This window comes from Thamnophis sirtalis, unplaced genomic scaffold (assembly GCF_051295495.1).
Source record: "Thamnophis sirtalis isolate CommonGarterSnake01/CBP01778 unplaced genomic scaffold, rThaSir2_p1.2 scaffold_5, whole genome shotgun sequence".
NCBI lineage: Eukaryota > Metazoa > Chordata > Lepidosauria > Squamata > Natricidae > Thamnophis > Thamnophis sirtalis.
In genome coordinates this window covers 59,751,786-59,823,874 of record NW_028261385.1, presented here as the reverse complement: position 1 = coordinate 59,823,874, position 72,089 = coordinate 59,751,786, and the positions used below count along the sequence as shown (strand labels likewise).

Below are 72,089 nucleotides of genomic sequence, written 5' to 3'. Positions count from 1 at the left end.
GCAGAACTTTTCTGATTTCTCTGAAAATTCATCATACTTTCCTCTGGTTAAAAGAAACACATGTTCATTGCTATTTTGAAAATAGGCCTTCAGCATATCATTAGCATAGATACTGTGGCAGTTGAGAACTTAAGCCAAAGATTCAGCATAGCAGACACGATGTGTGATTTCTGTCTGAAAGAAAGGAGGGGGGAGCAGGGAGGGGGGAAGGAGGGAGGGATAGGAAGAGAGATACCATCCCAATGCACAGCCATAGTTTGGTTGGTGTGCAAACCACAGAACCAGTTAAGCCAAAGTGTTTGAATTGGAGCCAGTTTGAACCCAGCATCTAGCTCTTTGAAGTAGATTCTGAACCGGATTTTTGCTATGATAACATTTTATATTGTATGACTTTATCAACTTTTGCTATTTTTATCCTTATATTTCTTAGTCATGAGCGATTCTGACCATTGTTTCTATACTTCCTGTAAAACACACTATGAACAAGCTGTTGTAACAGAGTTTACATAATAACAGGTAATGCTTTGATGGATGATTAATGCTATTAACCACATACCTTTGACCTATATTAGGAAAGTATCTGCCCCAACTTACCCCAGTTAATGAAATAAAATCCAGCATTATTTGTGACTTTGCTGGAAGTTACCTAAAAGTTTGAGGGACACTAATTAACTAGTGAAGGCTGTGATTATAGTTGTTGTGACATGGCAATAGTTATGGACCTGCATTGTTGACCTTCTTCACATCATGGAGATTAACCTACTTAATGAAACATGAGAACCAGAATTTACACTTTGTGTTGGCAGAATACAGGATAATAATGCAAGTACCAACAGCTCTGTATGGCCCAATCTTGAATGCATCACCTTTTTTTAATGATTCAGGGAATAAAACATCTGGAATGAGAAGGGAAGCTAGAAATCCAAACATTTTCCAACAAACAGCACCTGAGCTGAATGGAATATAGAAAATGCAACTGTAAGTAAATAGTTATAAGCACTTATTCAAATATCCCATTATTTTGTTGTCTCTTTTTCTCTTCAAATATTTATTGAAAGAATAACAAAATAGGGCTACTCGAACTTTTAAAAGTCAGCGTATCAATTGTATCCATTGTTTTAATCAGCAAGTGGGGAACCCTCCTAGCTGCTGCAAATATTTACAACATTAATTTCATCTGGGTTAAGTAGTAAACCACAGGCAACCGTAGTGGCTCACATGGTAAGATGCTGAGCCTGCGCACCTCTAAGGTCGACAGCTCGGCGGCTCAATTCCCGTGAGCAAATAAACCACAGAGGGACAAGAAGGAGGCCTCCCCCAATTGCCTACCCACACTCAGGCATCCCATGGGTAAAGATAACACCCCCCCCAAAAAAATCCTTTCACAGAAGCAGCCAATCATCTTGGTGATACCTGGCTAACACATGCCATACACTAACTAACTAACTAACTAACTAACTAACTAACTAACTAACTAACTAACTAACTAACTAAATAAATAAATAAATAAATAAATAAATAAATGCAAAAATAACTGAATTAACTTTGAACTAATCCAAAATTACTCCCTTAGTATTAATTATGTTAGTACTAAGATGCTTTTGCATCTCCACTCTGTCAGGCCAAGGTACCCATTTGTATTGCCAGTGACAGATAGGGACCTCTTGTTTTGCATTTGAAAAGCTGGAAGATTTGCCATGTCCTATATTCCTCAGCACTGGATATCCTAAACTATTTTTCATTCAGTTTCACCTCAGACTCAAAACTAATATGAAATTACAGACATTATGGCTTTAAAAATCCAGCTCTGCCTATCTATCTTTTTTTTAAGTTAGTTTCTTCAACTCTGTCATCTTGAGGTCATCTCTTTATCTTTATGTCGCCGGCTTTATATACAAGAATCAGTGTGGCAGTGTGGGTGAGGTGTTGAACTATGACTGGGAAGACCCCCATTTATATCTATCTCCGCATTAGAAATTCAGCAGGTTACTTTAGCCAGTCATTCCCTTTCAGTCCAGCTTACATACCTCAAAGCAGTGCTTCTCAACCTTGGCCCACCTGAAGATGTGTGGACTTCAACTTCCAGGATTCCCCAACCAGCTCTGCTGGCTGGGGGATTCTGGGAATTGAAGTCCACACATCTTCAGGTGACCAAGGTTGAGAAGCACTGTTCTAAGGGTTTCTGTTGTTTAATGACAGAATTAATTACAGTAATAAGAGGAGATCCTTAAATCTACTTTGAGGTCTTGGAGGAAAGGCCAGCTATTTATCAAATAAATAAGTAAATGATCTGCCTGATAAAATGTTCTGGAAAAACACCCGGCAGATGAAAAAAAAATGTATATTGATCTTAAGACAAATACAGTATGGATATATTCTTTATGGATTTTTGTATTTTCCTGCCTCTTGCGAATAAAATATTAGCTATGAGAAATTCTTTGTGTTACCTGCTGATCCTTGTTCTCATTGAGCAATTATGGACTGTGTGTGCTTTGGACTGCACGTTCAATGGTTTTGCAAGACCTTTTCTTATCACAGTTTCAGGAGGTATAAATAAAGCAAAGCTATCCAGTAAATTATCAGCTTCCATTTCACATAGTTTATTTTGCCTCTTATGTGTAGATGTTCTGTTTTTTTTTATTTATTATTAAAATAACTCTTTAATAGAACTCCTTTCCTGTAATTCAGGAATATCTCAGTTTTATTCTCTATAATTCATAGACATAAATCCTGATTCTGCATCTTCTTCCCTGTTATTTATTCAACTGACACTACAATAAGAAGTCCATATAGAATATATTTAGAATGAATAAAAGCCAAGCCTGAACCACAATCCATAAAAGATATTTTGAGTGAAAGAGAGTTCAGTATTTAATATTGTACAATTGCAGTAAACTGAGTTTATTTTTTCAGTTGAAATAGAAATGCTGACACACAGCTAAAAGTACATGTTCAAAATCTGTCTCCCACCCAGCAATCCAGAAAAAAGTAAATTATTAATTTATAAAATGTTGATTCTACTTGTGACTCCAGGGCAGGGTGGTTACACTGGAAACTTGTGGCTGAAGAACAAAAGGATGGGACTTTGGGATTTTTTATCCCCATAGGAAGGAGAGCAGTTCAGTGATGGAGCACATACAGTATTTTGTATGATTCCAGAGTCAGTTCTTGAATTAAAATAAACAAGGAACACTAAATTCTCCCAATCTTTGCACAATTGAAAGGTTTTTTCATAACCACAATATCTTGAAGATTTAAAAAAACAAGAAACATTTACATAGAAGACTTTACAGAATTGTACACTTTTGGCTGCTTCAAATGGATGCCTTTAGTTTATAATGTTGTTCATGTACAAATTTTCCCGTCCCGACAATTGTCCTTTTTTTAAAGTATTTTCCTTATTATAAAGAAATGCAAACTATCTTGGCAAATGAAAGTTTTTGCAACACAATGTTTTTCTGCTCTGCAGCTTGCAGAGCCATTTAGATTCACTCAGCTGAAGTGGCAGGAAAATATCCATAATAAAGAAACAAAATATTCCAACAGTTAAAAGACTCTGATTTTATATAGAAAGAGAGTGAATTTATATTACACAATTTTAGAAAAATAAATCTGCTTATTTACAACAGAATTAGATTTTGATGCATGTGATGCATCAGATCAAGTACCTCCATTAATCTTTGAATGGTATTTGAATATATTAATTTATTTATGGTCCAAGACCAACCGGCTTTGAATGAAATGGGTGGGGCCAAGAACCACAGTAGATTTAATTTATTTGTGGGATGGGAGTGTGTGTTAAGGAAGAAACAGGTGTGCAAGACAAATACAAAAGTTTAAGTGTTTTGTTTTTCATGAAGCTAAAAATGATAAAGTACAAGTTAATTTAAGTTAATTCAATGGAAGCCTACATTCTCCATGCATTAAGTAGTCCCCCTTCTTTAACATTAAAATTACAATTTGTTAGCTATGTTTGACAGGCAACTGGGAACACACCCAAGGCTTTCAAGAATAATGTACCAATCTGGGGTCATAGATTGTCAACAGTCACTTTAGGTAATGGAAGCAATGAAGTGTGATGACTGAGGCAATAGTTCATCAATTGGACCGGCTCTGGATTTCAGTTTTTTTTAAAAATAAATCAATATAAATAATAGTTCAGAAACTAGGCTGCAAGTTTTCCAATGCTCCGTTTTTTCAAGGAGAATGAAGTGTCCAGTACTGACTTTTCTACATTTAGGAAGCCAGAATTCCAAATATCCAAGGCGCAAATGTTCTTGGCTGCAAAGTTGACTTCTATGTTTCCATTATAATGGCTCACTTTCTCTCTTCTCTCTTTGATAGCCCAAAAGAGCATAAGGATAGAATATGATCCATTTAAAACTCAACACTTTAGAACATAGTGTTATCACTGGAAAGCTAGTCCTCAGCAGAGCTGGGTTCCTACCAGTTCGCACCTATTTGGTAGAAATGGTTCATCAAATCTACCGAACTGGTTAGAAGAGGTTCCACCAGTGGGCCTGGAAAGCAGGCCACACCTACAGAAGAGGTTCCAAACTTTTTTGAAACCCACCACTGGTCCTTGGATATTATTATTCTACACTATCATGCTCATATTTATAAAACTCAGTGCCTCTGTGAAAGGTAAGGATGACTACTGCGTTTGTGGTGCAATCAGAACATTTCGTGTGTTGAAGTTGTTTTAACGCAAACCAAAGATGCCTTTTAAAAAACAAGTTTACATCATATTCTTATGCATGCCAGTGCTATGTGTGAGGTAATTTAAGGTGGTTCTGACAAGTGTCGTCAGCATCTTCATACTAATATCTGGTCACATGGGTGGCAAGCCACTCCCACAAAGGAGGCCACACCCACAGAGTAGGTTCGAACAATTTTGAAACCCACCACTGGTCCTCAGCTTACAACAGTTCATTTAGTGACCGTTCAAAAGGCACTGAAAAAGGTGGCTTATGACCAGGGATGAGGTTCAAAAATTTCAGCAATGGGTTCTCTGCCTGGTTGCTGGGTGGGTGTGGGATGCAAGGGCAGATCAGGATGGGAAGGGCCAGCTCAGGGGTGAGATTTAGAGGTTCTCTGAACCAGCTATAACATTAGCTATGGGTTCTCCCTAACCTGGGAGTACCCCAGCAGCCCACTCTGCTTATGACCATTTTTCATACATGATCATTGCAGCATCCTCATCGTCACGTGATTTGCATTTGGATGCTTGACAACTGGATCATATTTATGATGCTTGCAACATCCCGGAGTCATGTAATTTTGCGACTTTCTGACAAGCAAAGTCAATGGGGAAAGCAGATTCACTTAACAACTGTGTTACTAATTTAAGAACCGCAGGGATTCACTTAACAAACGTTGTGAGAAAAGTGATAAAATGGAGCAAAATTCACTCAACAAAATTTTCACTTAACAACATAAATTTGGGGCTCAATTGTGCTCATAAGCTGAAGACTACCTTTACAGTTTTTACAATATTCTATAGCAGGGGTCTCCAACCTTGGCTATTTTAAGCCTGGCAAACTTCAACTCCATGAATTCCCCAGCCAGCTGGCTGGGAATTCAGGGAATTAAAGTCCCCAGGCTTAAAGTTGCTAAGGCTAGAGACCCCCTGTTCTATAGTATTGAGTATGAAAAGAAATTTCATTCAGGTATTCCTCATTTAAGTGACCACAGTTGGGATCAGCAATTCGGTTATTATTAAGCAAAATGGTTACTAAATGAAACCGTCAATACAAACACAATGAAAATGTTTAAAGACATTTGTCAAAGACACAATGATTTTCTTGTGGCCACAATTCACACTGTTTAGCTTTGCGCAGCTTTGGAGAGCTGTTGCAAGAGATCTGCAGCTTCTACCTTCACAATGCCAGATTGAGACCAGACTTGGAAACCTAATTCATATCTCTGCTCCTCAACATTAACAGAGTGCTGACCTCACCAGGATGATAGAGCACCAGGAGAAGCACCAATGGAATTTTTGACATTTTGCCACTTTAAAATTGACTCCATTATAAAGGTATTTTATTTAATGATAATATCTAAAGAAAGAAAGCACATGCCATATTATAATATATAAAGGAATTGCTGACTGCTTCAGCTCGGGAAAGAAATGTGCTGATCGCGTATTTTTGCAGAGAATGTTAACTCTGAATTATTTCTGTTCCCTTAAATAGTAAGATAAAAATAGTGATTTCAATTAAGTATCCGCTGAACTTATATCAAGGAAACTGTTCTCTGATAAAGGATTGCATGTACAGAAAAAACATGATTTAATATCTATCTTCCTGTTTCTTTATTTCGCCTTCTACATGAGGTCATCTGAAACATCAAATGGAAAGACGTTATTTTTAAATTCTCTTCATTTTGAGTTTTATTAGGGAGAAGTGTGAAATGTCATCAAGTAGGGATATTGCCTATAAGTTTAGAAAATTGCCATCACTAAAAACCACAATCCTGTTAGCCTGCTTAGGTCTTCGCTCATACTTCTGCCCTAAATGAGAGCGGAGCAGAGCAGAATAAGAGTTTAAAGGGACCTTGAAGGTTTTCTAGTCTAACCCCCTGCTCAGGTAGGAAACCCTATACTATTCAGAACAATTTGTTGTCCAATCTCTTCTTAAAAACTTCTAGTATTCATAACTTTTGGAGGCAAGTTGTTCCATTGATTAATTATGCAAACTGTCAGGAAATTTCTTCTTAGTTTTAAGTTGCTTCCCTCCTTGATTAGTTTCTATCCATTGCTTCTTGTCCTGCCCTCAGGTGCTTTAGAGAATAGCTTGACTCCCTCTTCTTTGTGGCAACCTCAGAGATATTGGAACACTGCTATCATGATACACTATTCCTTCTTTTCATTCAACTAGACATACCCAATTCCAGCAACCATTCTTTGTATATTTAGGCTCATCTCTAATCATCTTTGTTGCTCTTCTTTGCACTCTTTCTAGAGTCTCAATCTTTTTTACTTCATGACAACCAAACTAGATGCAGTATTCCAAGTGTGGTCTTACCAAGGCATTATAAAGTGGTACTATCACTTCACTTGACCATAAACACTTGTACTTCTTTGTCAATTTCTAAGGAATTGACTGATTGTACTGAAACAAAAGTAAGGGAAATAAGCTATGCACATGGAAATATCCATCTGCCTGCCTTATTATCTAATTGCATGTACTGTATCATTCTTTATTTCTTCTGCATATGCAGTTCATCTTAGTTAAAAGGTACCAGGTTGGGGAAGATAGTACCCAAGAAGGTAAGAAGAAAATATAGGCAGTCCTTGACTTACCTTGGCCATTGAGCCCAGCATTTCTGGCCTAAGCAAGACAATTATTAAGAAGGTTTTGCTCTATTTTACCATTTTTCTTGCTACAGTGAATCACTGTAGTGGTTAACTGAGTAACATGGTTGTTAAGTGACTCTGGCTTCCCCATTGACTTTGCTGGTCAGAAGGTCACAAAAAGTGATCATGTGACCCTGGGATACTGCAACCATCATAAATAAGACTCAGTTGCCAAATGTCTGAATTTTGATCACATGACCATGCGGATGTTGCAATGGTCATAAGTGTAAAAAAATGTGATAAGTCATTTTCTTTAATGGTGTTGTAACTTTGAATGGTCACTAAACAAATTGTTGTAAGTGGAAGACTATCTGTAACTACAATAGTTCATGGTGTTTATCAGTCCATGTACATTTATGCATTCAAGGGAGGATCAATGTCATATTGGCATAATATGATTGCTTTTGGAGAATATTGTAAACAATGGTGGTCTGAAATCTTTTCCTGGGAGAGCAGTCCAGAACAATGGACAGTCCAAGTCAACTTTTTTATGCATAGCTTTTATTAAAACTTTTAAACCAAAAGATAAAAGTTAACACAAACTAATAGAACATAAGGAAGAAAAAAAAAGTCAGAAATCAAAATAAAAAGAAAAGGTTCAAGAAAAAGAAAATAGGAAAGAAAGGAAAAAAGTATAGTGGCTTCCAATATTCTTCAATGCAGTTATAAGTACAAATTTATTTTAATCTTCCTCTATAAAATTATATCATATTACTTTTCTATAATGTATCGTGTTTAATCATGTCACAAAGTTTTTTTTTTCATTTTTACACATAAAATCCATAAGAGGCTTCCAGTCCGCAATAAATGTAGATTATTTCTTTTTTCTAATCAAATAAGTTAATTTATCCATTTCAGCACAACCTGAAAAACTTTTTTCTTTTTTTCTCGTTACTTCCTATTAGTTTATGTTACCTTTTATTGCCTTTATATATATACATACATACATACATACATACATACATACATACACACACACACACACACATATACAAAATGGTATATAATAGAGCCATTGTTGATTGAACTTGTTCAGCCCTAACAATCAAGGATGAGGGATGGGCGTAATGGCCTTGAATTTATGTTATCAGAATAGCAAGAAAGTCAAGAATATGCAAAGATAAGGAAAAACATAGTCCTGTTTTTGTCACCTGGTTTACTGGGTTCATTGAAGAAGTTAAATGCTGCAGAAATACTACAAGGAACAGGGAAATACTACAAGGTACAGGGAACAGTTAACCAAGTCAACAAATTCTAGGTTAGATTCAATCCAAATCAGTGGGCTAAATTAACTTCACTCAGGTATTTTTGTACTATAGAGTTGTTAATGACAAAAATTATTACTAATATTATCCAGGTGTTTCCTGGAGAAAGTGAACAGGAATTTTACATATTCAAAATTTTAAAAAAACTTTGACCCAGTTTGAAAGACTGTGTCCTGTTAGAACTACCAGTAAGGAGTTTTGAGAGAGTTAATGACTAAATAGGTTGCCTAATTGGGTTAAATGTTTTGTGTAAACAGGGCATTCATGTTGCAAATACCTAATTAGGTAAAAAAGTATTTTCTTTGTTTTGCATGTAACTTATATGGGAATAAATACCAATTACTATACTAGAATGTATATTTTAATAAACATCTACAAGATTTTATTAGCTATATTATTTAATATGTGTAGGAAATGTCTAGGCTAAACCAGAAGGAGAGGTCAAGCATTTCATCAGTCTCAAGTCCCTTTGCACCCACAAGAGAGCTAAGTCTAGCCCGCACTGAAGTATATTGACTTTTATATACCGCCAATTTGCTTTGACTGTTAGTAATTCAGATTCTTGTAGAAAGTGTGAGCATGCACTGAACCTGTATTCATTTGAATCACCTTGGCTCCTGATGTCTTGTGTTTTCCTTAACTTAATGAGTCAGCGCTGTCCGAAGATGTTTTCATAGACATGTAGCCAGCATGACATCACACTGCAGTGCAAAGATACAGTGAAACATGGAATGCTGCGACCTTCCCACTGAAGTGATACCTATTTATGTACTTGCATTTACATGCTTTTGAACTGTTAGGTTGGCAGGAGCTGAGACATGCCTACTAAATATCTAACAAGTAAATAAATGAAATTCAGCAAAATGCAGAAAATAAATTCTGATATTTTTTTTCTTGATCACTTAGAATAGGAATACAAAATCCAAATTTAGCATTGTAAGCCTCCCAGAATTACCCTGGGGTGAGATGGGTGGCCAATAAATTTTACAAATTCATCAAAGAGTATTGCATAATCTGTCACTGGCTGTCTTTTTCTAGTCCTGCTAGAAGAACACTTCATAGATGCATATTCCCTTTTAAAGTACATCATTTGAATGTTCCATTGGAGGTTACAATGTTGTTCTTTTAATTAAATGCACTTTGTTGTGACTGGAGGCAAATATATTTAGACCCCAGTTTTATTTTGCAGCTGTGTAGACACAGCTAGGTTTTTATCTCACAATAACGTCTAGAAAGGCTGCTAATCAAGATAGCTTGTCAAATTGGCAGCAACAACAAATGTTTCTGAGTACTAATAAAGAACATTTATTGCCTCCTAGGTTATTGAGGAAGTGGACAATAGTTCATGAAAGTATTTGCATGATCACATTTTATGTAATTCTCCTGTTATACTTTCAAATCATAAGGTAGATAATGGGGGGGGGGAGCTAATAATGGAAAAAGCATTATTTTAGTACCTGGATCTTGGCCTCTCTGGATTCTACAATTGTCAGCCAAATCAATGAATGCTGATGCATAAAATATCAAAAACACAGAAATGTTATTCTGAATGCCCAGTTTAGGAAGCTGTTTGTGTCTAGCTGTTATCCCCTTTACTTGTGCCCCAAACCTATAGGCAACATATATTGGTCCAACTGTTGAGTATTTACTTGCCACACTACTATGGCACAGGGGCTTAGCCAGAGAAGATGACAATCAGATGTCAGTTCTTCAGCTTCAGTATAAATTAGCTGTGCATAACAGCATATATCATTTTAGGAAATGTGTTTCCATGCTAACTCCCAAACCAATTAACACTATAACCCCAAATATTTCAGAATAAAAAACAAGGTGAAAACAGGTCTAGTGGTTATTTTTATTTGTTTGAATCAGGATGCAAAGCTTCTCTAGGAACTATTTACAATAGATAGAAAGAAAATAGCTGTTTTGGATTCCCTTGACCATTGCTAACACTTGCTTGAGCAACTGGGAGCTATAGTCCAAAATGTTAAATGACTGTTTTCAACACATAATATAAAAAATGTGACACATAAACCTAGATATTCCTAATCAACACAGTATTTCTCAAGGCTGAGAGAATGAATTTGGTTCTGCATGATGTTTATTTTCTCTTCAAACTCCTCAAATCCATTTACTGGTGGAGATAAGTCTCCTCCACCTTCACTGATGGGAACATGGGAACAAAGGACCAGGCTCAGAAAACATGCTTATTTTAATGGTGCCTTCTTCAATCTAGCTGTCTGCAAGTGCATTGGACTACAATTCCCAACATGCCCAAAGAATTTGTAGTATAGTACAGCAAATCAGGAAAACAACAGGCCATAAAAGCTCCAAGACCAATCCTGAGGTCCTCCTCCTATTGAGTCTCTTGTATGTTAGTATGCACAGGGGGCTGCATGAAGTTGTCTGGTATATCTCCCACCATTAGTCAATGAGAGAATCTAGCAAGGGAGAGTTGGATGAAGAGGAATAGTGGCTGGATGCCCATTGTGCTAAGAGGGAAGCACAATGGAAATTCCCACTGCCCCTATGTTGACTGTGAGCCTTTATATTCATGTGTAGTGGTTTCCTTCCCAATGGTAGGGAAGCTGGAGATCCAAAGTTAGGGAGTCACTGGAGGGCAGGGTTAGGGAGGGCAGTTATATCCAAGTGGTGACAGGCAGGGGTCATTATGACAGGAATCAGAAAAGAAGCCACATGTGGGGAAGATGCCCCCAATGTTTACTACTGATGATGTCTTCCGCCTATCTGAACTCATACCTAGGTCTGGCAGATCAATGCGGCCTAGGGTTTTTGACTGCTGCTGCTTAATGCTGGGTTGATCAAAAACAAAGCTCTTATTTGTGACCTTATAAATGAGGATCAGGCCAAACTACTATGTATTATTGGGATCTGGCTGGGCTCAGAGTTGGGGATGTTGTTCTCTTTGAAATATGCCAACTGGGTTTAAGTTTTGGCACCAACCGAGATTCCAAGGCAGGGGAGGAGGGATAGTGGTGGGCATCCAGGAATCTCTAGTAGTCATCAGAGGCATTGCCAATTGTGAGACCCTGTTCTTGAAGTTAGACTCTTGGGAGCAGTTGGGATTGTTGCTATCGTACCAGTCTCCCCGCTGCTTTGCAATTTCCCAACCTAAGCTATTGGAGGTGATTGGCAGGATTGGCAGTGGAGTTCCCCAGACTCATGATTCTGGGAGACTTTAACTTGCAACTCTTCTTTACCTCTTGGTGGCTTTTGATCCCATCTACAATGGTATCCTTCTGGGCTGACTTGACAGTTGATGGCACACTTCTATGCTGGTTCCAATTGGTGTTGGCCAGGAGTGAGAAGTCCACTTCTTTTCTCCTGCTTTGTGGAGTGCCACAGGGCTTGGTGCTTGTACACTGCCAGAATCTTCATGAGGAACATAGATTTGTTTTAATTTGACAAATTAATGGATGGATGGATGGATGGATGGATGGATGGATGGATGGATGGGAGGGAGGGAGGGAGGGAGGGAGGGAAAGAGTAAATGATGCCTCTTCTGGCCTGCAGTGGTCCATGACCCAAACAAACTGAAGCAATGATTTTGAGCTTTAGGAAAACAAGCTCAAATTAAAATGTGCCTATATGAGCAAATCTGCAAGGAAGGTGCTACAATTGAGGATTATCAGATGGCCATGTTTGCAGTTGTATTATCTCTAATCCATCATTTTTTAGTTGGTTGGACCTGGCAACAGCTGCCTATGTCTTTGTTACCTGACAAGTTTTTGGAAACTGGAAGTTATATTTGGTACAGAATATGGCTACTAACAAATTACATGTATGTTAAAAGCTCTTATCCTGAGGATTGTTTGGGGGCACAATTTAATGTCCTAAAAGCTCAGCTCCTAGTCAAAACAGTGAAAGATAATTTGCATTAATATAAATGATTATAAATACCCTACTTAAAAAGTTGCCCTTTAATTAAAATACTGTTTCTGATGGGGTTATGCTAAGGCAGTGATGGCTAACCTTTTTCTAAAGGTGTGCCAAAACAGTGTGCGTGCGTGACCCCCTCTGCACATGCACGAGTGACCCACAAGCAGGGGGGGGGATTTTTGGCCTCTCTAGGCTCCGGAGGCTTTCCTGAAGCCTGGGGAGGACGAAAAATGGCTCAGTGGCCCAGCCGGAAATTCGGAAACAAACTTCCGGTTTGCCAGTCGGGGCGATTTTCACCCTCCCCAAGCTTCAGGAAAGCCTCCAGAGCCTGGGGAGGGTGAAAAACAGGTCCAACCGGCCAACCAGAAGTTTATTTCTGAACTTGGGGCATTGGGCCTGTTTTTCGCCCTCTCTAGGCTCCAGAGGCTTTCCTGAAGCCTGTGGAGGGCAAAATTGGCCTCCCTGGCCCTCTAGAAGGCCTCTAGAAGGCTGAAAATCAGCTGGCTGGCACGCACATGTGCGCCAGAGCTGAGGGCTGCCATGCCAGCAAATATGGCTCCACGTGCCACCTGTGGCACACGTACTATAGGTTCGCCATCACGAAGGCATAGAAGAATATGAACTGTGGAAATGAGTGGTCATTTCCTTTAGGTTGCAACTGAAGATAGCTCAAATGATCAAAATATATTTACCGGATTTTAGTTCATACAGATAGTGTATATCAGTACCAATTATGCCTCATCTTTGGAAATTGCTTTTAGTCTCCTTAATATAACGAGATTCAGCTTACTTCAGCATTTGTCAGGAAAACTTTAGATGGCAAAATCCAATTTGTTTTAATAACCACTAGTAACATACCATTTTCTTCACCACATCAGCAATTGTTTTTCTAAGTAAAGCCATAATGGTCAAGAAAAAAAACTTTACAATACTGGGTGTTGTACACCAGAAGAGCAAGATTTTATAAAAGTTAACATCTCTATAATCATGATTTAGCAAACTGAAAACAGCTAAACCACAAAGGAAAACACAGCACACACACAGCCTCACATACATAATCATCTTTCCCTTCTTTTATCTCACAGATTTCTTAGGTATAATAAACTGATTGCTAAAGAAATCTGATCAAATTGTGACACTGTTCATGGAGTTCATTTGAAACTTCAGCATAACAAGTGGCCTCTTATCTGTGTATATTCCAAGAAGGAAGGCATGGTATTTCATCATCCCAGTTGAAAAAACTAGCTTGCTCTGCACGTAGACCCAGAGAGGAGAGAGACAGAGTGAGCTTGCACACATACTAGTAAACAATGGTAACCAAAACTCTTTCCTTTCCCCCCTGCTGCTATTACTGCTTACTGGAACTGGAATGCAGGAAGAAGTATTGCCCAGATTCCTAAGAACTCACTTAAAGTCAATGTTTGACTTTTTATTTGCTTTTGACTGTAGCTGCAGTTTATTGTGGTAGCATTCTTGCTCTTGCCTCTCCCAGCTGAATATGAATGCATCTCTCACCAAGGTCGTGCACCCTTTTTACAAATAGACCCACTGAATTCCTAGGGAAAACTTATGTGAGCGATGCTTACTCACACTTAGTGCTGAGGGTGACCATTTTCCAAGCAAACATTTCACTGAAGAGGGGAAAGACTACGCTGCCCTTTTCAAGTTAAAAATAATCTTCTGTAATTTGGGGATATGCAAAATTAGTTGCAGGAGAAAAGGATAGCATGTTGCTTCTTCCCGTGTCAGTAGATGGATCAATAGCTCTAACCAGCCCAATCTATATAAAGAAAGGTATTTTTAAGAAGTCTATTATCTAGATATAGTGGCTAGGGTCTAATACCAAATCATCTTGGGTTGTTAGGTTTTGGCTTAGTATGGTATGTAAATACTGCTGGTGTGGCAAATTATGTTTTATAGCTTAGTATACTAATTGAAGAGGGACACAGTGGCTCAGTGGGTAAGACACAGAAAGGTCAGCAGTTCAAATCCCGAGTGCTACGTAACAGAGTGAGCCCCTTTTAAGTGTGTTTCCCCAAAAATAAGACAGGGTTTTATTTTCTTTTGACCATCGAAATAAGCACTTGGCCTTATTTTTGGAGAGGTATTATTTTTGAGGTGCAGGATACAGTGAGCATGATCACCTCATAACTGCTGCTGTGTTGCAATATTTTCAGGGAGGACTTATTTTTGAGGGAGGGCTTATTTTAGCACATGAACTTAAAAGCCTGATTGGGCTTATTATCCGGGAGGTCTTATTTTCAGGGGGAAAGCGTACTTGTCCCAGTTTCTGCCAACCTCGCAGTTTGTAAAAATAGAGTAGAAAAATAGAGATCACCCTTGGTAGGAAGGTAACAGCATTCCCTGCGCCTTTGGCATTTAGTCATGCCATTCACATGACCATGGAGACGTCTTCGGACAGAGTTGGCTGTTCAATTTTGAAATGGAGATGAGCACTGCCCCCTAGAGTCAGGAACAACTAGCACATATGGGCAAGTGGAACCTTTACCTTTACCTTATACTAATTGGGTTGAGAGGAAGCAATTCTGAAGATACTGGACCTGAAATCACTGAAAGCATGGGTGATATGCTATAAATAAGTTCAAAGAAAGCATGGGCTAGATAGATTCAAATCTTTGTTCCATTATGGAGATTGTTGAATGACACAGGACCCATCTCAAGGGGGGCTGTTTTTAGGTTAAAATAAGGGGAGACACTCCATGTATTATTCTGCTTCAGAGAAAACCTCAAAGTTAAAACACAGCAATTAACACATAAATTAGTAAATGCTTAGCATCTTCAACTGGACTAATAAAAAGCAAGAATAAATAAGATCATTGGAATAATTATGGGAATAGTAATGGCCAGAAACAATTAAGGTAAGCTTGATTGTTGAAGAAAGACATCTGACTATTTAGAGAAAATGAGTTACACTTCTATGATTGTCACTATTTCCAAAATTAATCATGTGTAATACTTTGCAATCCAAAAATAAATCATCTATGCCCTTTACCAAACAAAAAGCTATTTTCTGAACTTTGAAGCTGAACTACATTACCAAGAAGAAAAGGCTTCATTTTTGAAATGTGAGTTTGAAAAGTTTGAGACTTTCATATTTATGTGATGAGAATTATGTCACGAAGTTAATCATTCCCAGGATATAAACATTCAGGCTAATGAAAAACTTCTTGTGCAAGCAGTCATTAGTCAGGAGCATAACATTGCATAATGCTTTCAAAAACATGTGTTATGTGATCAGAGTACAAGGCTACATAATACAGACAAAGTGTTTATGCCATATGCTGACCTTTCCTGAGACAGAAATGGATCCATGTGACGTGCTGTTCTTGCCAACTGGGACTTAATGCCAATAATTAAACTTGATGATATGAAGGAAGACAAAATTGTCTTCTTTTCAACCTTTTAAGAAGAAGCTTTCAAGTTCTTACGTTCTGCTGCAATAAATGTAACCATAGCCACATTGTCCACTGGGAACATCGCTTTTTAAAGCTGGAATCAATAAAAACTTCAAATGGTTCCTGGCAGAGAAAAAACATACTCATATAGATACATGTGCACACACATGCACTATCACACACAATTGCTTTATTTGCCAAAGAAATATAAAGATCAGAGGAACAAACACAGCCAAAAGAATGCATGGCACATCAAATCTCAGCACAGAACAATGGTGTTTGAAGTTCTTGAGCAATAAACATTAGCAAGAAGCTGTTACTTAATCTCCTACCAGTATTACTGAAAAGAACATTTGCGAAACCATTCAGACAAGCATGCTATAATTATAATAAAAAGGGGGTTGCAGCACAGGATAATTTTAACCCTTTGCACAAATACTTAAGACCTAGCTTAATTAGGAAGAACAAAGAAAGCCATGGCTTGTAAAAGAACCACATGCACTTAAAACTATTATAGGTAATAGATAGCATATACATAGAAGTATCTTTATCTGATGGCATCCATTCTATTTTATGAAATCCTGAACATGTTTGTTAAATGACTAAATTCCCACTGAAATCAGTAATTTCCCAACTTGGTATCTTCCAGAACATCCTAAAAGTTCCAGCTAGCTTTCATAGTAAGAGACAGCTGCAATGAACTCATTGGAAATAAAGGCAGAATATAGATGTGCATTATAAGGAAACTGCTAAACCAGGTATAGGAAAAACATAGATTTAATATTGGAAAAATTTAATGGATAATTTATAATAAATATTTCTAACTTTTTATCCATTTTAATTAATTAAAATTAGACTACAGAGATGAAAAAATAGTTTAAAGAATCAAAGGCTTTTTTTTGGGACAAAAATGGACGAACAGTTGAGAACTTTGTTCTTGAACTTGGACACAGCCAAATGGATCAGGTTCGTTCAAATCCAGCTTGCCATTTCTCATTTCTTGTTGTTGCTTTTAGACAATAGAGAAATGAAGCGTAGCCTTTCTCACATGATGCCACCCTCTAAAAATATCCATTATCTACTGGAAATTAACGGAAAAAATTCCCCCACCCCTCCATCTGAAAATATTTTTTTAATAAGAGAAAGAGAAGGGATGACGGAAGAAGAAATCAAGTAATGAGATTTGTGGCAGAGTGTCCTCCCCACATTTGGCTTTAATTTCATTTCTCCACAATTATCCATCTACTCCTAGCACAACTTCACTACAAAGCTGTATCTATCAGTATGGGGGGAGGGGAGACCCCCCTCACCTCCACTTAATGGGATAGTGTTGGGATTGTACATTTTAGGCACGACTTCTGATATCAACAACAGCTTCATCCACAATCAATTCTTCAAATTTCTCTTCATTTTTTAAAAAAAATTAAAGTGGGTTGTTTTTCATCAATAGGAATTATAAACTGGTACAAAAAACACAAGAATGGTTTCTCTGTCTAGAATTAAATTTAATTTTGGAAGAGTTAATTGATAGAAATACTTGAACTAAAAGTATACACACTGATGAAATATTGGTGAAGACAAGGAGAAAGGAAGTTATGCAACTTCTATGTTTCATCACTGGAACAATTGAGTTTTCAGGAGTATTTCACGTAGTGATATGAAGTGTTGCTGCTGAATCTTTCTCTCTTTTCCAGGCTCCCGCCCAACTTATGTTTGTCATTTCAATCTTTTTTCCCCTTCTCAACCAGCTGGGAAAATAGTTTGAGTATCCACAGTTAGTAAATGGAAATACCAATATAAGCCAAATACCTTAAATGAATTAATGCAATTCACCAAAATAATCATGTTCATAAGAAATTGAAAAACATCTGGTACTTAACTGAATATCAACATTGCAAAATTTGGACTCTTCTTCCCGAATTCATTATAATAACAAGAATCCTCCTGAGTCCTTGTGAACAACAAAAAAGGACATTTTATCATATTTGGTGGACAAGTAAAAAAGCTTAAAAAAAAGAGGATTCAAATAGATACATTGATTCAAAGGATTTTAAAGTAATGGTAAAATAAACAATTGTGATCAGAGGCTTTTATATTGGAATTGACGGGCAGTTTGAAAAAAGTAATGGAATTTTGTTGTTGTACATTGTATATACAAACTTGGAAAGATTTAGCATTATCCACAATGGATAAATGGTTAGTGAAAATGATTGAACTTGCTGAGGTAGCCAAATTGACTTCTTTGATAATTAGACTGGATAGATTATAGAAAGAGAGTCGTGTTGTTTTAGAGTACCAAGACAAACTTTAACAGTAAAGAAGGGTAGAAGCTATCTTGTATCTTTATTTTCTATTTTTCTTCTTTTCTGTGATTTATTTTGATTTTTTCCATTATATTAGTTTATTTCAGTTTTTATTTTCATTTCTAAAACTATATGAAAAAATGTACAAACATTTTACAAACGTCTTACAAACGCAAGATAGAAATGTATAGAAAGGAAAACACTAACTGCAAAGAAACCGATTCGGAACTGCTGTATGATATACGATGGAACTTCTTGTTCCTATGTTGTTTTTAAGTCATGTGGTTATTTTTGTTAATGTGTTTATGTGTTCTGTTGATGTGCTTATGTGTATAAAATAAAATAAAATTAAAATGTACAATGGAATAGTGATTTTGTTTACATTGTTTTGGCTATAGAGCATGGTCCATTTTCTTTGCAATTTTTTTCTGTATTTGATGTATAAACAATATATTTACATAGTTTTGTTCATCACATCAGTAAGATAAATTCTGTAAATAGGAAAGAAATTGAAATATGAGGTGAAATCCCATAAAAGATTAAGGATCTTTATTTTCCAATAATACCAAATCTTTATGGTATCTTGCTGTAAATCCAGTTTTCTCATAGTGAATTTCATCTCTACTTATTTGATCTTCCAAAGTTTCATAACAAAAGCAAGCAAATATAGCAAATATAGCAAAATAGGTTAAGAGGCCATAGCATTTTTTTCTTGGCAACTATGGCAAGCAATAAATCCAGATATGTAATTCACCTAGTGATTACATATTGACAAGTCATTATACTTCAAAGCTACAAGTTCTGTAAAGATTATGTTTTACATATCACACTGGAACAATACAATTAGAAAAATTAGCAGTTAATAATCCATGCTTTGGTTCCACTTGAGATAATTAATCTAAAAGAGTACTATTATAAATGCATTATAAATAATATATTAATTGGATATTCAATTCAGCAAGAGATAATGGCTTGGATTTTTTTTTGAATGAGTATAAATCCCTTTACTTGCACAGGGTCTAAGAATAACAGTTTTTTTTCCTCCCGTCTGATTCTTTTCCCCAAAAAGCTTAAGAAGATTGAGAAATTACTTTGCTTTGAGGTTAACATAGTTGGTGCAAATGGAATCAGCCCAAAAGGATTATCTACTGAATTTTCATCCTAACAAATTTTAAGGCAATGGACAATTTATTCCCCTTCTTTCTAGCAAATGATTAACCAACATAAATTAAAGAAAAATGAGGAAGAAACATAGGATAAATTATTGCCTAATGTGAATAATCTTTCCCCCTGGAATTCATTACAACTTAAGATACCATGATATATTATGTACAAAAGTAACCAGATAAAAGGGCTGCAAATAAATAGCAACATTCTTCTTGTGAAGGAAAACTAAAATATGTATAAATAATTTTCTTAAATCAAGATAATTTTTAAAACATAAGGGATCAAAATGACTAAATATTACAGTTTAGTAGAAGTATTTTTGTATTCTTTTACGTATAAGCACTTTTGATGAATGACATTTAACATGCAATTATTATAATTTCTGTTATTTTTACACACGATATATTTAGTCTAAGTGAAGTCTGTACACTTAGGTATATTTAATTGGATGAATGACTTTATTAAACATTACATAGAGAATTTTAATGTTTTTGGAGACTTTTTCTTTCTTTCTAAAATTATAATAGATAAAATGGTCAATCAGCTAGCATAGTGATAAGTCCACTGAAGTACTTAATCAAAAAGTGGAATATTTGTTTCATTTCATTTTGATCCATTCTTATATTTATTACTGACATGCAACATATAAAATTACATATAATTTTTCCATGCTAATGTGACAGAATAAATATGTAAACAAAAAACTGGTATACACTGCATTCATAGATGAAGCCTCCTTCTAGTTCATATAGTGGGTAGAATAAGTTTCCTACAAAGGTTAGCATCCAATTTAGGTGAACAGTCAAAGGGACAAAAAGGGGAAAAAAGATGTTTACAAGCAGTAAACATCAATATGTTTACTGCTTGTAGGTGATATTAAAATGCTGACAATGAATCCATATAAGATGTTGATTCTACTGTTTAAGATGGAAGTGGATTGCACAGAGAGAATGCTAATATAATGCCTTAATTAAGTTAGGAGTGTAAGAATCCTTATAAACTCCTGTATTTATTTGAAGAAAGCAAAGACTGGCCATACTCATATGGTCTTTTGTTAATTTTAGCTGTCGACAAAGGGTAAGCTTTCTGAAGTGCAACATGTATTTAGTTAATGACAGTTTTTCTCTCATCATTGTCTTCAAATTTTTTTATAACAAGGGCTGCCTTAAATAAAGCTTGTATGCATCCCTACATTGTAAATTATAATACAGGAAGTCTTCAACTTACAATCACACGCCCAAAATTTCTGTTGCCAACCAAGGCAGTTGTTAAGTGAGTTTTGTTGTATTTTTACAATCTTTTTTTGCCAGTTTTTAAGTGAATCACTGCAGTTGTTGTGAGTACACATTTGTTAAGTGAATGTGGCTTCCCTTTGACTTTGCTTGACAGAGGGTAGCGAAAGGTGATCACATGACTCCAGGATGACCGTCATAAATGAGTCAGTTGCCAAGTGTCTCAAATTTGATCACATGATCATGGGGATGCTGCAACTGTCTTAAGTATGCAAAATGGTAATAAGTCATTTTTTTCAGTGCTAACGGTCACTAAATGAACTGTTGTAAGTTTAGGACTACCGTAAAACAAAAAAATTAGTACTGCTTCTTACCTCCTCAGCAGAATGCAGCTGCTTTCTAAAGTTGGAAGAATTCCAAGCAGACAGATGTTTGCAGCGCTAGTGACTCCTTTTTTGGAGCCATCAGCTATGTAGAACCCTTGGCTGGTGGTGTCACTTTCTTTATAGCAATTTCAGTTTACTTGCCTTCTAATGAGGAGCCTTGTGTAGTAAGCAACACAACTGCAGCCAATTGTATGAGAAATTTCTGGAGATGTGTAACGTAAAGTGGTAAATTCACAGATTATTATTTTAAATTAATTAATAAGATCCCTAGACACACTTAATTAAAATGTACAAGTCTATAAGACAAAATGTTCTTGGTCTGTTTTGATTCATATGTAGGGTAAAGCTATCTGACTTATTGCTAAATTGGGTTTATTAATGTATTTTCAACTATGTATTTATTGTTTTAATTCTGTTTTACATTCATTCTTGCATTTAATTAGAATGCCTGTTGTTTCTGTTTGGTTATGTGTGATTGTGTGTGTGCATATGTCTACATCTACAGTTAGTCCTTGACTTAAGACCACAATTGAGGCCAAAATTTATGTTGCTAAAGGAGACATTTGTTAAGTGAGTTTTGCCCTATTTCATGAGTTTACTTGCCACAGTTGTTGGCAGTCATTAAGTTAGAAATCTAGTTGTTAAGTGAATCTGAATTGCCCATTGACTTTGCTTATCAGAAGACTGTAAAAGATGATCACATGACCCTGGAACACTGCAACATAATAAATATTAACCACTTGTCAAGAATTCAAATTTTGATCATATGACCATGGGGATGCTGCAGTGGTCGTATTAAAACTGCTATAAGTCACTTTTTCAGTGCCATTGTAACTTTGAATGCTAACTAAATGACATGTTATAAATCAACAACTACCTGTATACACATAATAATAAACTCATGTGCCATTATACACACACAAAACCCCTTAACTCACAATCTTTATGCTGCACCCAAATAATCCCAATCAAAAAAAAAAATCTCAGTCTCTATTTTATTGTTAAAATCCTATGATGGAAGCATAGCACAATTAATATGCTGAATAACTCTTTACAATTATACAAGCTGTACAGTTGTTTCAAGAGTATATAAATATACTCCCAGTTGTTCTTTCATCAATTTGGGAAATGTCGTAAATTTACACATTCAGATGGAATAAAAATGCATTTGCTGATCTATTGATAAATTTATTCAATATAATCTACAGTGTCTGGTGTGCTGAATTATTTTGTTCCCACAGCAGAACACTTACATTGTTAAGTTTCTTTAGGAATGTATATATTTAATTGATAAGATATACAATTCAAAGATGTGGAATAAAGTGCTGTAGAATTCAATGACCTTGAAATTTCACAGAAAAGCCTTCAGGACATATACATTATAAATATCAATTTATGGGTATTTACATTTACTTCCATAGTTGCAGTTGTCCACATTCTGAGGCAAAGAGCAAGCTAAAAGTCTTTTATTTCATTTGCATTTTAAAAGAAGCTTTTCTTACTCTCCTTTGTAGCGAGGAGGTCTTTTCTCTTTAAAAGCAAGAAGACCTTCAATTCTGTCTTTTGTTGGGATAGTCTACAAAGAAGAAAATATTTTTCAATTCTTGTAAGTTAGTTACATTTATATACAAACATAACTCAAAAATATGGGTTAGAGAAAGATAATAAAAAGTATAAGCTGAGCCATGGCTACAAAATCAGTGGTGGGATTCAGCCAGTTCGCACCTATTCGGGAGAACCAGTTGTTAACTTTCTAAGCAGTTCAGACAACCAGTTGTTGGAAGAAAACTCATTTTGTTTTTTTTTTCACTTTACAGGGATAATCCTGTAAGGAAGGCAGGAAGGAAACATTCTAGTGGTGTTTCTAGCCTAATCTTTATTGCCTTGCTTACAGAAACTGCCTCTCCGGTTAATCCTTATTACATTGTAACAGCTAAGGCAAAGCGCCCATCGACATGAGTGACATTGAGTTGGCCATGCCCACTCAGTCACATGACCACAGAGCCACGCCTACCCAGCTGGTCATTAGGGCAGAAAACCGGTTGTTAAATTATTTGAATCCTACCATTATACAAAATGCTTGCAGCTGTTGTAAATCAATAATGCTCTTCTATAATCAAAAGTTTTTCTGGTTATCAGGGATGAGATAAAACTGAAAGTTGCGTCTCATATTTGTTCATTCTGAAATGAGAATCTCTCAAAAAAGAATGTAATCTAAAAATAATAATAATACGTAACTATTAATTTTGCAACAAGGATGTAAATTGTGAAGTGTGGCTTCTTAAAACTGGTCTTGCAGGAAAACACTCCTGCAAGAACTAACCAGCAATGGGTGGCTCTTTCCAGCTTCACATCTGAATAAGCTCATCTTAATTAAATAAACCAATCATAATTCATGTAAGACAGAATTAGTATGGTGCATTCAAGAATAAAGAAAAAGCCTACCTCCCGTTAAGTCTCATCAACCTCCCAGACATTCTTAGGGTATAAGAACTGTCTTGGTACCCACAATGCTGCTGATCATTTTCAAGTTATTATTCAGATTATGTAATTATTAATTTGATAAACTTCAATGATAAATAATGGTGGTGAGAAAGACTCTTCATTACAAATTTGCCTGTAACTCACAGGGTTTGTTAAGTAATACAAAGAGAAACAGAGATGGTTGTCCCAAAGGTGCTTTTTCAAAAGGCAACTGGACTTTTATTTTTATTTTCCTTGAACAAGTTTTGTTTCTCATTCATGAGGTGAATGAGGATGAGGTGAAATGTCTTCAAGGACATTGGGACAACCATGACCTGGATGACTATTATGATGTCTGCATTTCTAAATAATGTTGCCATCACCCACAGAGTTAGGCTAAAGGCTGATTTTTAAGAACATTAAACAATGTCAAATCAATGTTCACTTCAAAATGACTACTCTAACACTGTAAATATATATATATATATATATATATATATATATATATATATATGTATGTATGTATGTATGTATGTATGTATGTATGTATGTATGTATGTATGTATGTATATATGTATATATATGTGTGTGTGTATATATATATATGTGTGTGTGTGTATATATATATATATATATATATATATATATGTATATGTATATGTATATGTATATGTATATGTATATGTATATGTATATGTATATGTATATGTATATGTATACGTATACGTATACGTATATGTATACGTATACGTATATGTATATATATATCTGGCATTGTCCTATTTCTAAGTAGTCATACAGTGGGGCAAAAAAGTATTTAGTCAGCCACCAATTGTGCAAGTTCTCCCACTTAAAAAGATGAGAGAGGCCTGTAATTGACATCATAGGTAGACCTCAACTATGAGAGACAAAATGAGAAAACAAATCCAGACAATCACATTGTCTGATTTGGAAGGAATTTTTTTGCAAATTATGGTGGAAAATAAGTATTTGGTCAATATCAAAAGTTCATCTCAATTCTTTGTTATATATCCTTTGTTGGCAATGACAGAAGTCAAACGTTTTCCGTAAGTCTTTACAAGGTTGGCACACACTGTTGCTGGTATGTTGGCCCATTACTCCATGAAGATCTCCTATAGAGCAGTGATGTTTTGGCGCTGTCGCTGGGCAACATGGACTTTCAACTCCCTCAAAAGGTTTTCTATGGGGTTGAGATCTGGAGACTGGCTAGGCCACTCCAGGATCTTGAAATGCTTCTTACGAAGCCACTCCTTCGTTGCCCGGGCGGTGTGTTTGAGATCATTGTCCTGCTGAAAGACCCAGCCACGTTTCATCTTCAATGCCCTTGCTGATGGAAGGAGATTTGCACTCAAAATCTCATGATACATGGCCCCATTCAGTCTTTCCTGTACACTGATCAGTCGTCCTGGTCCCTTTGCAGAGAAACAGCCCCAAAGCATGATGTTGCCACCCACAAGCTTCACAGTAGGTATGGTGTTCTTTGGATGCAACTCAGCATTCTCTCTCCTCCAAACACGACGAGTTGTGTTTCTACCAAACAGTTCTACTTTGGTTTCATCTGAGCATATGACATTCTCCCAATCCTCTTCTGGATCATCCAAATGCTCTCTAGCAAACTTCAGACGGGCCCAGACATGTACTGGCTTAAGCAGGGGACACGTCTGGCACTGTAGGATCTGAGTCCCTGGTGGCGTAGTGTGTTACTGATGGTAGCCTTTGTTACGTTGGTTCCAGCTCTCTGCAGGTCATTCATTAGGTCCCCCCCGTGTGGTTCTGGGATTTTTGCTCACCGTTCTTGTGATCATTTTGACCCCACAGGGTGAGATCTTGCGTGGAGCCCCAGATAAAGGAAGATTATCAGTGGTCTTGTATGTCGTCTATTTTCTAATTATTGCTCCCACAGTTGATTTCTTCATACCAAGCTGCTTGCCTATTGCAGATTCAGTCTTCCCAGCCTAGTGCAGGTCAGTGGTGGGATTCAGCCAGTTCGCACCTATTCGAGAGAACCGGTTGGTAACTTTCTAAGTAGTTCAGAGAACCGATTGTTGGAAGAAATCTCCTTTTGTTTTTTTCCACTTTACAGGGCTAATCCTGTAAGGAAGGCAGGAAGGAAACATTCTAGTGTTGTTTCTAGCCTAATCTTTATTGACCTGCTTATAGAAACTGCCTCTCCGGTTAACCCTTATTACATTGTAACAGCTAAGGCGAAGCGCCCATCGACCTGAGTGACCTTGAGTTGGCCATGCCCACCCAGTCACATGACCACCAAGCTCCACCTACCCAGATAGTCATTAGGGCAGAGAACCTGTTGTTAAATTATTTGAATCCCACCACTGGTGCAGGTCTACAATTTTGTTTCTGGTGTCCTTCGACAGCTCTTTGGTCTTCACCATAGTAGAGTTTGGAGTGTGACTGTTTGAGGTTGTGGACAGGTGTCTTTTATACTGCTAACAAGTTCAAACAGGTGCCATTAGTACAGGTAATGAGTGGAGGACAGAGGAGCCTCTTAAAGAAAAAATTACAGGTCTGTGAAAGCCAGAAATCTTGCTTGTTTGTAGGTGACCAAATACTTATTTTCTACCATAATTTGAAAAAAATATCTTTCCAAATCAGACAATGTGATTGTCTGGATTTGTTTTCTCATTTTGTCTCTCATAGTTGAGGTCTACATATGATGTCAATTACAGGCCTCTCTCATCTTTTTAAGTGGGAGAACTTGCACAATTGGTGGCTGACTAAATACTTTTTTGCCCCACTGTATATACAATTGAACAGTAAATGAGTAAAGTTCTCACACAAAAAGTAAGATACATGAGGTCCAAAGCAAATATTTGTAATTCTCCCATCATAAAAACTAAACTTTCAACTATTTTAGTTTGCTACTAGGTGATGACATTGCAATTTGCATATTACCATTATTTAAACATGGAAAATAGTTTGGGGGGGGGGATTTTGGAAGGCACCAAAGCAGGATAATTATAATTTCATACCTGAGCATAACAGGCTTCTTCAATTGCCAAACCTGTTAGCAGATCTACCTAAATAACAACAAAAGTAGAATAAATCTAAACAGTGTTGAAAATATTCTGCATACTAGTGCAAAAATGATATTCTTATCAACATTAATAATAATAATAATAATAATAATAATAATAATGATAATGATGATGATGATGATGAGATGATGATGATGATGATGATGCTTGGATCTGCACGCATATTACGAAAATACATTACGACGTCCTAGGCCCCTGCGTGGGGCCCGACTAGTAACCAATGCCAAATCCGGCGAAACAACTGGCCGCTGTGATACAATTGTATGACAACAACAACAACAACAACAACAACAACTGGCCGCTGTGATACAATTGTAAAATAATAATAGTTGAGGCTATACTTCAATAGAATCTTATATTGGAATTTCATAAGGATGTACAGAATCTGTGGCAGGTTCCAATAGCTTTCAGGCCTGGTTATGTTTGCTGGGATTAATGGGACTTGGGAGTCACAGGTTCCACACCATTAAAGTATAAAGATGTTGCACTTGAAAAGAGTTTTGTGGCCCTAATCTAGTTGTATTATTGTGGTAGGCCACTGAAATTTTATTTAGAGTTTAATTATACCGAAAATGTATCCCAATTACACACAAATCCAGCTAATGTCTTTAAAGTACTTTTAACAGGATGTCAACATACTATTCCAAGAATTTATATTCTAACTGCTACATGATACATTCTGCATTCCATTTTATGACTAATTTATATGTATAATAGTAAAATCACTGATATAACATTTTAAAAAATAAACTGAAATGAAGAACCATATAAAATGTTTATGTATACAAGGCCACAGGGGATAAGTGATCATAGTGAAATGAAATATAAGAAAAATGTGAGAAATCATGTGATCCCTAACATTTTCCCACATTTTAACAGCAATTCAATCTTAGCCAAATTCTAAAACAACTAAGTGCATGTAACAAGATATATTCTCCATATATAGATAAGGGCATTCAAAGCACCATTTGGGATTTCCATTTGAGGAACTGTTTCAACAAAAATTCACAAATACTTTTGCTGAGTACATTTACTGTGTGCTTATATGCTTCTCATATTCCTTAAGAACTCCGGGATAACATATATACTTATATAAAGCAATATATAGATCAATATCATACTTTTAGAAAACCATATCACAAAATAAATCAGAAGATAGCTTTTGGTATCTCTTTTGAACTTTTTGTGTATAGCAGAAGAAATAAACTTATGATGTTTGGTTTTGACAATAGGATTTTTTTAAAAAAATAAGAGTCACAATGTAACTTTAGAGAAAGAGGTAAATCTATAGCTATATTTAAAACTGCTATAAAGAAAATGAGATGCAGGGTGAATAAAAATTAATGATTCTTTTTAAAAAATTTAAAAATGATTTTTTTTATTTAAAGCAGTTTTTTATTTTTATCAAATTTATCTTAATAAAATGTTTTTAGAGTAAAAATCTATCTAAATATAGTTTTCTGTTTTACAAACATTAATAAAATAGTTTATTCAGCATGAAATGGAGCTTACTTTTGTAGCATGAGGCTATATATTCTGCAATTTTGGGATTGTCAGTAAGTCAACAGCAAGTCAGAGAAGGAGCTGCTGTGTGACAGAGATGACAGTTGCTCTTTAAAAATTATTATTTAAATCGACTTGATTTAAATCAAATCTTTTTACTAGTGATTTAAATCATGATTTAAATCATTAGTAAAAAGGTTTGATTTAATCTTGATTTAAATCAAATTCATCCTGATTGAAAGTCACTTCTTTATTTTTCTTCTTCCTTTTCAATTTTTATGTAACTTTTTTCTTCTTGCACTTGAGCTCTCTCTTTTATCTTTTCCTTATTATTTTTTCTTACTCTTAGTTTGTATTAATTTTTAATCTTAATTTTAAAACTTTTAATAAAATAATGTTAAAGAAAATGGCTTTTGCTCAAGCTTTGTAAAAATAGATATAAGGTTAGCGTTCACTAAACATTTAAGAAGTCTAGAGGTACTAATTTCTAGTATAACTGTGCTGGAATACATATTTTCAAAAACCTAGTTACGATAGAAAAGAAATATATTGTTTTTATTCAAATAGAAATTTGCAAATCAGATAAAAATATGTTGTGCTCAAAATAATAATTAAAAAATGAACAAAGACATCATAGTTTAGCCGATTTTCTAAAGTTAAGGAATTAATAAGCTGATTTATAGAATTAATTCTTTTCAAACTGAGGACTAAGTAAGCTATAAGAGGAATCTGCATAATTTGCATTGTTCTATGTGCAATAGCAGGGTCACGTTCAAACTTTCCCTATTCTGTGAGGCAATGAGACTAGTAGTATAATAGTCAAGAAAAAAAGTATGGATAGGAGTCAGTTTTCCAAACTTTCTATACTGTGCTTAAGACAATACATCCAACTACCCTTTTATAGATTTTGATTCATATACAATTTCTGCATGTACCTTGTCCCTTAAAAAAAGATTAAATAGAAAGCACAAATAGATTTTCTTACTTCCATTCCTTGATTTATGGCCAATTTTGCAACTCTCATTGCTACGGGTCCCTAAAATTAAAAAGAAATGTAAGTTTCAACACAGAAAAGAAGGTTTGTGATTTTTAAAAAGGATTCCAATATAAACATTTCATTTTGCTATCATAGAAGTCTGTTGTATTAATTGTTACATTTAGAGGTAGGAAAGTGCATGTAGATCATAACAGCATTTGAGGGTAAGAATTAAGACCTAAATCTATAACTTCATTTGACAAGCTGACTTCAGTAAACACAATATTGAATCTAACATCTTTTATGTAGACTAGGACTTTCTATTCAAGGGCTTAAAACATATTTTATAACAGAATTAATGCTGTATCAGCAATCTGGAACTAATGGTAAAAGTGCTGGATTAAAAATCAGATTCTCATAGTAATTCTACAGGCACATAAACTGGCCTGGTAGCTTTGAGCCAGTTCTTTCTCTTAGAATAACCACCTTATAGGATTGTTGTTGTAGGGAAAATTGGTGGAAGGTGGATTAAGTATTCCACGAGTTATATAAAATAGAAGTATGATCTAAATCTATAAAATAGATATATGCATGCATGTACAAAGCTGTATTTAGCAAGTTCATTTACTTATATTTCTATTTGTATTTCTATATGCATTATAATGATTTTTCACTAAGAAATACTAAACAATATGATACATTTAAAAAAGAAAGGGACTGCAATTTTTGTAAGAATTTCTAGAGTATAAAATCTCTTAATTTGTTGACCAGTTTTGTGGTACCTGCTAGATGTATGACAGCTGAACTGCTGAAAAGTAAATTTGGCATTTGGAAAGTGTACATCAAATAGAGCACCAAGATGAGAAAGATCTCTGTCTGAACATTTGACAACACTGACAACAAAAATAGAAAAGGTTTCTTGGCTGCAAATATACTACTGTAAGTGGTCATCTATCAATTCAAACAAATGTATAAGTAGAAAATTTCTTTCTGATCATCACAATGTGTCAGAAAAAGCAATGCTCTTTCCATTTCCTATGTTGGTAGGTGAAGATGAATTGTTCATGGCTACCTAATATAAGCAGGAGGAAAGCTGCTGATCTGAATGAGAATCAGGCAGCAATAGCTGGAGCAAACTTTATGGCCCCCATTATCAGTATGCAGCTTGGAAAAACCTTGAAAAACCAAAAATAAATTTCAGTTCCAGTGAAATGGTATTGCACTGGCCTAACCTAATTAAAAATATTAAGCATAAAAAGAATAAGTGCAAGAAATCAGGAGTCCACATAGTTCAAATGAATATAGACTTATTATATGCTAATACTGTCTATAAGAATCTGAATTAACAGTCAAAGCAAATTGGTGGTATATTAAGAGTCAAGGGAATTCAAGGTGTACTTGACTTATAACTCTTGTGGGCCTGAAGGGACTTGACACTGATGAAGCATTTGATCCCTCCCTGTTGTGACCTGCCAGCAGCCAGCGGAGCTGGCAGCAGATTCAGACAGTGAAGAGGTTAGGGAGGAACATGGGCCAATCCTGGAGCCTGGGGAAGGCGCTGCTGAGGGATCTGTATCAGAGGCAGAGAGGGAGCCAGAGCTGTATGCCAGTTATCAGCTGCCTTCAGAGGCAGACATCAGTGAGGCAGAAAAACAGTTGGAGCCTGTTCCCAGTGTGTGCGTGCACAGAGTTGCCAGACAAAGGGAACAGCTAAAGAACAGGGGTTGACTTGGGAGTAAGACCGCAGATGGACAATGAATGGCCCCTCCCAGAGGAAATAAAAGAGGAGGGAAAAGGGAGTGGAGTTTTAATGGGCAACAAAATGAGGGAATGACAATAGTGGTGACAACTCTTAGGAGGAGTGAAAAATGCAAATATTTTCTTACAGAGTTAGGCTGACAGATAACCTTTGATACATGGTAATTGTATGAGGATTGAAAGAAGGTGAAGAGGCTACAAGCACTTCAGGGTCAGTATCTCTTAAAGTTTGTTTCCAGAGAGAAGTAAGCAAACAAGAATGATTGTGATGAACTTGCTTAGAAAATACCTAGAAGCCATGCAACTATCTAACCCCTATGATTATAACCAGAGCAAAGATTCAGATTAAACCCCTTAGAGCCATAAAGCTCACAACTAGAGACCTGTAACTGAAAAACAAATTATCACAATTAATAACTCAATGAATTTCTGAGAAAGATTAAAGAGAACTAAAAGAAAAAAAGGAAAGGAAAAAAGTTTTAGACAAAGCAGTTCAGGAGTGGCTATGTTAATACTGAAATCCAACTGAAAGGGTTTCAGTGAGAGCCATATCTAACTGTGCGAGAGCCATATCTAACATATGGGTTCGGGGGACTCACAAAATGTTTCAAATACTCTGGAAGATTTGGAACAAGACTCTGCACAGACACATAATTCATATAATAATCATAGCACAATGAAAACTGTTCCACTTGTTCGTTTCAGTTTTCACCCCTGTTTATAACTACAATTAATATGAGGTAGATTGAAAGACTCAATTTTAAAATAAAATTCTTCTATGAGCTTTTGCAACCATACTAAAGTGTCATTCAAAGTGTCATACATCTTCAGATGTAACAGATGCATGGAAATAAAGTGAAGCACCTTTCATCATTTCTTAAGACTTTAATCTCCAGTGAGTGGCAGACAGTAATTCAGAACTCACTGCTAGTGAGAATCAGTGTATTGCTATTTAGAATACTTTAAAAATTATTAGTAGAAGTATGTTGTTTAAAAACTATGCAACTACACATAGAAGACATAATGTATAGTATGAATACCTCAATGTACCTACATCAATATGACATTTCAAGGACTATACAGTATACTATTGGTCCTCTAGATTTATGGTCTTGGGGATATTCAAATGAATACCTACTGAATATACTGGCTGGTAGGTGTTGCTTCGAATGCATAAAACAGTAACAGTACCTATCTCTTTCCCCAAATTGAACAACACTAAAACTAGAGCACTAAAAATTGCACACAAAAACCAACAAACTCACTGCTTTCAATGGAAGCAGAATGACTGTTTAATCATTCTACAGGTAATCCTCAGGTTACAAGCATTCCCTTAGCGAACATTCAAAGTTACATGATAAGCACCCCCTATTTTAATATTAACATGAAATGTATTAATGGGATGTGAAGTATTATTTGATAGCTGGGTGGAGATAGATAGATAGATAGATAGATAGATAGATAGATAGATAGATAGATAGATAGATAGATAGATAGATAGATAGATAGATAGATACTGCTGAAGTAACGAAATAGATTGTGATCATATGCCACATAGTTCACCTAAGGAATTTTAAAATGTACTTGGTAAAACTGCTTGAGAACTTGATGATACTGACCTTTAACAAAGACAATGCTAGGTCTACTATACTTGACAACAGAAAAATATTCTTTTATCTATTGTTTCCTAAAATGTTAAAGCTAGAGACAGTGATTCTTTTTAATTTCAGATCAATAAAAATCACAATATTTTTTCACTATAGATAGTAATCAAATCAACAAATATTATAATATTATAGAGGATATTATCTAATATATAAAACTACATACTTAAACCAATTTATAAGTATACAATTTCCATCAAGTTAATGTAATCTGTATTTATAATTTGGGTTATAAAGTGCCACTTCATTACTTTACTGATTAACAGAACTTCAACATTTTAATTTATTTTGGGAAACTAAATTAGGAAATGTTGAGACAAAATAATTTTAAAAATTTCCATAGTAAGATGCCTAAGAAAATGATGGATACTAAACAAAAATACTAGTTAAAGTACTAAATCTTAAATAATAACAAAACCATCCAATATTTATCATTAATTCAATATTTTAAGATTTGTAACATAATCATGGATAGATGAATAATATGCCTATAACAACAATCAAGGAAGAAGACTTGGCATTATAAGTAATTATAAGTAATGGAGGGCTTTCAATATATTTTTTAGTAATAATTGTCATCTATTGCAACAGAATGACAGAATAAAGAATATTATTCACTGAGACTGTACCTGAGGTAAAAATTCTGTTGCCAGGGCTAACGCTCTTTTGTAGGCAGCATCCCCTGCTTCATTCTGTTCAACGACATGACTGATCAAGCCTATTGATTTAGCTTCTTCACCATCAAGTACACGAGCAGAAAATATTAATTCTTTTGCCAGAGACACACCAATGGTACGAGGTAGTCGTTGTGTTCCACCTGTGATTTAGGAAATGAAAGAAAAAACACAAATACTGATGCTATGATCATCATATTTAGTATATCAAGTTTTAAAAGTGTGACTGATTCATAAACTTAAGAGTGATTTTACTACTACTGCAACCAAAAAAGTAGAGTAGGAGTCCAAGTACTTTAAGAAAATTCATATGTATCTTAAGCACAATATAATACACATATTATTTTCTTTCTCAAGACAAGTATACATATCAAATTTTAACAGGTCATCTCCACTCAGCAACTTTAAAACATAGAAAATAGATCAAACATATTTATAAAAATTCACATCTCATCAATAATTTAAGAAAATATATATGCTGAAATTTGGCCCAACAAAGTAAGTTTTAGTTTTCATTAACCAACAGATCAGTACCCTTCATTATCTAGACATCAGTTGCAGTCAAACAAATAGATAAGCTACATTGCTGATGGATGTTAGGCAATAATAACATATAAGTAGTGTATATTTCTTATCAAATAGAGAAAATAATATTCAATCTTTAACTGAACGACTTTCTGTCTGTAAGTTAAGCCACATTTGTTAGAACTGTCCCCAGTTATGAAGGTGACATGGGTGAAATCAAGGGATGGGTCCATCCAGTGATTTCTGCTTCTTTGAGGGAGTGATTCTGCTACCTGAAGGAGCCAATGGCATGCCCTCTTCTCAGGAATCCATCATTGGCTATTACGTTATTTTAGACAATTATTTTCCAGGCTCCAAATACCACTTTATAGTAAAGGTTGTAAAGAAAGTGGTCGGGCAACAATTACAGAGGATCTTGGAGGAAATGGATTACCTGGACATGTTTCAGTTTGGTTTCAAACTGGGCTACTCTATGCAGATGGTGCTAGTCATGTTTGCCAATGAACTTTGGCAAAGCCATGATGTTGCATTTATTGATGGATTCATTTGAAAGTCTGCCTAACTTAATTATTTCTACTTGCCCAGTATGTCATAATAAAATAGGAACAGAGTCACCCTATAGAAGAGATGGGGAGCATATATATTTAATAAATAAAAACAATAACAACACTACAGATCCCTTCTATTAAATGTTATCATCTTGTGAAACTGAGGAAACTTTTCGGTTGTGCCTCTAGAATAGCAAACAACCCACCACCCCCCGGAGATACTTCAGAACTGGTTTGGGACTCAGGTTTGTGTGTTCAAGTGTTTGATTATGGTTTTATTTGTTATGATTTGATTGTTTTAATCTGGGCTGCTTGTGGGGATATATACTTTTATACTTATGCACTCCCACCCACCACTCACACACAAACCATTGCCTCCCCCCCCCCTCCCAAGCCACAAAGATGGAATGGTTGGGGATCGCTCTTCTAGTCTCATTTTAGGCAGAAAGCCAGCTGAATGATTTTGGGCTGGTCACTCCCTCTAAATCCTAGAAAAAAATGAAATGGCAAATCAATTCTGAAATTCTTGCCCGGATAACTGTAAACTAGCAGTCAACACTGTCTTGATATCAACAAGAAACATCATAAATTACTGAAATACATGATTATGGCAGTGAGAATAAATTTTGCCCTATAGTGGAAGAAGATATAATCCCAACAATATTTGATTGGGAACTTAAATTTGGAAAATATGCAGCACTGGCAAAATAAACAATATATATTCACAACAGAATTTTAACTAAATGTAAGCAAGAATAATTACAAGATATCACACGGCATGGCAAATAAAAACATTTACAGTTTGGCCTCTCTGTTAATCTAAATATTTATGAATATTATAAATTAGCAAAAGCACAAAAATGGGAAAGTCAGAAACCAAATAGCCATGGGTTTTTTTTCTTTATACCTCTTAGGTTTTGTCTATTTCTTTTTTATTCAATATGCATCAACAGTAAATAATATTACAGTGGAGACCTTAATATTAAGTAATCATCTTAATACAAAAACATTTATTGTATAAAACTATTCTGATATAATGTGCAATTGCTTTTTATACTCAGCTTTGGATGTAAAAGCTAAATTAAGCTTATTAATGCTGACATTTTAAATCATAATTAACACAGATATACTACCTTCTTTTTCATCTTTAATGGTCTAGGTTATCTAAATATTATAGTGCCACTAACGTATAGTCAGCACTGCACAAATACCATGATATTTAAATAAAATAATATATTACATATGATTCAAAAGAACAAAAAGAATTCTTGTTTTCTCACCTAATTCCTAAAAAATTGAATTAATGCATTTCAAAAAAATGTTCTCAATGTAGTAGCAAATTTAGGTACTATAAATATTTCATATGATTTATCTGTGGGATTTCTAGCATAAGCAAAATGTGAGTCTTTAACCATATATTCCAGCTGTCTAAGATTAAAATGTCTCCTTTTGCTTTTTTATTTATATAAAAACATCCCAAAGTACGAACATCTTTGTAAGAAAAAGAAACCATTTTCATTTTTTTATGTTCTAAGATCTATAAAAGAAATATTCAGATAACATCTGAAAATGGTCGATTTATAGTTTTATTTAAATTTCAGAATGAGAGTCACTGAAACATGGCCTGCAATTGAAATGAATCCTATTAAGTAGTACATAAAAATGATTTGCTCATAGCAGGATATTTTTTTTAAAAAAATCTAGTTAAAAATGTTTTAATGTGCATTTACTTTTTATATTTCCAATACACCAAAGTGCTTAAATTTCAGTGTGTATGCCTGTAATACTTTCAAACTGTGGGAATAAGTAAGAGGATCTTTTGGAGGATTTCTATGTAGCTGAGAATCCCGAATTAAATTAAAATCACTGTGAGTTAACAGAATGGAATAAGGTTTAGGAAAACATCTTTGTAATATTTCAAAACGTTATTCTTGAGGCCATAAAAGTCAATCAGAGCAATAGTGTTATTAATCAATCTTTTCTAATAAGAAAATAAAATATCATTCAGTGTCACAAAGCTTGTATTGTACTTTAGTTTTAGTTTTGCTATTAAGCACAATAACTATCCTTATACTAATACAGGCTTGTCCAACTTCTGGGTCTCAAGAAAAGTAGTTCACCTGGTAGAATATTTCCTGTAACATAAGATGTGGCAGTAAAATTTCCCCACTCACCCACCATCTTTTTTAATCTGAGCCCAAATAGATTTTAGCTGATAACTTTAGGCTCTTGCCTTATAGTGTAGGCAAAATATTTCTCAAAACCAATTTCCCAACATGGCAGACATCTTGTTCTGCGGAAGCATAAAAACTAATAGATACATAAAGAAGGATTTAAATAATGATTATAGATCTAATCTAAAAGAAAGTAAATATAATAAAGAGAAAACAAACCTCACTCTACTAATATTAAAAATGGGCAAAAAAGCTCTTTATTATAAATCTATGGTAGGCTCTGGCTTAAAGCTCCTCACCTCTCTGACTCAGGAAATAAAAATGTAGAAAAGAAAGCTTCTATATTTATACAAGAGCAACAACTGTTGAAGTAAAGGAAAACAAAACAAAAACAAGTTTGTTACAAAGCAGATAAATGCAAAAGCTGTAAGAGCACATCAGAGAATTTCACAGAATGTGTACGTTTTAAAATATTTTCTCCCAGAAGAAAGACAGTACATTGCTGGCTTTAAAAATAATTAAGTTTCTTGTTTCCTGTCAACAGACATGACAGACATGTCAAATCATTTTTCCTCTTTAAATTTAGCGTTTGCGAAGGAAGAGCTGGTTAAATTATTATTTTACTTTTACTTCCTACTTTATTTTATTTCCACAGCAAGAATCAGCTAGCAATGAAAAGACTTCCTCACTCAATACATTATTTTATGTAAAATTAACAGAGGTCAGCTGATCTGCAAATCCAAAAGCAAATTAATTTTTTAAAATGTATTTCAAATAAATCATTTATGTATTTTAAGTTAGCAGATACTGTATGTAATGAATTTATAATGAAATTGTTCCTTTTCTTCTAAGATCTTGATTCTGATTGCATGTGAAATAAATAATTAAATTCAGTACTTCCAAATCGTTATAAGAGCTTCAGCTTTCATAGTTTTAGGGCCTCGATATAGATCCCAGATATACCAGTATCCGGATTCATAAATCTACTTTTTCATCCATGTATAGATTAATTAAGGTTTCATCATTAATTCCAACCTCATTATTGCTTCTCATATAAATAGGAATACATCTCACATTCGTATGTTTTCTAGCCCAACAAAATTTGAGACAGCTCTCAGAGATTTCAAGTGAATTTATATGCTTGTCCAGGTTTTCTCATTATTATCTGAAGTACAGGTGAAACTCGAAAAATTAAAATATCGTGCAAAAGTTCATTTATTTCAGTAATGCAACTTAAAAGGTGAAACTAATATATGAGATAGACTCATTACATGCAAAGCAAGATAGTTCAAGCCGTGATTTGTCATAATTGTGATGATTATGGCTTACAGCTCAAACCCCAAATCCACAATCTCAGAAAATTAGAATATTGTGAAAAGGTGCAATGTTCTAGTCTCAAAGTGTCCCACTCTAATCAGCTAATTAATCCATAACACCTGGAAAGGGTTCCTGAGCCTTTAAATGGTCTCTCAGTCTGGTTCAGTAGGAATCACAATCATGGGAAAGACTGCTGACCTGACAGTTGTGCAGAAAACCATCATTGACACCCTCCATAAGGAGGGAAAGCCTCAAAAGGGAATTGCAAAAGAAGTTGGATGTTCCCAAAGTGCTGTATCCAAGCACATTAATAGAAAGTTACGTGGAAGGAAAAAGTGTGGAAGAAAAAAGTGTAGAAGCAGCAGGGATGATCGCAGCCTGGAGAGGATTGTCAGGAAAAGACCATTCAAAAGTGTTGGGGATTTTCACAAGGAGTGGACTGAGGCTGGAGTCAGTGCATCAAGAGCCACCACACACAGACATCAGAAGCGTCTTATCTGGGCTAAAGAAAAACAGACCTGGTCTGTTTCTCAGTGGTCCAAAGTCCTCTTTTCTTTTCTGATGAGAGCAACTTTCTCATTTGGAAACCAAGGACCCAGAGTATGGAGGAAGAATGGAGAGGCACACACTGTAAGATGCTTGAAGTCCAGTGTGAAGTTTCCACAGTCTGTGTTGATTTGGTGAGCCATGTCATCTGCTGGTGTTGGTCCACTGTGCTTCATTAAGTCCAGGGTCAAGGCAGCCGTCTACCAGGAGATTTTGGAGCACTTCATGCTTCATTCAGCAGACAAGCTTTATGGGGATGCTGACTTCATTTTCCAGCAGGACTTGGTACCTGCCCACACTGCCAAAAGCACCAAAACCTGGTTCAATGACCGTGGGATTACTGTGCTTGATTGGCCAGCAAACTCGCCTGACCTGAACCCCATAGAGAATCTATGGGGCATTGCCAAGAGAAAGATGAGAGACATGAGGCCAAACAATGCAGAAGAGCTGAAGGCCGCTATTGAAGCATCCTGGTCTTCCATAACGCCTCAGCAGTGCAACAGGCTGATAGCTTCCATGCCATGATGCATTGAGGCAGTAATTGCTGCAAAAGGGGCCCAAACCAAGTACGGAGTACATATGCATGCTTATACTTTTCAGAGGTCCGATGCTGTTCTATGTACAATCCTTGTTTTATTGATTGCATGTAATATTCTAATTTTCTGAGATTGTGGATTTGGGGTTTTCATGAGTTGTAAGCCATAATCATCACAATTATGACAAATCACAGCTTGAACTATCTTGCTGCTTTGCATGTAACGAGTCTATCTTTAAGTTGCATTACTGAAATAAATGAACTTTTGCACAATATTCTAATTTTTCGAGTTTCACCTGTACAGCTTGGGGGGGGGTGCCTTTTTCATTTTACAAGGCTTATAGTTAAATATAACGTCCCAGTTATTAAGGCAAAGTGTGAACATTTGTGTATGCATCACTTTCTATTTATAGCAGCAATTTTGTTCCTATAGTTGGAGGGAAGTAAAAAGAGGCAACTGTTTAGGCTTCAAAATCAAAGTCATACCATTTCCTTTGTAGAATTTTCTATTTTCTATTTTTAGGACAACATTGTAAGACATTAAAACCTTCAGCAGTCATCATCTAATTTACCATACAAGAAATTAGGCATGTGCCAAACCTTTTGTGGTTTAATATTCTAATTCTGGAACTAACATGTATTCTGGAAGTGTTCTGGCCCCCAAGCCACAATGTCAACCACACAATGGACCATCCTGATGCCAGAAAATCAAGATGCCAGAACAGTGTATTTCAAATTCAGATCACTTCCAGAATATATAGAATTGTTAAAGCGATCAATTTCAGAATCAGTATATTCTGTGAAAGCTTTCTTGCTAAAAACTAATAACTCAAGCTTGCATCATTCAAACCAAATGTAAAGTGTTTACATTGTTTTTCTGTAATTCAGAACAATCCTCCATGTTCTCTCTCCAAAGCAGGTAGGTAGCATTTATGCAATGACATCATTGTACATGTGTTGCCATACTGATTTGCTGACAATACTGCTACTTTGGAGTACTATGTTATTGTTCAGAATAAAAAGTTAAGGAAGATTATCACCTCAATTTATGACTGCAACAACTTATGATCAACATTCTGGATTCCATTGTGGTCATAAGTCAAGGACTACCGGAGTACACAATACTATATTTTGTGTCTTAAGTATAAACTAAAGTAACAATAGCAACAACAAAACCACATATTTAAATTAAAATATACCACAATACAAAACATAAAGTGTGATACACTGTGGCCTGCAGAAAAAAGAGCACAGAAAAGTAGATAATTTTTCCTGTTATATAAGCTGTCAGGAATTGAACTGCAAAATGGATAATCATCACCTCTAAAAATCTATTCTTCCGAACACATGCTTCAGGTTTTATTATGACTAAAGAAAACCTATGTTAAATGCACGATTGTGCTAAGTCAGCTGTACAAAAGTGCGTGGGTTGTTGATTTAGGTTGTACTTTGAAGACTTTGATTCAATATCAGTGTTTTTCAGTTGTAGCAATACATTTATTAAAAGCTTCTAAATGAAAAATGCACAAATATTGCTTAGGTTCACTAAACATCATCTGTTGATGTTTACCACCCACTTCCTATCCTTATCTAAATCTACTGATCTGTACCAAAGCTTAGGGTAGGGGTTTCTGTCAGTTTTGCCAGGATATAAGAAAGGATAATATAAATAAATTCTGTTTTTCATATTTATCAAATTTCACACAAATAAGCCAATAGTCCAAACTATGATTAAGGAGCAAGACTGGCAAATAAAGTCACCTGATATTATATTACTTATTCCAAGTACAACTGAAGAATAACTAGAAAAATATTTTAACATGCTGCATAATGCAATGAAGCTTTTAAAAAACCAGATAATGGGACATTATCTGATTTTTTTGTATGCAAGAAATGTATGTCGATTAGTGTACATTCAAAGTGACAATAAAGTTATTCTAACTCAAAGTAATTTGAAGAACTATTGCTAGATTTATTAAACCAGTTACAATGAAATTCATCTCAATCAAATTCTGTTTTGGGAATAGCAAGCAGGAAACACATGCAAGACACACTATTCTTCTTAATTTATATACACCTCCTTCTATTAGCACTTGAGATACATTGTTTAATTATTTGGAAATAAGATTTGTGGTTCAAACATCTGCTTTCTATAATATAATATTACCATTTCTCTTGAGAGTATTTATTTTTGTAGGCATAAAACAAACATTTTCAAATAATATAAAAAGCAAATAAAGTTGAGTTTTCATACAAACTAGTAATGATGAGAAATAATTTGATTACAACATCAAGACTTCAGATTATTCATGAGCTCAAATAGTCAGATCCAGATTTATGATAATTACTCAAGTGTTTGCTTATAAAAATGCTTTGATTTTATAAGTGCCTCTTTGTATCGTTCAAGAAACATGTCAATATTCTTAACTTCACAGGTCCAAAAAAGATACAGTGCTAAATCACCACATGCTATATTTTGTAATTCAATGGCCGTTCTGCACCTTCATGAATTGTTACCATGTACTAACAAAAGAGCTTGTGCAACTTGCTATTATCGTTGGGGATGTATAATTCCTGCACAGTTCACCCTTGAGGGACATGTCATAAACAAGGTATCTACTAGAAAATAAAATGACAACCTTTCTCCAACATTTTGTCAAAAAATTACTGATAGACCTTCTGGTGAAAACAGTCTTCTCTTTTTGTTTCTTGTACAAACTCTCCTCCTTTTGTTAGCTTTAGGTTACAGATAGTCCTCAATTTACAACTGTTCTTTTATTGACTGTTCGAAGTTACAACGGTGCCGAAAAAAGGGACTTATGATATTTTTTCAGACTTACAACATTGTAGCATCTCTATAGTCATGTGATCAAAATTCAGATTCCTGACAACTAGTTCCTATTTATGACCATTGCAGTGTCCAAGGATTATGTGATCTCCTTTTGGGATCTTCTGACATGCAAAGTCAATGGGGAAGCCAGATTAACTTAACAACCAGGTTATTAAATTAACAATTTCAGTGATCCACTTAACAACTGCAGCAAGAAAGATAGTAAAATGGGGCAGAACTCAGCAAATATTTCACGTAGCAACATACATTTTGGGCTCAATCGTGGTCATAAGCCAAGAATTACCTGTATAGTTATACAAACCAGCTATTTTTACATTATTCACATATTCATCAAGCATTGAAATATTTAAAATTTGATGAATGATAAATATAGTAAATATTAAAATATTTAGCCACCTATCATAACGAAAAATGATGCAGTTGATAAAACAGTCAGTTTTTCTCTTCATGTTCCCATTTCAGACCTTAGTCACTGAAGTAGGAAATAGTTTGTATTTATAATTTCTTCATGAAGTAAGACAAAACAATATCAAATAAGTCTGTTTCACCTTCTTGTAACTCCTACATTCTGAAGGAAATAGGATCTTCAATTTTTATCAGCCAAATCTAAAATCATCTGGCCAGTGCAACTATATCTACAGGTAGTCCTCAACTTACAACCATTTCTTTAACAACCATTCAAAGTTACAACAGCATTGAAAAAAGTGAAATGACCATAGCAGCATGCCTATGGTCACATGATCAAAATTCAGGCACTTGGCAACTGGCATGTATTTATAACTGTTGCAGCATTCTGGGGTCATTTGATCAGCTTTTGCAATCTTTCCAGCTGGCTTCTGACAAGTCAATGAGGAAAGCTGGATTTGCTTAAGGATTGTGTGATTCACTTAATTGCAATGATTCAATTAGCAACTGTGTTGAAAAAGCTCATCAAATCGGGCAAGTCTCACTTAGCAACTGCTTTACTTAGCAATGAAAATTCTGGTCTCGACTATGGGTTTTAAATCAAGGACTACCTGTATATTGAAAAGGAGAAAATTAAAGAAGTGCAACTTCTCCTTCCTCTTTGGGTAGTTTGGGGATTTTTGCTGCACAGAAGAAAACTAAGCAGCAAGCCAAGTACCAAGGAGTTTATTTCTGTGTTGTTCCCTAATGCTAAAAATCTTCATAAGTAAAAATGGGCAGCATGCATATCCATGCTTGTTGTTTGTACAATGGTATTAGAAGGCAAAATGTCCTACAGTTTAAGAGTAGATAGATATCCTCACCAGCCCAACCTGGCTTCATTTCCATCTCCATGACTACTCACTTTCAATATTATTGGTAAAACATTCACAACTTTATGACAGTTATCAAACAATAGAGATGGGGAAAATGTATTGAAAGTCAATTTGGTGAAGTCATTAATATATTGGCCTAGAAACCAGGAGACCATGGGAATAAAAACCAATTGGGTGACTTTGGGCCGGTCACTCTAGTTCAGCCCAACCAATCTCATAGGGTTGTTGCTGTGGTGAAAATAGGAGGCAGGACTATATTAAGTACATTCACCACCTGGAGTTACTGTATATACAAACAACTCAGAATGCAAATGTTGTTCAAAACTGGCCACCATTTGGACACCATAGAAGAGATGGAACATAACAATAACATTCATAAAGAACTGTTATATAATTATGAAAAAAAATCCATACCTGCACCAGGAATGATCGCTAATTTTGTTTCAACTAGTCCCATTTTTGCAGAAGAAGCTAAAAAAAAAGTAAGTTGGTTTTTGAAAAACCTACAAATTGTTTTAATAATATAACAGGAACTTAATAAAATAAACTGTAGCTTCACTGTAATAGTTTCAGATAAAAGTGAAAACACTAAAAAGGGCAGAATGGCTATGTTTCAATTCAGCACTAAGCCATGGTTTACTAAGTAACCAAAAACAAATCCCACCGTGCCTTAGGTTGAATGGAGGGAAAACGTTTTCTCTCAAAAGGCTCTGTACCCTTTCATTTTTCAGAAAGTGCATGCAGGATGTAGGAAATCAACTCTTTTTAGTGCCCATATGCAAAGATCCATTTCTGTTCTCCGTAAAAAGCCAGTATGTGTCATGATTTTCTAATATTTTCATAACCAGAAAAATTCTTTGTATGACAATTGTTCTGCATACAACATATTCCCATCTTCTTTATGTATTTTTCAATACACTGATTTCCAGCTGAACTAGGATTGTAAATTGTAAAATAATAAACTGGACTGTCCAAAGATTAAATATTTTAATTGGGATATATTGCTGTTGCTTTTAAAGTTATTGTTTGTATTTTTATTTTTTAATCGCCGGAAACTACCTGAGTTGCTGATGCAAAGAAAATAAATTTATTAATGTATTTAAAAAACTGCTTCTAAAAGGAGCAATTCAGATACAGGAAGTTTTAATTTATCCTCTCTTCCTGGGAACTTCCCCATTTAGAGCAAGGCTACAGAATATCCATCATGCAAATATCCTGCCTGGATTTAGTGTTTGGTTTTATGACTAAAAGCTATGAATAGACAACGGTTAATTATCTTTTTCCATCATTGGTTTTATTAATGTTGCAATTTTCTGTATCTGAATGAGACAAGTAAGAGGTGAGGGATCCATTCCAGTTTTAGCAACCACCTCCATCCAACAGTCTAAGGTTGAGGATGTTTCCAGGACAGGTGACATGCTAAAAACCTTACACCTACTCTTGTATAGTGGAAAAAATTGTCTTAATGTGAACACTTCATTAACTTGTTCCTTTTTCTTTATCCTCTTTTGTACTTATTAGGAACAACCTTTCATGACACAAATCACAAAAAAATTATATTAGATTAAATACATTTACCCTGGATCCAAAACTTAAAAGTTAATACTAATACTAATGTAAGTACTATAATAATTATCACAGTTGAGATGTTCAAAATTTCATTAAAATAGCGTTCAGAAATCATTTTCCTACACTTGAATTAAATAAGGTTTAGAAAAATGCTTTAATTTTAAAAATAGGACTAAATCTTACCTGCCACTCTTATATCACAGGCTAGAGCCAATTCTAGGCCGCCACCTAATGCAATGCCATCTATTGCAGCTATAGTTGGTACTGGAAGATTAGCTAAAAAGCAAAGTTTTAAAAAAAATTCAGCCAGTTGTCAATATTTCAAACATAAAATTAATTTTACAAAATTTATAATATCTATTTATTTATTAATGTATGTGCCACCCATCTTAAGGGTGATTCTATAGATAACATTGTTTTTGTTTCTTTTCAATATTAACTACAAACTAAAGTCTGATTACAGAGATATTTGGGATATTAACAGCAATAAAAAAATAAAGGTACCAGAATTAATTGTAATAAGGAGCAGTTATGATAAAACAGCAATTCATGATATGTAAATATGCAAATCAAAATAGATATATTATCTATCCATGAAACTAACAAATATGAAAGTTATTTACTTTATTATTTTAATTTATATGCCACTCCATTTCCAAGCAGCCAAGGTCCTCCTGGCTACAGACTCCACCTTTTGTTCAAGTAGGAGCTATGAGATGAGGAAGATCAGATGAAAATTATGTTATTTAATAGAGATCTGGAAATCACATAAGCAGGGCATGAAAATAACAACCCTACTCATTGTTTGTCACCAGCATTTACACACCTGTACTACCAGTGAATATGTCAGTTTTACTTAGCTGCTTGTTTCAATACAAGTTAACTGACTTAACGCTAACAGGAAGTTATCACTGAAAGACAATAAATTCTTAAAATACTGTCATTCCAATCTTAGGTAACAACAGATTATATTCAAGCATATCTACAATATTAATGGATTCTTAACTTCATTATCAAAAATTTTTAATGAATTTTTGGAAATACTCTTTCTGAAGTGCTGATGAATGTAATTTCCCTCTTCACAAAATAATATTTAGCAACTGGCATGTTCAGTGATAGATCCATGAATAGAGGTGGCTGTTAGATGGATTGATGGCAGACTCCATCCTCCCCTGCTCTCTACCCATCCATCTTTTTATCATATTGATGTAATATTCTCATTGTTTCCTTTGTCATTGTTTATTTTACTGTTCTATTATTTTACTTCTGTTCTTTTTACATTATTTTCATTCTTATTCCTTTTTATTATTGTAAACCTCCTAGAGCAGACCTATGGCGAGATAGACAGCAAATAAATTTAACACATAAAATAATAAACAGAACTGACAGCTTGAAACACAATTATAAAATAATTGTAAGTCGAATTATTTACAAATACAATCTTTTGATACAACTGAAAAAAGAAATGCCATAGCTCTACTTCTCTCACTCTCAATCCAACTGTTTAGAACACATTTGTTTTAATATTACAACAGTTGAAGTTTCCAATTAAAGTTTTCTAGGAAACATTTTGATTTTTTTTCTGATTTGATCCTATTCAAACTGTTTTGAGAGTTTAACTTAATTGTGAAAGATATTCACTGAAATAAATTCTGTCTATACATTTACAGGGTTTATTTACACTCAATTCAGTAATACTGCATTAAACAACAGAGAAAAATGTAAGAAAATTAATATTCTTTAGTGACAATTATATTATACATCTCTTTGACATGTTAATGATAATTACTCTTATTTATTACAAAGTTATGAAAAATTTAAGCAGGATTTTTTTATCACAGAACTTTATTTACTACTACTATTCATGATTGATTGGCTATCAGTAATATTTCAATGAAAGTTGTACTTACCCATTTCATTAATAGTGGATCTTGCTTTTGAGACAAAAGAGCTTACTTCACTAGCATGCATTTTAACTCTTTCTTTAAGATCAGCACCTGCAAATGACATTTTATGGTCTATTTAAATATCATCACGGTTTCTGTTCAAATCAACCCATCTTCCCCAACCTGACTATCCGTCAAATGTAAGAACACCAGCATTTTCATGAATGGCAAGGCAGGCTAGGATTTCTGGAAGCTAGGCAATATAAGTAAAATAAACCAAAATGGCATAATCCATTCATACAAAGTTACATGGAAATGGAAATCTATTTCTTGACAAGATCTTGAAACTCTGTCACTTCTCTTTACAAACATTTGGATACAAAATAAAAATTTTGTATTTTGTATAAATAAATAAAAATTTGTATACAATTTACAAAGTACTTAAAACATATTTTTATATGTACATTTCATAGAAAACATGGAAATAAACCAGTCCTCATTTCATAAAGGGCAAAAAAACAAACCAAGCTAATTTCCAGATGGCTATAACGGTTTGTGTAAAAAGGGATTTGTTTTTTCGTGATAACTCTGAAAACTATCTCTAAGTCTTAGTGTTACAAACATGATCTTTTGAATGCTATGACAAAATGAACACTTTTACAAACAAAATAAGGAACATGAAAATAAGGAACATGTCTTCTTAAACAATCCAATAAATAATTCATAGAAATCATACATTTTATCCAACACCAGAAAATAATTGTTTCAAATTTCATGTTTAATTCTCTTCTGAAGCAAAGCACTCCATTAGAGCATGACAGGGGTCCTCAAACTACGGTCCGGGGGGCCAGATACAGCCTGCCGAAGCCATTAATCTGGCCTGCGAGGGACCACAAGGCTACCCTACCCACATCGCTCCAACTATCCACCAGCTCCAACCACCTTCTGCAGGCTGAGGAAGCCAGAAACGGGATACACAGAGGCCTCAGGAGGCCAAAAATGGCCCCGTTTTGGGGCAGAAGAGTGATTCTGGAGGCTGAGGAGGCCAAAACTGGAATTCGTGGATGTCTCAGAAATCCAAAAACAGGCCTGTTTTTGCGTGGCAGAGTGGTTCTGGAGGCCAAGGAGGCCAAAAAATGGGCCTTCAGAGAGAGGGAGGGAGGAGAGGGAGGGGGGAGAGAGATCTGCACATACCCCAAGGCAGCCGCATCCCTGCACTAACCTTCTTTCCACCCCCAGGTGCATAACAAATTAAAGTTTAATTTCTGTGTATTGTTTAATGGACTGCTAAATTGGCCATGCCTATCCAGTCACATGACTACCTAGCCACACCCACCCAGTTACATGACTACCTAGCCACACCACCCAGTCACAAGACCACCTAGCCACGCTTGCCCAGTCACATGACCACTCAGCTAGTCCGCCCCTCCTACAGGCTGAGGGTCCATGAATTGGCCCCGTTTAAAAAGTTTGAGGACCTCTGATTTAAGAGATTTTAATTGTTCTATACAGTCAATGTAACAAGAGAAGAAATTTACTAAGCCTATAGTAAGTTATTTAAACTTAGATTTAAAACAACTTTTCTATGTAAAGGCTATATAATTTTATAATTGTAGTTCACATGCTATGTATCCATAATTAAATGTGACTGAAACATTTCATATAATTATCCCACTCATGTATATTAAAAGCCTATGATGACAAAAATTAGTGATGCAATAGCCATCACTTTCTGCCAAGATTTTAAAAAATTAACAAGTAAAACAAAATTTGTGTCAGATTATAATATGCCATTTATACATTTTCAGAGATAGCAGATTTATATCAGGCATTTGCAGATATTAGAATTAGCTATTTCCTACTGATACCATATAATTCATATGCTCCCCTAGATCAAGAAATGAAAAATACTCAATTTATTTTGTCTATTTCAATGATTGCTGTATTAGTCTTCATTTAACTAGCTGAAATCTATTTTTGTTGGACCTGAAACTGAGGAGTGCAATTATGGAAGGATTATAATTATAAGATTGTTGGATGCAAGAACATTTGAATGTTTGCACTTATCTGATCATATCTAAGAGCTCTATTAACACAAAAAAGGTTTACATAATCCAAAGAAATTATTCTCTGAAAAGGCCAAACTCACACATATTATTCACACATGCTTTTTTATAAATCAATTTCAGAATAATTTTGTAAATAGTTATGTGATTTCTGCCTCTAATTAACAGCAACAGAGTATATACCATTTTTATATTCTTAATCTAGATATCTAGCAATCAAAAAGTATCAGAAAATTTAAATAACTGGCAAAAAAGTACTGACATTCAGTGACATCAGAAGAAAAATAACATTATAACATTTTCTGGTTATTCTCAGCCTACACAACTCAATAGACCTCTTCTAAAATTATGGCAACAGAAATAAGACTCTCTTCAAAACTACTGCCTTGGCCACAAGTTACACTTACAATAAAATAAAATATGTACTGTCTTTACATTTGCTATTTAGTTAAAATGGATAAAAATTAATAATGGTGAGCTGCATGACTATGCAATGTCTGCAGCACTATAGAACAATGCTGAATTATCTGAGTATAAGGCTCAATTTTACATTTTGAAACTTTAAAGAAAAAGACATAGAAGATGCCAGACCATAGTAGCAACATAAAATAATGAATGAACTCAGTAGATATTTAAACACATCGTTTTGTTTCATTTCCAATATGAGGAGTAAACAATAATATTTTACTGGCTGCTACAAACTAGGTCCTCTACTTCAAAAAACGTTCTTCAGAATAAAACTATCACTGTAAAATGCTTAGTAAGAGAGGTGACTAACCCTCCTCTGTAGCTCTTTATTGAATCTATATACTGTTAAAACTCTCAAATGGGATAACTTCCAGAATGTGGGATTCATTATTCCCCAAGGGAATGAAAATTTGGGAAAGTTGTGGCGCCTCAGTGCTGCCGGTTGCTATTTTTTCAGTACTGCCGCCACACTGCTATAGTCATGTGATCTTCATTCTCAACTTTCCCTAACAGCTTCATGGCCTTTGTGAGTCAGGGGAAAGGAGGGGAGCAGAGGGCAGGGAAGGGAAGAGAGATTTCCAATGTTCATTGTCAGCTTCCTACAAGGAAATTCAGTGGGGAAGCTGAGAGAAATTCAAAAGTCACATCTCCTCCCACTGAATTTTTGCTCTCCATGGTCATTTTGTTTCTCTGTTTAAGTAAGAAAATATCTCTGAAATAGTGATCCAGTGAGTCACAGGTTGTCTAGGTTTCTTTAATATTACTGGTTTGAGAGTATTACTTCTTGTTGATCATAAGATCCTCTGAAAAACTTTGCAGCTAAAGCGGCATATAAAATACCCTTAAATAACAAATTTTAGAAAGCTACAATATTCATTACTTTTCTAATATTAGACAAGGCAACAAATAAAAAAATCATCATACTTTTCCTTTTGGCAATGCTTAATTTCAGATACGATAGTGGATTTTCATGGCAGACCAGGTATGCTCTGGAATCACAACCACTGTTCCCTCTAAGGTGCGCGGCTGCGCAACCACACATGTGGCAAGAAAACCCCGTGCAGCAGTTTCTAACAAAATCTAGTTAGCATGGGTGCGGGGATGGCGGCAGGGGACCTCCTAGGCTCCAGCTGCACCTCTCATTACCGTCAGTCGCCCCGTGTTCAGCAAAGCAAACATGGGGAAGTCCTTTGCAGGCGGCTAGAACTGGCCGCCCACAAAGGCCCTCTCCAGACTTGTTTTGATGAGCACGGAGCGACTGATGGTAGTTTGTGCCGGCCGCGCCTGCTCAAACTAGCGTCAGTCGCCCCCGTGTTCAGCAAAGCAAGCCCGGGGAGGTCCTTTGTGGGCGGCCAATCCTAGCCGCTTGCGCCCGGCGCTGCAGCCGAAATAAACCCCCAAAGCCCCTGCCGCCACTGGAATATCTGCTGCCTCCTCCTCTTCCTCCAACAGCACTGCCGGATTTGCCACCCAACGCTGCGGCTGAGGTGAAGCCGCCAAAGCTCCCGCCAGCACCCCTGCCCAGCTGAGGTGTTCCGAGCAGAGGGGGAGGCACAGCCGCCGCTGCCATGGGCAGGGGCGCCAGCGGGAGCTTTGGCGCCTTCACTTCCGCTGCAGCGGAAAAAAATCAGGTGCTCAGGCATGAAAATGTGCCGCTCAAACACTATACTTTTCTGCTCACACTGAAAAAAAATTAGAGGGAACATTGATCACAACTGTTTCTTGAAGAAGTCATTGTTGTGACTAGAAGGGCCTTTTTGTGCAGCTTTTAGTTGTGTTCCAGTTGCACCCAATCCTAAATCAAGAGGTTCTATGCTCAGTCACTCAGGCCCTAATTAATTCATGTTTTACATTGGGCTGCTTTTGAGGAATATTTAGAAGCCTCAGTTCAAAAACACATAATGGCAGTCCATAGGTTACCATTGCAATTGGGACTGGGAACTCTTATCTCTGTCATAAAACGTGATATCCCATGACTGCATCATTTAGCAATGACAATTATGAAAGTAATATTTGCTGTCCTTAAAACAATGGCAAATTTAAATGTTTATGTTTCTAACTGTAAGTCATCCAGAATCATGAATGTGAGATGAGAGGCTATATAAAGCATTGGGTTATTAAATAAGGACCTCACATGATTATTAATCAGCTTTCCCATTGACTTTGTTTTTTAGGAAGCAGTCAGGGAATGCTGGACATTGTGATTGTGTGACTGTGGCTCTCTGAGAGAAGTGCAAGCATATGGCTCACATGACTGCAGGGACATGACTGCAGGGACACATGACTTCAGGGACATGGCAAGGGCTGTTATTCCAAGAATATTAAGTCCTCCTCATTCAGCATTGTTGTAACTTGTAATTGCTGAACAAATGGTCATAATCTGAGGACTGCCTGCATAGATATAGATATTTAGAAACACGCACACAAAGTCAGGAAAGCTCTCCAGTCTATATATCTCATTACATGTTATGGAACTTTTTTCTTAAAAGGGCACAGCAAATATTACTTAAATATAGAATTTATCTATATTTAGTTCCAAAATAAAGGATTCTGAGTTACCTCTGCTGAGTTTAATAAATCATGGATTTCTAGATGGATAATAAAAATTAAGTTTGCATACCAGCACAAAATACCCCAGGAACTTCACTTCGGAATATAACTGTCCGTACTTTTTTGTCTGTTTTCAAAGCGTCCATAACTTTTGATATCTACAGAGAAAAGGTGTGGACATTATCAACACTAATTTTCAGTTTTTCACATTAGTAAGTAATTAAAGTTTCATTTACTTACCATTTTAATAAGATTTTTATTAAGTGCATTTTTTGCCTGCGCTCTGTTTATTCCAAGTACAACAATTCCTGTATGCAGGGCAAAAAATAATTACAAAAATCAGTTATGCATTCCAAAACATTTAATGCTACATTTTTAAGACTTCTATGTCTTTGGGGAAAAATGCAGGAATTTATATGAATAATTATTGCGGAGCATTTATCTGAAAATGTAGGTGATATAATAACTAGTGTGAATATACTTACTTAATACTTACTAAATAAATACATTTTAATATATTTCTTATTTGAAAAACTATACTTGATAATTTGGAGTATTAAAAACAAATATAGTATATTACAATAGTGATAATAAAGAAAGGCAGTAACAGTGTTGATAACACTGAAAAATAAACTTGTATGCCAAAGCACCTGAGGGCAGGACAAAAAGCAATGGGTGGAAACTAATCAAGGAGAGAAGCAACTTAGAACTGAGGAGAAATTTCCTGACAGTCAGAACAATTAATCAGTGGAACAACTTGCCTCCAGAAGTTGTGAATGTTCCAACACTGGAAGCCTTTAAGAAGATGTTGGATAACCATTTATCTGAAGTGGTATAGGGTTTTCTGTCTAGGCAGGGGGCTGGACTAGAAGACCTCCAAAGTTCCTTCCATTCTATTCTATTCTATTCTATTCCATTCCATTCCATTCTAGCATACTGCCACCAATAAACTGGATCCTCATTTTAGCAATTTTGGAAGGATGGAAGGCTGAGTCAACCTTGAGCCAGTCAGGAGCCAGTCAACTCCTGGCTGTGGGCAGAGTTAGCAATAGCAACAGTTACAGTGGAACCTCCAGTCACAACCATAATCCATTACAGGACTTCGGTTGCAACCCAATTTGGTCGTGATCGGAAGCAAGACTGACTGTGCATGTGCATACAAAAAAAATTGTGCCAAAGAGGAAATCGCCGGGACAGGGAAAATCACTACAGCTGTGTTTGATCGCCACCCGAGTATTTATTCACGACCAGATGCAAAAAATTTGCAAACATTTTGGTCGGCATCCAATTTGGTCGCGGTCAGAAGCATTCGTGACCCGAGGGTCTACTGTATATACCAGTGATGGTGAACCTTTTTCTTATGGTGCACCAAAATTGTGTGTGCACGCACTATCACGTGCACGCGCATGCCCACACCAATTCAGTCCTCTCCGCCATCTGCACATGTGCACACAACATGCTGCGCATGCGCACACGGCCCCTCCCCAGGCTCCAGAGGCTTTCCTGAAGCCTGGGGAGGGTGTAAACAGCCTCCCCCGCCCCCCTGGAGGCACTCCTGAAGCCAGAAACAGATAGTTTCAGAACTTCCGGTTGGCCCCGTGGGCCGTTTTTCACCCCATCCAGGCTTCAGGAATCCTCTGGAGCCTGGGGAAGAAGAAAAATGGCCCCAACGGGCCAATCAGAAGTTCAGAAAAGATCCATTTCTGGCTTACAGGGAGCCTCTGGGGGGGGGAGCATTTTCGACCTCCACATGTTTCAGGAAACCATCCGGAACCTGAGGAGGGCAAAAAACAGGCCCAAAAGGCCAACCGGAAGTTTGTTCTATTATTGTTATTGTTATTTTATTACATTATACCTACATTATTGGTTCATTTTTTATTTTTGGGGTAATATCACATTTACAACATAACAACTGTCAAGCAACAGACTAAATGAAACTTTTATTTTTATTTCTTTTTCATATGCCTAAATCATAATACAATGGATTAGGGGATCAATGCAGGTTATGGTTTTATTGCTTTCAAATTTTTAAAATAAGTTTTGTTGTTGTTCATGGGGGGGCTTTTCTACTATGTTTTGTTTTTAACTTTGTATATAACTCCATCATGTATGTGAGTTGAAAAATAATAGGCATACATGTGTCAAAATGACTGTATTAAAGAAATTGTTCAGAACAGAACATTATCGTCTCTAACCAAAACAGCATTTTATGTAACAAAATTGTATAAAAATATCTTATTAAAGTAAAAAGGTAAAATAAATTAGAAATAACATAAAATAAAGTAATAAGATAACAATAGCAATAGCATTTATCCTTATAAACAACTTTACAGTGCTTTACGGCCCTCTCTAAGAGGTGTACAGTCAGCATATTGCCCCCAACAATTTGGGTCCCCAAGATACAAGTTCTAAAAGAGTACATACTTAAGACTAATCACTATACAAGTAGTCATTGACTTATGACAAAATGTATGTTGCTATGTGAGACATTGGTTAAATGAGTTATTTGTTAAGTGAGTTTTGCCCCATTTTATGACCTTTCTTGCTACAGTCATCAAATGAATCACTGCAGAAGTTAGTAACGGCTGTTAAGTGAATCTGGCTTTCCCATTGATTTTTCTTGTCAGGTTACAAAAGATGATCACATGACCCTGGGACAGTGCAACCATCATAAATATTAGTCCGTTGTGAAGAGTCAAAATTTTGGTCATGTGACCATGGGGATGCTGAAATGGTCGTAAGTGTGAAAAACAGTCATGTCACTTTTTCAGTGCTATTATAACTTTGAATAATCTCTAAATGAACTCTTATAAGTTGAGGACAACCTGTACTATAAAACTATCTACTCACTATAAATAATGCACTATAAATTGGAATAGATGTGTTTCATCTCCCAATCTTCCATATGTTTATTAAAAAGACAGGAAATGATAATTAAAACAAGCATAAAATTAGAGATATATTTTCTCACAAAGCATAAGTTTTGAATGCTTTTCCTCTCAAAGTACACTTTTCTCCTCTCACTTTACTTATCTAAAGTAATCATTTATATTGATCTCTGAATATATTGCAAAATTCAAGAGAATGACATTCAAAGGATAACCTGTACATCATTCCAGAAGACATAATCAGTATATCTGTGTAGGTGCATCCGATCAGTTCGATTTAAAATGCCAAGACTTTATTGTGCTTTTAGCATAAGTTATGTGCAGACATTCTTGATATATTTATAAACTTAAAGATTTCAAAATGATTCGAGTATCCGTGCATATTTTCCAAGAAGTTCTGGATTCTTAAACACCCAGAACGTAAGAATTCAAATAAGAATAGAGACCAAACTTGGCAACATTAAGATATGTGGACTTCAACTCCCAGAACTCCTCAAGAAAACACTCTAGCTAGAGAATTCTGGGAGTTGAAGGCCGAACACCTCAGTGTTGCCAAATTTGAGAAACACTGACATTTTTAGAAATAGGAACGTGTATCAGCGACAGCTAAATGACAGGCCACCTTCAAATAAAACGCAGGACTTTCAACGTGTGCACATCAGACATCCCGACCTTACAACCCCAGGCACCCATCCTCCCTGGTCTCCTAAACCAGCATAAGGATTTCCCGAACCAGCGACTCTATCAGGCAGCATTCACATAACACGAGAAAGAGCCACGCATGCGCTTTATGATTATGGCAGCTCGCGCGACCGGCCCCCACCAACGGGAGAATTTAAAGGGTCAGGCAGCTTCATCATTTCGGACAGATAATTGGATGTGGGGGCGTCCCATCGTCGAGTCTCCGCTGCTGACAAGCAAAAAGAGACACCCAAGCCTTATCTGCTGGGTAGAACTGGGGGAGGGAGGGGGGAACACAAATGGCTTTCTCTGAGAGGTTGACAGGTTAAAAAAAAAAAAAGACCCCGGCTCCATCCACGCCGGCTACTGCCGTTACCTTTATGCTCGTCGTCCAAATACCGAACCCGCAGTTCCTCCTCCAGTCCTTTGGCTTCTGAACTGTATTTTCTGAAGGCCGCGGTCACGCCAGAACAGCTGCTCGGTCTCACGCGGCCCAGGGAGAAGGAGGAGGAGGCGGGCGACCAGGCGACGGCGGCTAAACCCCCTGGATGGTAAAAAAGCCTAAGAGCCACCTTAGCTGCCGCGGTAGCCGCCATGTTGCCTGTCTAAGGAGCACGCACACCGAGGCCGGCGGCACCCCCAGCCCGTCTCCAGCGCGGTCACGTGACGGCCACTTTTCGCGCGGACTGCCAGAGGAGCGGGGCCCAGCCGGCAAAGGGCCTGGAAATGCATGTGACTCCGGGAGTCATTGGAGCCGGAGCTCTGCAAGGGCATTTTGTTCTCGATCGATTCTCCGGAAAGAGACCCTCTTGTTGCCATTCGGTCAGGGTTTTATCCCCCTTCGCAGAGGCTAAAGAATGGCCCAAGTCGCATGGGGCTTACAAGTCAACTTTTCCTATTTATTGCCTTGGAAAGTTCCTCGCCGGATGGAAAAGGAGGAACAAAATATTCACTAATGAAAAAAAAATAGGACTTTCCTTTATTTTTTGTGTGACTTTTACTGTTTTGTGCCTCGATTCTGTAGGGGACTGTGGTGCTGATATAAGTTAAGATCAATAATCTTCAGGATTATCACTGATTTTTATTTTTTTCTATCAAAGATTTTTTTATTACATTTTCATTTTCCTTTATACTATCACTTAAATACTGTGCAGTTAAAAAAAAGAAGCAATAAACAACTCATAACACTTCTATCCTACATACACCCTTCCTTCTACCCCTCCAACTTTCATTTCTCCCTTCCAACAATCCCCTCTTCTACTTCCCCTCCCCCTCAGCCATTCCTTTCTCCCCTTCCCACCATCTCACCCTCCTTACATTCCCTTCTCACTCCCTCTTAATTCCCCCCTCTTCTTTCCCTCTACACCTCGCTTCGGTGTATTTCTAGTATTCATTGGTCTATTTGTTTTGTACTAAAACAAAAGAAAAATAAAAGGAAAAAAAAGAAGAAAAGAAAAAAAAGGGAAAAAAAGCAACAGTATCCAAGTGCATTCATTGTTCTGAAAATTGAGTCTATATTTCCACCCTCCCCCCCACCCACCCCCTGAACCCCCCTCCCTGACCCCCTTCCGACTTCCCATGTCCCATTCCCGGCATCGTTCTTTATCAAGCAAAGTCTGGAGTATATTGAAACCAAATAGATTAGAAGTTACAAAATAATAAAAAAATAATGATTTATATTTTTTTTTAATTAATCATTCAATGGTGCCAAAAATCACGAATGGGATGTGAATTTTTTTTATCATGAAATATATGCTTTGTATGCTTTATATTTATATTTGACGCTGAATTTGTCGATCAAAAGGTCGGCGGTTCAAATACCTACCACCCTGTAATGCTTCTGCCAACCTAGCAGCTTGAAAGCATGTAAAAATGCAAATAGAAAAATAGGGATCACCACCTTATTTATTTATTTATTTATTTGCTGCCCAATCCCAAAGGACTCCGTGAGGCTTACAAAAAAAGAGAGAGAAAAATACACATAACGAACACATAACGGGGGAAAAAAATCATTCTAATCGGGGCTGGACCTCAACAGTGAGGTCAACAGCCCCAGGCCTGCCAGAACAGCCAAGTTTTTACAGCTTTCCTGAAGGCCATGAGAGTTGGTATGGTCCGGATCTCAGGGGGTAGCTGATTCCAAAGAGTCGGAGCAGCCACAGAGAAGGCTCTCCTCCGGGGGCCCACCAGCCAACACTGTCTAGCTGACGGCATCTGAAGGAGGTCCAATCTGTGGGATCTTATTGGCCGCTGGGAGGTATGTGGCGGTAGGCAGTCTCAAAGGTACGCTGGCCCTAAATCATGGAGGGCTTTAAAGGTAATAACCAACACTTTGAATTGCATCCGGAGACCAATTGGTAGCCAGTGCAGCTCGCGGAGGACAGGTATAACGTGGATGTACCTCGGTGCACCCAATATCGCTCGCGCGGCCGCATTCTGGACTAACTGCAGTCTCCGAACGCTTTTCAAGGGTAGCCCCATGTAGAGCGTATTGCAATAACCCAGTGTTGAGGTGACAAGGGTGTGAGTAACTGTTTGAATTGCCTCCCGATCCAAATAGGGCTGCAATTGGTGCACCAGACGAACCTGGGAAAGGCCCCCCTGGCCACAGCCGATAGATGATGTTCCAGTTTCAGCTGCGAATCCAGGAGGACCCCCAAATTGCAGACCCTCTCTGAGGGGCATAAATTTTCACCCCCCCCAGGGTTAAGGATGGACTGTCTAAGCTGTCCTTCCCACCTTGGTGGGAAGGTAACAGCATTCTGTGCGCCTTTGGTGTTTAGTCATGTCAGCCACATGACACGGAGACGTCTTCAGACAGTGCTGCTCTTTGGCTTAGAAATGGAGATGAGCCCCCTAAATCTAAAAATGATGGCTTGCTAAAAAGCAAAACTTGTCTGTGTACCCTAAGTCAGCATGAAGTTTTCCCCCATTTTCCAAATTTTACTGCGGTTTTTCAATCAAAATTCCCCCAGTCAAATGTGATGAAACAGACCCAAAGATTGTGAGGACCCCAAGGGTTGTGAAGCCAAGCACCGGAGTGTCACGGTATGTGGCCTCTCGGGGCCTCTCCCATCCCTAAGGCACCATCTGCTCAATATCTAGCACTTTCATTTAACATCAGGAAGTTGTTGAGGCTGTCTTAATGACTGTCACTTTTGCAACTGTAATGGTCAGGTTCCATTATGATTATAGGCCAAGGACTACCTATAATGCAACAGATTAAGTGACACTATAGACATGCCATATATGATCCAATGTAGAAGGAGCTACAGCAATTGCTAGTTGCTTACCTAAGTATACCCCATTTCTTTAGATGTATAAAGTCTCCCATTTGAATCGGACTCAGCACCATACAGATTAAAAACAGAAAAATACCTAAAACAAACAAATGTGTAAATGTAAACAACTTTTACCAAAACAGATACTGCACCCCAGGTAGGCATGGCCTGTCCTATTTAATCTGTTGCTTATATAGCCCACTCTTGGCAGCATATAACTCTAGGCAGTGTGCATGATCAATAAACAGTACGTGCCAGGAAAATAATCACTTCCAACTCAATGCTGGATTAAAATAAAAGTTTTTAATATCTTTCAAAAGGCAGGCCGGGCCAGGGTAAACCACATTTCAGAAGAAATGCAGTTCAATGCATTTCTGTTCTGCTGTTTAGCTTTGGCTGAACCCTGATAAAACTAAGGGGCTTTGGATATGTGGAATTTGAGATCTAGACTTTAACATCTGATTTTGAATGGGGTTGTACTGCTCCACACAGACCTGGTGCACAATTCAGGGCTTCTTCTGGACTAGGCTAGGAGAGTCTTTATGCAACTTCAAGTTGTATACCAGTTGCACCCTTTCCTAGATTGAGAGCCCCTGTGCTCACGGCACTCAAGCCCTAGTTATCTCATGTTTGGAATACAAGTAGTCATCAAGGAACACAAGTCCAGGTTATCTGAGGAACTATTTCACCCTGATGTGATTAGCGTGCCCTACCTGCGCCAGCAGAAGGGGCATGCTGGTGACCCTATCAGTCAAGGAACTCCGGCTGGGGGGTCCAGAAGAAAAACTTTCTGCTGTGGCTTCTATCCTCTGGAACAAGATGAAATCTGCACCCATTCTCTTGGTCTTCCAAAAGGCTCTACCACTTCCCCTGGGATTCCAATATACATATAAAATTAGGACAGCTTGTTTCTTTTTCAGGCATATTTTATTGCCTTTAGAAGAGCACTAAATCCTATTTTCAATCTCTTTAAATGTTTCTTTTATTTTCATTTCCTCCTCCCCTCCCTTTTTTAAAACAATGCTGTGACACTAATTGTAATCAATCATTCATAAATAAGCAGCACCATGGCATTCCAGCTTTGGCACTCTGCCCTTTTAATAATTGTTTAGTAACTGTTTAGTAACAAAAACTTAGTAACAAAAGCAACTTTTTCCTCAAATTGTCCTTCTGCATGTTGATTAGAACATTTTCTTTTCTCTTTTAAATTCTTCATAATCAGAAAGTTCCTGTGCACACACTTTCTATGTAAAGCGAAATAAAACCTATTTAGATTTTGACACTAATTTTCTGACACTTATACCCAACTGTTAGGTAATAAATTGTATTTAAAGTTGCAGGTCTTATTTAGTATCCCAGAAATAAACATGGCAATTAAAATTAAATGCACCCTATATATTGAGGTGCAAATTCAGTGATGATGGCAAAAGTGAACAATATTTTCAATCCTGAAAGCCACAGAGATATTCAAGTTGGAAGTCGTATGTATGTATGTATGTATGTATGTATGTATGTATGTATGTATGTATGTATGTATGTTTGTTCACATTCCCCTCCTAAATAACACTTCTTCCCCCTTCCTGCAGACTGTTAGTTGCTGTCAACTTTTCTTAGTATCTTGCCATTGATAGCTGGCAAAATGGACAACTCTAAACTGTTTTATGTACGAAATTACTTGCAGAACATGCATCTCCAGGCATAGATTGTTCACCCTGTACATGTACTAATATTTAAGTGGTATAAGAAGTGAATACAGGTAGTCCTTAACTTACAACCATAATGCAGCCTGCCATTACATTTATAAGTTGTGATGCCACCATGCAACTGGACCTATATTTATGGGGAGATGTTTTTTGCGGTGATTGTAAAGCAAATGCTTCGGTCATAAAGTGAAGTCATTGTTTGATATGGGCCATTTTTGCTGAAAACTAGAAGTAAATACAGTTTTTGGCAAAAGTTTATATCATGTGGCCATGGGACACAGCAAATAGCAGTAAATGTGGCTGGTTGAGAAATGTCTGATATATTGTCATATGACTGGGAAGGCACTGCCTTTCAGAACTTGGAACCAGGTAATATCAGTAGATGTGTGTGGGTGAGTCCATTGTAACTTTGAACAACCAGTCATAAGTAGAAGCGTACTAGTAGTAGCAGTAGGAGTGAGGGGACTCCCAAGTAGGAAGCTATAGAGATGTTGTATAGATTTGTGCTATTATTATACTATTATGATTTATAGATATTCTGCAGATATTTGCTATTTTTATTTTGTCTTTAATCAAAATATTAAAGTATTAATATTAAAAAATCTAAAAGCCACCATTCTGGTGCAATTGGATATTTAAATCCAAAACTAAACTGTGCAAATGCCTACGAGAAGATAAATGCTTTATTCTGGCACCAAATCACTGAGGCATGGTTTACAACAGAGGTCATGCTTCATGTGGGCCCCACTGTGAGATTGAATTCCCTTGAAGCTGTTTGCTTAAATTTATTTATTGGAGGTGTCACTTGATTGTACTGACCCTGTGGTAATCTAAGAGATCTGTTTTGAAGTAACTGAATTTTCGTCATATCTCATGAAAAGTGTGTTGTAATAATCTGATAGAAAGTTACTTGAGCCGATGTAACTGATCTCATTATGTGTCCTCATATCACTGCAGATGCCGTCTTACCTAATAAAGCAAAGACAGAGTTGATGAGAACTGCTTTTACATTGGTGGCCTTTTCCAGTGATTGTATGTACATAGCCAAGTATGACAATGATCCTAATTTGAAATATCTTTATTATTTCTGATTTTGGGCGGGGGGGAATAATAGTGACAACATAATGAGCCAAACCAAATATAATTACAAAATTCATCCTTTACAAATAGAGCATGAGGGTGAAGAATTATTCTCTGAGCTTGTGGGTTGGTTTCTGAATGTTTTGTTACCAGGCTAGGTAACATCTTCAGCAGAAGTTCAGCTCCACTGAAGATGTTACTTAGCCTGGTAATGAAACGTTGCCAACCCATAAGCTCAGAGAACAAACCTTCCTCCTCATCCTACACCTGAGCTACAGATATTCACCACTATTGCAAATATAGCATAATGTATGGTCTGAATTAACACAAGTGTGTGTGCAAAAGTATATATTTTAGAAAAATAAAAAATGTGTAAAACAAGCAACAAATCAAGGAAATTTGACAGTTTGTTTGAAGATTCTCTTCTGTACCCTTATCTTAAAATTCTAATGTTGACAAAGTGAACAAATAATATAATATACTGAATCATTTTATCTTTCAAATGTCATATACTAATTTTTAGCTAACAATTCCTTCCCATCCCCTCCCCCGTTTCTCATTGCACAAAGAATTCATTATTTGTGAATCTGAATACATTCCAAATGCTAGGAATATAGCCAAAGAAAACATATGACAAGCAGTACGCTTTCTAATGTTGAAAATGAGTGACTGCCAATAGGATGGCAATATTGTTGAAATGTAGACAATTCAGAGGATTGTTTGCAAGAATAGGATATGCAATCTCATTATTCTTAACATCAGCTAAATAGTATCAATTTCATCTATTTCAACTTCTAGTCAAAATAAATTATTGGATTAGGAGTCCAGTGAATTCTTCCAAGACTTCTAACCAATATTGAATTTTGAGACAGCAAAGACATTAGGACAAATCATTGAAAATAATAAATGTTTGAAAAATAGGCCAACAAGAAGTCAAGAGCGTTAAATTCTACAAATTAAAAAAATATCATTTCAGCGAAGTTAAGATATATTGTGAGAGGTTCAATTTATTATCCTTCCAGGATTTTCTAGGTATTTCTAAAACATGGTAATCTCGTAATAGAAGTTTTTCTTGGGTACAGTGATCAAAACTATCTGAGACCTAATATTTTCTATATACTGAAACATTGAGTTCAGAAATTAAAACTGATTCCTTGCCAAAATTTCAGTGCGATAAAGGAATAACTCTTAAGTTAATTAAAGTAGAGCTGAATTCAGGAATTCCTTATTTCAAATTATAAATTAATTCATTCAGAAAGTTTAAAATGTGTAAAATTAAATTAAATCCACATTTCCCAAGAGGAATTATAATTTCTGAAATAAAACTTTAAAAAAGAACACACTATCCAACTATCCACACTATTATTTATTTAGTAAATAATGCATTTACTTAAAATAATATGAAAGAATAAAAAATAGGAAGGCTTTATAAAGAATGTCCCAATTTAGAGATTTGGAAAATGTTATTGAAAATGGTTGAGTGTCTAAAAAATCAGCAGAGTTTAACTTCTTTTGTCTCTTCTTCAACCAATATTATTTCCCAAGGTAACTAAGGCAGTTTTTATTTAAAACCTTTACTAAAAGTCAAGATGAACCTAAAATCAACTTCATCCAAGTTGATGTGTCATGTAGTGACCCATTAACAACTGCTATGACTAATTCCGGGTTCAATCATAAATCAAGTACTACCTATATTACTACCTGTATAATAACCACAAGGAACTCAACCCTAGTGAACAGACCTATTTATCATTTTCTGCCAAGATGGAATAAAATAATGTTTGAAAACTAAGATCTTGATTATGAAAATCTTGGTGAGTGCCAATTTAAAGAACCTTTTCTCATAGCCCCTCCATCACAATTACTGAAGCCTTGTTTCCACTGGGCGGTAGAACTGCTTGTGACTAACTCTTGTGGTCAAATTAGCTGAAAACTACCAAAAAAAATACATAGTTCCCAAGTCATACTTATGAGTATAAAAATGCCTTGGCAACATTTTTTTGTGTTTATGTCATGTTCTCAATTCATGCATGAGATAGGATGCTATGACCAAGCAGTCTCTCTATGGTTCTTTCAAAATTGTTCAAGTGCAGCCTCAAAGGGTATAAAATCTATTAATCTTTGTTATCCATTAACATGGTGGTAAGTTGATTAAAGCAATGATTCAAAATGGAGGCAACTATCTCCAGTAAGAGATTGGCAAAGTTCACTGTTCACTAATTCTAAAGTTCTTTCTTTCCCTCATCTTATGTTGTTTCCCTCTTACTTTTCTGACAGTGCTACAAGTGGTTGTGTTTTCAATTTGATAGGATTTGCTCCAAATACTGTTTTGAGAGCTGCAAAAAATGTTGTGAGAATAGACTAGCTATATCTAGCCATTCCCTTGTGTAGTTTTTCCCATGAATTTTTGTTTACTTAACTTTCAGCCTGATGTTGTAGTTAATCTACTATGCTGAGAGAAATTCTTTTGATTTCATTACATTTTTTTGTCATTTATCCCCAGTATAATGTTAGTTCCCATAACCTTTAAGTGCCAGAATTAGTCAAACACCAGAACAGAAGAATTCCCACTGCACTAGTGGAAGTTGGAGAAACGTGCTAAGCATAAAGCAAACAGCAGAGTACTTTCAGCATTCAATGTCATGTTATCTATTACTGGAAAGAGGGGTGGGGGGTAGGGAATGACAGCTGGCAAACTTGCCCAAGTACTCTCCAAGATTTATTTATCGACTTAAACTAGAATAAACATACCAGATCAGCATTCCCCAATCTACTGTGTTGGGACTACAATTCCCAGGATCCTAATTGGTTTAGGGGAAGTGATGCTAGAACAGATACCAAGTGTCTGTCTGTTTGTCCGTCTGCGAGCGTGGTGATCTCATGGCTGCTGCGGTGTTGCAATATTTTCAGGGGGGCTTATTTTCAAGGGGAGGACTTATTTTAGTGCATGCATTCATTCGGCTTATTATCAGAGAAACAGGGTAGCAGTGGAATGTGACTAGCTATAAAATGGAGAGCCACCTATTATTGAGAAAAAAAGTGTAACAACACCACACAATACTAAAGTATGGAGATGGACTTATACGAAAGGTATGCATTTTCACGACGGTGATTTTCATAGTTGTACTAGGGCTGCGAAAATAGGATCATTAGAAAGATTGAATTTTTCCAATAGTGGTACTGGAGAAAATTGCTGAGAGCATCTTGGATCTCAAGAAGTATAATTCAATGCTAAATGAAGTAAAACCAGACTGCTTATTGGAAAGACTAATAATGACATTTAAACTTAAACACTTTGAATGAATAACGCAAATAGACATTGCTGAACACTCTTATGCATGGAAAAATTTGAAAGCAGTCAAAAAAAAAAAGACCGATTGAAAATAAACCAGATACTACCACTGATGACAAAAGCATCATTTTTCAAAAATTCAAAGTAACAGTTGCTGAAAAGACAATTCTGATATCTATCAAGTCATTAAGAGTTGGAACTAGTGGAACAATTGAACAAGTGCAATAAGTCTGATAAATAAGTGTATCACAGCTACTGCAGGAGCATTTTGTCTCAAAATTTCTGAGAATCAATATGTTTTGCAAAAAATTGAGTGATGTATCTCTTTAGCAGTTGAAGTCTGTAAGCCTTAGAATGTTTAAGTAAGCCAATTTCAAGTCAAGTATTTACCAGCTATAGTAACCCTTTTCTGGCATAGCTTCCACAATATACCACAACTATTTTTAGACTTTGTTATGTTCCCAAAAGCCATTTTTGGCAAAATGTATTGTGGTTCTCCAAAAATAGGAAATGCAATGCTTCTAATGTTTATTCATTTGGAAATAAATCACATTAAAAAGTGGGATTTATTTTCAGATTAATATAGTGTGCCATATAATCCTATTTTTACATTTAATTCTCAGATCTATAAAAATTGTAGAATAGAACATAAAGTTTCAGATTTGTGAGTTCTTACTTGCATACATGCAGAAACACACACACTTTGTATTAGTCCTGTGCTGGAAAGAACCATTTTTTCTTGCAATCACAGATTCTTTCTATTTTGGTATTATACATAAAAAAAGACTCTCATTGCTTGGCCTTGTCTCTTTTGCACTTGGACATTATGTTCTGTATCAGGACATTCATGCTAGTTCAACTTTTGCAATTAAAATTGTTTTGTTATAATCTTGTGGTTGCTCAGCTTATGTTGTGCAATGACGTGTAAAAAAGTATTTTGAAAACAATATAGCAATAACAAAAACCTTATTTTTACTTAGTGCTCCAAATCTAACCAGAATTGGCATAAACTCAACATATGTTTAGATATTATCCCAAATTTTTTTTTTTTAAACTTCAGTTAAGTAAAATCATTATAAAAATATTTTTGCATCAAGAAGAATGATATGTAAGTACCTTGGAAGAATGTGGTCAATTCCATTTTATATTTGTACATAGAACACTACCCTTTTTATGGAAGGAGAGAACCAGACCAGGCACAAAGTGCTATAAATTAGGTTAAGTGCAGCCCCATACTGTTTCAGCACAAATGGCCCATATGTTTTAATTTACAGTTCTGCCTTTACAGGATATTCCTGGTAACGTTTTTGAAGAACCTATATAGATATCACTTCATATGAACCTTGACAGGATATTTACAGTGCACAGTAAAACCAGCTGCGCAGTGGAGTGATTGCCTTCTGCTTTAGCAGAACATTTGCCATTGTCCAAACAGCCCTATGCCTGAATCTTGAGAAGTCAGTTCCAACTAATTTGACTTCCTAATACGTATATATATTAAACAGGACTGTGCAAAACATTCAATAAGGCCCCTTATCAAAATCCTGCACTGCAGCTGCTCAAAATTGTTTGCTGTTTCTTTTAAGCCCCTGGGAGTGGGCATGGCCAGTGCATGATGCATCCAGGCCATGGGCCACAAGCCACATTATTGGAGGTTTGCAGAATGGAATTTATGCATATTTGTGCTCTTCTATTTTCATTGCAACCTTCCTTCAACTGGGTTTAGAATAGGCTTACCGTATGTAAAATGAATTGATTTGAGCACAGGGTTATATAATTATTTTTAATCAAGCTTATAACAATAGTTCAGATCTAATGCATGCCCAGTTGTTTACAGAGCTTGCCAGAAAAAATACTTCACTTTCAGCCTTTTGCTAACATACCCAGAACTAAAAAATAGTGAAATATAAAAACCACCCATCAAAATCCTCTATACTGCCCCATTTCATTGTACCCTTATTTAAATATCAATAATAGAGTTGCTCCAACCTATATTTTAACCATAAAATACTGAAGAATTAGTTCCTGGACAGAAGTATTTTTCACTAATCCAGGGTAACAATATCCAGCAACCAGGATGATGTAATTTATAATAGCATCATTATAGCAGCTATTTTTCCCTTATTGTTTCTCTGTTGTTGAACATCAGTAGGGTGGAAGCCAATTTAGTTCATCATTAACTAAACCTGAATTTCAGAAAGGTTTAAGTCTTATCCCTAAATTCAAAGAAATAAATATTTGAACTCTACTTCTCAGTCCCAAATTGGTGTGATGTACGGAATATTTACAACTTGGGTTTAATTTATATAGTATAAAACTCCATAATTCCAGATTTTACTGTTTTTCTTTTATGGGCTTATTATTAGATGCATTTGACTATTTCATCTGGTGCTATGGAGCTAATTAAGTTTACTTGATTAAATTCCTTGAGTCTGAAGGAATGTGAGGAGATAGATGTTAGGTATCACATATTCATTCATTCATTCACTGATGAAAACTACACAATATAATAGTTATTTCATAGTGAACATGCATGTATGATGCAGCACTTAAAATAATCATTCTGCATCAGCAAACGTAAATTGAGTAAGAGCTGTTATGTGATTTTTGGAAACACAGAAATGAGCAGGGGTTTTAAAAAGAAAGAACAATTTAATTGTTATTGAAGGTTATTCATATACAGATCTTCAAACAATAAGAATATTATATTTGGTTTAAAAAAAACCTTGGTAGAAATGAAGGGAAAAGAATGGGAAAGTTGCTAAGATAAAATAAGTTCCAAAATGTTCAGTAACCATCATAGTAGCAACAAAAAAAATTGAAAGTTTAATGTACAACTTGGTAGAGAATTTAAAAAAACTTGAGGGTAGGCTCCATTGGTATGAGATACAGATTACAGGTAGTCCTTAATGGATGTTTATTCTGTGTTTGAAATTTATGGCACTGAACAAATGGTATTTGTGCCTGGTCTTCAAAGTTATGGCCACTGGATACCTCTATGGCCAAAATTCAGTTCTTGGCAACCTGCCAGCATTTACAACTATAGAGTGTGCTTCAACACCCCCCCCCCCCCAACCTGCTTATCTCCCCTCATGTCTGCTGTTTTGGCCCCCTGGATTCATATGAGACCTCAAAGAATGCCTTATAAAAAAGGGCTAGGCCTGGGCAGGCATGCCTTGTCAGTAGAGGGAACAAGAGGACAGTGAAGCTCAGCTAGGGTGACAGGGGCCTCAGCGTACAGGGTGGCTCTGGCTATCTGGGGCTTCATATTGGGCCATAGCAGAGGTTTGTGTGTTCTACCACCCACAGCAACAGTCTAGGTCCTCCTTTTAATTCCTTGCTGACATCCAACAAGCAAAATAAGAAAGTCTTGAGCCCTCACTTAGTGACCCACGATTCTCTCTTAATGATGGCAATGGGGACTGCTGGGATTGCTGTTGCTAAGCAATGTGACATCACTCAGTGACAAAAATTCTGGCCCCAATTATCACTGCAACCTGAGGATCACCTATATACACGATTAACAATGAATACAAGTCATTTTATAATGTATATTCTCACTGAGACTGGGTTCTGAGGAACTTGTATTTGTAGTCAATTAATTGCAATTTACTGATCAAATAGAATGCTTGACTGACAATCATATTCTTTTAATATAGTAAAAAGGATCGGCTAGAAACGTAGTTTTTCATATCTACTCTAATAGATCAATATTATTTGAAAATTCATGCAGTTATGATAGGACCGCGATGGCGAACCTATGGCACATGTGCTAGAGGTGGCACGCAGCGCCCTCTCTGTGGGCATGTGCGCCATCGCCAGCTGCTCTTCCAGGTTCTGGCGCACATGCGCATCAGCCAGCTGTCCTGCATGACGAAACCCGGGAGAGCAGCTGGCATGCACTCCAGTTTCGGCACTCGGTGCCGAAAAGGTTAACCATCCCTGCGATAGGGTATACTAAAATTGATTGTCTGCATTAAGGTCTCTATTGGATAAATAATTGCAGATCAGTTAAAAACAGAACATATGCATTTGGCCATCTTTGAATGATTAAAAGCTAAACAGGGTCAGACCTAGGTAGTACTTGAATGGAAGAGCATCAGGAAATGCCTGTCTCTAGACTATATTGAGAAGTTAAAAAAAAGTCCTGGGAGGAGACAGCAACAAATTACTTCCATACTGTTGCCATAGACATAGCCATGAATTTACCAGAATAAACCTTGACTCAAAAGAGATCTTCGTATGAACGTAAAATGATTGTCTTCTAGGTTTTGTATTGAAAAAATTACCTTTAAAGTTACAATCAATTTTGTATAGAAATTAAGTTCTTACTGACACTTGCTAACAACAGACCAGAAAACAAACAGTAGTTCATAAGGCAATCATTTGTACAAAGGAGACAACCAATTTATCAATAAACATATCCTGAAAGCGAACGTGTTAACTAAGCTTTACTGGAATCCTGAATGCAAAACTTTATTGGAGACCTTTAAATTGCAAAGCTCTTAGTGGCAGATGAAAGTTATTTGTAATATTAAAAGTATTCAAATAAGCTGTAAAAAGCCACTGGAGATTGCAAAAATATATCCCTTCCACATGGTTTCTGAAAAGTTAATTTGCTTTTTCTGTGAAATTTTGAATAAACCATATGGGGCAAAATGACATTCATTCACAATTGTTTCAACTATATCATACACTGAAGTTATTATGCAAATGATGCAAAATGATAGAAATACAACTAGGGTTGTCAACATTGCACCCAAGTGTATGGTACAAGTTCTGCTAAATTGAAACTTCATCATGGTACTTAATATAAGAGTACTTTATGTTTAATTTCTTTGTGTAGGAAAAATACTTTCCAACCTTTTTCAAAGGCTTCTTAGAATCTGAGGTCTTGGGCATAACATGAATGCCATGATGGGCATGGACAATTACAGAATACCAGTTCATCAGAAAGCAAATTTCTTATACTTCACCATCCTTCTAATTTGCCAATATATTGTCTACCATTTCATCTTAACTTTATAATTTTTTCTGGGCAGATCAAAAAAATACTTGTAGTCAGTACGGTGTAGAGGACTATTGGAAATACAATTTATTGTATTGTATTGTATTTATTGGGCTTGAGACTCTCCTTTACAATATCCTAGCTTTCCTTTATTATTTAAATGAAATAATATATAATACATTTCATGGGGCAGAGAACCTCATAGATATGAAGTGTGATGTTATAATGTACATCATCATTTGTGAGTGCCACAATGGAACACATGGTCTAATCTATTTTCTGTTACTATAAAGTTTTTGACTGTCTGTTTTGCAACATGCTGTATTTGTAACATATCCTCTGGGAAAAGGTTGAGATTAAGACTTCAACACAAATTGACAGTATCCAAATCAATACTGTTACACTAATTTGATGATATGGTTTTTGACTGTTTCCTAGGTATCACAAGCCTGTGAGAAAAAAGGAAAATACAGTAGTTTTCCCATATCTGTATGTATATCTATTTAGTTTTTATGTTTTCTAATATTAATTAAATATAAATTGATATGGGGGAAGGTCCAGAATTATATCCACTCTTGTTCAACATCTACATTAAGCCACTGGGTGAGGTCATCTGACAGTTTAGGTTGAGATGTCATGCGTAGATGGATGATACCCAGATTTCCATATCCAGCCCAGACCACCTGCATGATGTGGTAGAAATCTTGTCTTGGGTGTCTGAAGATTGTGGTGGTCTTGAGTGTAGAACAACTATCTTCAACTAAATCCTAGCAAGACCTAATGGGTTTTAGGACCATATTGTTCTAGGGGCCTTCCATGTGTAGTTATTGATTAGGCTGCACAAATTGTGGATTCTCCTGGATTTCCAGTTTAGTTTAGTTTATTATATTTTTATGCCGCCCTATTCCCCGGAGGGGACTCGGGGCGGCTCACAACCAAGTCGGGGGGGGGGGGTACAAATAAGAAAAAAGAACACGAACAAAACAATACCACAATTTAAAACACTCAACAACCATACCATTTGAGGGGGGATAAAAGACTCGTTAGCCCCAGGCCTGCCGGAACAGCCAGGTTTTAAGGGCTTTATGGAAGGCCTGGAGGGTGGTGAGGGTCCGAATCTCCACGGGGAGGTCGTTCCTTCTTGAAGATTGGGTGGAAGCTTTGATTAGGACCTTTAGTTACATGTTGTACACCAATTGCCCCATTCCCATACTGGTCCCAGACCAGTATGACCTGCTCATGGACACTCATGCCTTAATCACTTTTCATTTGGCCTACTGCAATGTGCTCTACAAGGGGCTGGCAATGAAGAGTATTTGGAAGCTTCAGCTAGTGCAAGAGTGTCAAACTCAAGCCTGTAGGCCGGATATCAAGGAACCTGCCCATGGTGCCTCTGCCAGTCAAAATGGGCCACATATGACCACCGCGTGGCCCGTTTTTGGCCTCCCCAGCCTCCTGCAGTACTCCAAGTGGCTTGTTTTTGGCCGACAGGAGTGCTGCTGGAGGCTGGGGAGGCCTCCATGTGGCCCATTTTTAGTCAAAAACAGGCGTGGGGACCCCATGCGGCCTGTTTTTGTCTGGCAGTGTGCTGCTGGAGGCCAAAAGGCATGGGGGAACATGCACACCCCTTGTGCCCCTTTTAGCCGGTAAAGTGCTGCAGGAGGCCATTCAGGCCAAAAACGGGCCCATGCACCATTTTGGCTGGCAGAGTGGTGCTAGAGGTCAAAGACAGGCCTTACAGGGCCCATTTCTGGCCAGCAGAGTGCTGCTGGTGGCCAGAGGGGCCAAAAAAAGGTACAGGGAGGAACACAAACACCCCATGCCCCTTTTGGCCGGTAAAGTGCTACAGGAAGCTGTTCAGGTCAAAAACAGGTCCATGCACCATTTGGGCTGGCTGGGTGATCTAGGAGGCGTCCATCCTGTCTCATCCCCCATTCCTCCCTGTTGGCCCACGAAAAACCATAATGCTGATATGACCCTCAAAGACCCTCAGTTCGACATCCCTGAGTAGTGCAAAATGAAGCAGTGCAGGCAATTATAGGTGCCCATCTTTTAGAGCCTGGAATGCTTCACCTCTGTATTGTTTGTCAGTATGCTTTCAGGTTACAGCAGGACTCTCTCTTCCTGGTTGTATCTATCTGTCCAGTTGGACCAGGAAGAAGGTGCATGCTCCAGGTACCATCTACTAGCAGTGTCATCTAGCAAGTTTCTCTTTCAGGACATCCATCCTAGACATCAGACTTGTCCTGAACTTGCTTACCATTTGTAATGCCTTGAAAACCTGATTTTATTATCAAGACTGGGCCCCCAGTTGTAATTGTATATGTATCATGTGCTAATTGTTGTTGTTGGTTGTTTTTTCTCAGCTTATCTTGCTTTTAAGTATTAGAAGTATTAAGTATTAGATTGACAGCCATAATCAAGTAAATAATAATGCACCATATTACTCAAAAATGCAACGGGCATAAGTCAGAAAAAAATATTGTCTTTCCCAAGTATTTTCATTTTCTGATTTGTCCATTAGATATTCTCATAATATCTAATTACCAATTGTCTCTCAGTACCTGGTTTTTGGTTGTTGTTTTTTGACATGCAACTTGGCATGCAAAACAAGGATAAGAAGTGATGGAGAGGAGAATGACACCCTATAATGATAATGAAAATATTGGAAGAAAATGGAGATATGTCTCATGACATGAT

General features: G+C 36.3%; 1 protein-coding gene across 3 annotated transcripts; it reads right to left on the bottom strand.

The window, feature by feature from the left end:
• Positions 1 to 16,811: 16,811 nt before the first annotated feature.
• On the bottom strand, positions 16,812 to 55,693 carry AUH (AU RNA binding methylglutaconyl-CoA hydratase). Of its 3 annotated transcripts, none has more exons than XR_015696700.1 (12): positions 55,402 to 55,693; positions 51,697 to 51,764; positions 51,527 to 51,614; positions 46,397 to 46,483; positions 44,670 to 44,762; positions 43,332 to 43,388; positions 33,097 to 33,284; positions 29,055 to 29,105; positions 26,501 to 26,548; positions 22,434 to 22,602; positions 21,015 to 21,228; positions 16,812 to 17,889 (listed from the first exon to the last, which is right to left on the bottom strand). XR_015696700.1 is itself a non-coding variant. In XM_087715888.1 (10 exons), exons 1-10 carry the CDS (start codon positions 55,619 to 55,621, stop codon positions 22,525 to 22,527), a joined length of 978 nt encoding a protein of 325 aa, XP_087572014.1. In that variant the 5' UTR covers positions 55,622 to 55,693; the 3' UTR covers positions 21,235 to 22,524. The 3 variants fall into 3 exon arrangements, 1 of the variants encoding a protein (XP_087572014.1); XR_015696699.1 differs by lacking the exon at positions 16,812 to 17,889 and adding an exon at positions 18,776 to 20,902; XM_087715888.1 differs by lacking the exons at positions 16,812 to 17,889; positions 21,015 to 21,228 and having other exon boundaries at positions 21,235 to 22,602.
• Positions 55,694 to 72,089: the final 16,396 nt, after the last annotated feature.

Coding starts and splice junctions, on each gene's coding strand:
- AUH (XM_087715888.1), bottom strand. CDS start 55,621: ATGGCGGCTACCGCGGCAGCTAAGGTGGCTCTTAGGCTTTTTTACCAT. Junction 44,763..46,396: donor ATCCACTATTAATGAAATGG/GTAAGTACAACT, acceptor TTTGCTTTTTAG/CTAATCTTCCAGTACCAACT. Junction 33,285..43,331: donor AGCGATCATTCCTGGTGCAG/GTATGGATTTTT, acceptor CCTAAATCACAG/GTGGAACACAACGACTACCT.